The sequence below is a fragment of the Eublepharis macularius genome, chromosome 15, assembly GCF_028583425.1.
Source record: "Eublepharis macularius isolate TG4126 chromosome 15, MPM_Emac_v1.0, whole genome shotgun sequence".
Taxonomy (NCBI): Eukaryota; Metazoa; Chordata; class Lepidosauria; order Squamata; family Eublepharidae; genus Eublepharis; species Eublepharis macularius.
The window spans coordinates 45,009,891-45,074,467 of record NC_072804.1 but is presented as its reverse complement, the minus strand read 5'-3'; the positions used below and the strand labels follow the sequence as shown (position 1 = coordinate 45,074,467).

The 64,577-nt window shown below is 47.7% G+C and overlaps 2 protein-coding genes across 2 annotated transcripts; one reads left to right on the top strand and one right to left on the bottom strand.

Annotated features, from left to right (window-relative positions):
• The first annotated feature begins 3,091 nt into the window (after nucleotides 1-3,091).
• Nucleotides 3,092-9,722, top strand: UPK1A (uroplakin 1A). Its single transcript, XM_054999879.1, has 7 exons — nucleotides 3,092-3,154; nucleotides 3,302-3,502; nucleotides 5,032-5,106; nucleotides 6,819-6,926; nucleotides 8,934-9,113; nucleotides 9,485-9,568; nucleotides 9,678-9,722. Exons 1-7 carry the CDS (start codon nucleotides 3,092-3,094, stop codon nucleotides 9,720-9,722), a joined length of 756 nt encoding a protein of 251 aa, XP_054855854.1.
• Nucleotides 9,723-18,871: 9,149 nt separating this feature from the next.
• ARHGAP33 (Rho GTPase activating protein 33) lies at nucleotides 18,872-59,723 on the bottom strand. Its single transcript, XM_054998660.1, has 22 exons — nucleotides 59,683-59,723; nucleotides 49,896-49,990; nucleotides 48,397-48,481; nucleotides 48,197-48,280; nucleotides 47,225-47,362; nucleotides 44,539-44,631; nucleotides 43,553-43,675; nucleotides 41,892-41,969; nucleotides 41,352-41,418; nucleotides 39,901-39,960; nucleotides 39,016-39,165; nucleotides 37,017-37,119; nucleotides 36,722-36,866; nucleotides 30,737-30,819; nucleotides 30,466-30,573; nucleotides 29,019-29,164; nucleotides 27,466-27,655; nucleotides 26,964-27,109; nucleotides 25,763-25,837; nucleotides 24,856-25,413; nucleotides 22,126-22,499; nucleotides 18,872-21,716 (listed from the first exon to the last, which is right to left on the bottom strand). The coding sequence occupies exons 1-22, from the start codon at nucleotides 59,686-59,688 to the stop codon at nucleotides 20,568-20,570; spliced, it is 4,056 nt and encodes a 1,351-aa protein (XP_054854635.1). The 5' UTR covers nucleotides 59,689-59,723; the 3' UTR covers nucleotides 18,872-20,567.
• Between the last annotated feature and the right edge of the window lie 4,854 nt (nucleotides 59,724-64,577).

Genomic DNA, 64,577 nt, shown 5'->3' with positions numbered 1-64,577 from the left:
CAGCAGAGCAAGGCCTGGTCTAAGCCGCCGCCACAGCAGCTCTTTCCCCAGCTCTGCTGAGCAGAGCAAGGCCCAGGCCAGGCTGTAGTGGTTCCTCTTTCCCTTACAGGCTGTTGCCAGAAGTCTGGTATTTTGATCCCATTTCCCCCAGACAGTCCAAGAAAATACTGGACTGTCTAGGTGAAACCCAGACGTTTGGCAACCCTACATCTAAGATATCAACAATTTCCCATGGTATAAGCTTTCAGGAGACAAATCTCACTTCATTAGATACCCTGCCAGAGCCCGGTAGCTATTTTCCAGGAAGAGTTCACCTCGTTCTTCAAGTGATGAGGACTATACCAGTCCAAACCTCAAACTTATACCCAGTACATTGCTGGATATTCACCTGTGATCTAGGAGATGCCATCTTCTCAGCATCATATGAAAAGGAAGCTAGTGTTCCTGGCAGCATTTGCAGGATCGGTAAAGGATAGGGATCCCAGATCTCTCAATGAGAGTGGAGGATCCCCTGCTCCCACCTTCTGCCTCTCCCACCACTCACCTGTCTGGCAGGGGGGAAAGGTGAAGGAACAGGCCTCTCGGGCGCACTCCCAGGGTGGCATGACAATGTTACTCCTGGGAGTGATGTCATCGCACCACCAAAGGAGTGCTCCCACACCTCATAGCGGGCCAATTTGGGTCTAAAATGGGCTGAATCAGGCCCATTTGGGGCCCAGCCTTCTGCAAAGTGCAGGAGTGCTCCTGGGCCTTGCACAGTGACATCACTTCCTGGAAGTGACATCATCACACCACCTCAGGATCTCGCTTGTGCAAAGACAAACAATAAGGTGAATACCGAGTCCCCCCTCTCCCACTAGGAGGGTAAGGGGACCTGGCAACCCCAGTAAAGGATACTTTGTCGGACAGGCTTGAATGACCAGTTGCTGTCTCTCTCCTGGATGGTGCAATTTTGACTACCTCCCTCCCCTGGAATCTTTATAATGCTGTCTAGTAGGTATGTCCCACCCAACTAGTTAAACCTGCCTTTTGTAGACCAAACTGGCCCCGAATTGATGCCTGGGGACAAACAAACACTCCCCCACCTGAGACACATGTAGTACATAGCCAGCCAAGCAAAACCTGCATCCCCTTTATTCCCCACAGCACTGTTAATAGTTCCTTGAGGTATGCCATAATGTGTCGTGTGACCATTTGCAACAAAAACAAGCCATTCCTGTGTTTCCCTAAGAACCATTTATTGACCAGGAACTGCTTGGAGATGCCAAAGGATAATTTTATCATGTGTGCAAACACTTGCAAAATGTTTATCAGTTTCCAGTTCTTCCTTTTCTAGACCTAACTCTGCCTGTGTCCTTTGAATGAAACAGCAGCAACTGGCTACTGACTGATAAGCAGGGATACAAAACTCTTGTAAAGCTGCCATTTATACATAGAGGACACGCCACATTTTTTTCAAAATATATCTTCCTTTGCAAAATCATGGACACGTTTCACCCCCCCGCCCCGAAACCCAAATAAGCAGTGTGGTGTAGTGGTTAAAGCAGAGGTCCCCAACTTTTTTGAGCTTCAAGGCAGGTAGTGGCTTACAGTTCTCTCTCTAAGAGAACCACAGTCTAGAGTTCCTTGCTATCTAAACCATCGAGTTGGTTCATTGAATGAGAATACACTGTAATTTTTTCAGCTCAGCTACAGACCTACATTTTGCACTGCTGTCTTTTAGGGATTGTGAAGGGTGCTTTAAAAAAAAAAAACAACTAAAATGTGCCTATCTGAATTCATGCAGTCCTGGCCCCATAATGCGTCACCAGATGTGCTCAAAAATAATATTTTAAGCTCCTTTTTCTGCTTGGATATACAGAAGTTAAATATTTTTAAATCTGTTTCTAAAAAGAGAACACCAATATAAACAAGTTGTAAAGGGGCTTCTTTCAGCATAAAAGTGGAATGAAAGCAGGCCTGGTGTGCTTCAATGGGGAAGAATGTTTGCAATAACAGGACTTCTGATGAAAAGATCCTTCCCTGTGTGTCTGTGACACCGAAGTTCAGGCAAAGATCGCTCCTTTACACTAAGATCTGCTGGCTGATTTTGAGTATCTTGGCATATTGTAGGGTGCAGGTGGTCGTGGGGATACATTGAAAAAAATGGCTTGTGCAGGCATCTTCTCCATCAATGGTCTTCAGCCTTCCCAGACTAGACACTCATCTTTAATCCCCAGGAGACATGAGACCCAGAACGCAGTAGATGAGAGATGTCATGATCATGTGACAGGAAGGAGGAAGCCAGAGTTATGACCTCATTGGTATGGGTGCTAAGACCATGGGCAGCAGACCAAAAGTGCCAGATGCCAGGAAGTGCACCATTATGAGAACAGGACCCAGCCAAAGGGCAAAGCCACAGAGGAATCCTCTGCACTGCTGAGTGACTTGACCCAACCATCCTGTTGCTCTTCTCAGTGCATGTGCAAAGAGGCAGGAGCTGTGGAATCCTTGATCCCCATACATGAGCACTAGCTAGGGTTGCCTGGCATCCAGCGGGAGGGTTGGAGATGGGGAAATGGAGGTTGAGTGACAGCAGCTACATCATGACATCACTTCAGGGGGAAACCTGAAAGTTACATAAGGTAGCTCTAGGAATCACCACAAACTCTATGGTCAAAACCATAGAGATTCCAGTACCTCGTGTCACTTCCAGGAACTGACATGATGACACAGCTGACATAACTGTTGTTTAAAAAAAATTCTCTTGTTGCTGCTCAAAGCAGCAGCAGGTAAACAAGGCTGTGGCAAGAGGCCTCCCCCTGGTAGCAATATGCCTGGCAGCTGCCCTAGCACTAGCAGCAAGTCCTTCCAAAAGGCGACAAAGAAATATGGCTGCTTTATTAGGGCTCTCATGATCCAGAAGGTGTTGCTTTACAACCTGATGGGTTAAAGATGGCTGTCCTATGCAAAATGGAATGAGAGTGTAGGAGAACCATAATCCCAACCCCCTTCGCACTCGCTAGGAGAAGTTCTTGGTTCCATGCGCCTTCATTTTCTTTTTCCCTCTTTCAGAATCTGAGCTGCCAGAAAGGATCCATTTCCAGGAAACATGGCGGAGAAGGGGTCACCGTTTGTCATGGGCTTGTTGGTGATGGGCAACGTTGTGATCATGGTGAGTGTGTTGGGCTTCAAGCTGAGGCAATTGTGTCGTTCTTCTACTGACAGAAAGAGATTCTTGGCTTTTGGCTGTAGGATCCTAAAAAATGGGGGGATGGCAGTTACCACAGGTTATTCTTAACAGCCTCCCGTATTCATGCAGCTTGCAGGACTGGCTCTGTATGCTGAGTCCGTCTGGGTGACGGCCGATCCGTACAAAGTGTACCCCATCATGGGTGTCTCAGGCAAAGATGACGTCTACGCAGGTGCTTGGATCTCCATCTTCACGGGCTTTGCCTTCTTCTGCGTCTGCGTCTTCGGTATTATCAGCCTGGTGCAAGGCAACCGTCTTATGGTGTTACTGGTGAGTATGAGAGCCAAGAAGGGACCTCTGTGAATACTAGCTTCTTTTTTTAAAAAATCTGATTCACTCAGTCTCTGTAGGGAAGGGGGCGAGGGAAGTTTTGACAGTCATCTCCTGATTATGGGATGAGACCAACGTTGCTGTGGAAGGAGACAGGGAAAGCAGGTGGCTGGAAGAAGGGCTCCCTGCTTGGTGCTTGGTATATTGACATTCATCCCATACTGGCTGCTGAACAGGCTTTGGGTGTTTTATTTTTTAAACCCTGTTTGACCAGAGATAACTATGGAGTAGGGTAAGGGTTGCCAACTCCAGCTTGGGAAATTCCTGGAGATATGAGGGTGGTGCTTGGAGAGGGCAGAGTTTGGGAAATGGAGGGAGCTAAGCAGGGGTGTGATGCCATAAAGTCTACCTTCAGCTGCCATTATATCCAGGGGAACTTATCTTTGTAGCCCGGAAACTAGCTGTAATGATAGGAGGACGCCAGTCCCCACACTAAAGTCGATAACCCTGCTATGGGGCAAGAGAGAGTGTGTATGCAGGCCTAAGTATGGGGTGGGGATGAAGGGATGGGGAATCCAAAAGCCACATAATGCCTTTTACTAGGTCCAGCCAAATGACACAAAAACAGTCGGCAAGCTTTTCCGTTCTCCAGAATACTTCCAGTCTGCTGAAATGTTCTTGAGGACTTGAACACTTGCCAGCTCTTTTGTGGCATTTTAGTTGGTGGTCATCAAAGGCATTACGTGACTTTGGGGTTTGCATTTCACTTTAGACTGATGCAACTGCCTGCAACCTCTTTCTACTTATAGAGTCCCAACCCGAGCTGCAAGCTGTTTATCATAATATGGTTTCCGCTTCAGAACAGAAATGTTGCTTTAATGACTGATGAGATTGTATTACGGGGTGTAACTGTCTGTGCACCTGTGTTGTACTTTGTACCAGGCCCTGATAAATGGTATGTGGGCCCTGTATGTCCATGTAGAGAGGGGTTCAATGGTACCCAGTATTCGGACCATCATTGAGCCTCCCGCCGCCTTCTCCTATCCAATGACATCCTGTCCGTCCGGGTGTCTCCCTCTTTGTATTTGAGGGCAGGAATTTGCAATAGGCCATCTGAGTTATGATTTTATGATATGATTTTAATTGTATTTATATAATTATGTTTTTATGAATGTTGTACCCCGTCCTGAGCCTGCTTGTGGGGAGGGTGGGCTAAATACCAAATAAAGTAAAGTAGAGCATCTGCTTGGCATGCAGAAGGTCCCAGGTTCAATCCCCGCCATCTCCAATTAAAAGGACCAAGCAGTAGGTCTGCCTGAGACCCTGGAGAGCTACTGCCAGTATAGGTAGACAGTACTGAGACTGGACTAATGGTCTGAGTCAGGAGAAGGCTACGTAGAGAGAATAAATGTTTCAGCTTTGAAACAATGGCGCTCTCTCTCCCACTTGGGTTTCTGAGTTGAAATAGGGAAGGTCGACTTGCTGTCATGCCCCCTGCTGGAGTCTCACCTTGTCATTTCCATCCACAGTATCTGGTCCTCATCTTGGTTGTCTATATGTTTGAGTGTGCATCTTGCATCACATCCTACACCCACCGTGACTTCGTAAGTATGGGAGGAGATGTCTTCCAGTGAATCCATTTTGATGATGGCAGAAGTTCTTGCCTTGGTCAGATTGGAGGGGGAGGCGGTGTAGGTTGTGCTTCTGCCTAAGAAGCTAATCCACTGCAGGAGAGGAGGTGCCACATATTAAAATGATAAAGATCTGCTCCAAAACACTGCCTCACAAAGCCTTTCTGGGTTTTTGGGAAGCCACTTTCCACCACATGCATTTAACTTGGCCTGATGCCATTCTTGTCTGGGGCAGAAAACAGGTAAATTTTCCCAGTAGTGGCCCTTCAAAACTTCATTCATTGACTTGATGGTTGCAAGTGCTATCAAACTGCAAGTGACTTATAGTGGCCCCACAGGGTTTTCAAGGCAAGAGATGTTCAGAAGTTGTTTGCCATTACCTGCCTCTGTATAAGGACCCTGGACTTCTATGGTGATCTCCCATCCAAGTACTAATCCAGGCCAGCCCTGCTTACCTCCATGATCAGATGAGATTGGGCTAGCCTGGGCCATCCAGATAATTTATTTACTTATTTCATTTATATTCCACTTTTCTCACTGAAACTTGAGGCAGACTATGGAATTAGAAAACAATGCACTAAAAACTGGTATAATAATACTGAAAAGGGCAATAATTTTGGGTTACAAAACTGGAGTCTATTATAATAAAAACAGTATGAAACAATATGAAAAGTTCCTATTTTTCACAACTACAACCCTAGTTCCTATGTAAACAGACTTTCCTATACTATTTTGCATGTTCTGTGGAACAAGAAAAGTGCCACTTTAAGCCATGCAGCTCACTGGCTATACCGAACATAGCATCACACTGCTTCTTGATTCCAGAGATTCAAGCAGTTGTGGAAACGTGGAGTGCTTGTTTTGCCATTGACTGGAGGTTACTGATGGCTGTGCTCTCAGTGGCTAGAGCAGCTGAGCAGTAAATGTTGAAAGTTTCATTCTACAAACTGATTCATGCCAGTGTCTCTTACGGGATCAACCAGCTGTCATTACAAACTCTTGAGCTTTGCAGGACGGTTATTCAGGCATAGTCTTACAAGGTTAAATGAAATGGGATCGCTTTTTTAACATATTTTCATTCCATCTCTTCCAATTCTCCCCCTTACTGCATGGCTTCTGTCCACACTGGCCCTGTGATCTCCAGCACTGCCTTGTTGGTGGTCCAAAGAGACCCTTCCTTCCTTTTCACCAGTAGAAAAACTGGTTGGATTCACCCCAAGGACGACAAGCATCTCTTCCTGAAAAAAAGTCTTTACATTCAAAAGTTTGCAGTGCTTTCCAAATAGGATTTGGCCTAGAATTGCTTCAACAAAGATAAAAGTAGCCTAGAAATACTGGGGTGTATCCAACCATGCCCAAACTTTGTGGAGCTGCTTTCCCACTTTCTTCTCCCACTGCAGTCTGCTATGTAGGCAAATATCTTTGAGGAGAATGTTCTATGGGCTGGATGTCCCCGGTGGAAATGTTCTCTCCCCAGTTGTATCACTTCCGATAGTAGGAAAAGCCAGCTTAGGCCCTCTGGTCTTCAGAAAAGGGCAGGTTTCAATGGGCCAAGAGGGTCTTTCCAATCCTTGCATATAGTTAAACTGGTTTTTTGGAAACAGACTTTTCAGACTACGTGGCTCATGCCAAGAAGTTTGGGAATGTGGCTCACCAACATAGTTTCTTCTCCCTTCCCCACCCAGGTGGTTTCAAATTCCAATTTGGTAAAAAAACAGATGTTGACCTTCTATTCCGCTGACACATACCAAGGCCGGGAACTCACCCGGATGTGGGACCGTTTCATGATGGAGGTAAGATGCCCAACCCCACGGGGTCTCAATTGAGCAGAACTGCCTGGAGCTGGTCTTGGCCCAATTGCGACTTTGTCAAGGCCAGAAAGTGGCTCGGTGGAAGTTGTGATTGGTTGATTAATTTTTTAGCCCGCCCTCCCTGCAAGCAGGCTCAGGGTGGGTTACAATCATAAATAAGGTACAATAGATAAAACCAGGACTTTTTTTCTGGGAAAAGAGGTGGTGGAACTCAGTGGTGGAACTCACGACTGCACAATGACATCACTTTGGTCAGCTGGGACAAGGGGGGAGTTTTTTAAAGTTTAAATTGCCCTTGGTGAAAATGGTCACATGGCCGGTAGCCCCGCCCCCTGATCTCCAGACAGAGGGGAGTTTAGATTGCCCTCCGCGCCGCTGAGCTCAACTCCCCTCTGTCTGGAGATCAGGGGGCGGGGCCACCAGCCATGTGACCATTTTCAAGAGGTGCCGGAACTCCATTCCACCGTGTTCCTGCTGAAAAAAAGCCCTGGATAAAACCAATAAAATAACAACTCAGTGCAAACATGAATATCAGCATTCCAGATGGGGCACCCTTCCCCTGTCCCACCATACACAAGGTAAGAAAAGGGTGGAGGTGTGGGTTGGTGAAACTGCACAGCCAACCAGATCACAGTTAGGATATATGAAAGCAGCATATATGCCTTGGAGAAGAGCAAGATTTGAGGCCAGCGGCACCTCGAAGACCAACAAGATTTCCAGGTTCATAAGCTTTTGGGAGTCAAACTCTCTCAAAATCTTGGTGGTCTTTAAGGTGCGACTGGACTTGCATCATGCTCTTCTAATGAAGGCCAACATGGCTTCCCACCTGAAAATGTTTGTCTCCTGTAACTCTTGGGAGGAAACAATCAGTTGCTAAAAATGTTATGGCACACAATTTATTAAACGTGGTCAGTCTTTCTGGGACTGCTTGGTGGATGGATCATCCCGCTTCCGACATCTCAGGCGCGCTCGCAGTGTCCCTAGTGAGGACACAAGGCAAGTCCTCAGCAACAGGGCTTGCCAAGGAGGCTGGCGCAGGAGCGTGCCAGGCCGCTTGCCTCCCCCATAGTGCTCCCCACGGTGGCAGCCACCTGATTCATCCCCATTGTGGCCGTATCGGGTAGCTGGAGCGGCTGTCCCCCCCCCCTCCCCACAGCGCTCTCCCTGCCTCACCAGACGCCCTATTCAGCACAGGACTGAATGGGGCGACTGCCAGGTGCAGAGCCAGGCTGCCTGCCTCCTCTCCCCCCAGCAAGGGGAGGCAGCGAGCCAGCCACTTCTCCCTGCCCAGCTGATCAGCAGGCAAGGGTAGGCAGTGAGCCTGCCACTTCTCCCTGCCCAGCTGATCAGCAGGCAAGGGGTGCGGTGAGCCAGCCGCCTTCCTTGTCCAGCTGATGGCGGGAAGGAGGTGGGCACCTTTGCCCTCTCCAGCTGATCCGCTGGGGACTGGGTAGGAAGGGCAGGGGCCCTGCCAGCTCACCCACCTGCCAGCCCTCCCCAGCCCCAGCTTTCTAGAGCCCATTGTATTTCCACAATGGACTTTGTTGCTAGTATCTAAATAAATGATGTTTTTACATGTTACTGCTGTGTACCGAGCCATCTGCCACTGTTGGAAAGCCTCTCTGGATCTGCTTAGTGCCCTCGGAATAGTTCCACTATTCCTGAATGCAATAGGCAGGGAGGGGAGTGGCTGGGGCTGCTCTGTGGTGAAGCATCTGCTTTGCATGCGGAGGGTCCCAAGTTCATTCCCCAGCATCTCCAGCTGAAAGGGCTCTGGAGCCGGTGATATGAAAGACCTCTCCCTGAGACCCTGAAGAGCTGCTGCCAGTCTGAGTAGGCAATACTGACCTCGATGGACCAAAGATATGATTACAGTGTAAGGCAGCTTCATGCATAGCGCAGCACAGCCTATAAGATGCCCAAAAGTCGTTCGTGCAACAGGAAGTACAAACTCTCACCAGTGTGATTTTCTCCCCTTTCCCGCTCTAGCAACAATGCTGCGGTACCACTCACCCCCTGGACTGGGTGAACTTTACCTCGGTCTTTCGCAGCAGGTACCCTGAGGTGGTGGCCCCCTGGCCGTTCTACTGTTGCAAGCGAGACCCCAACTTCATCATCATCAACGAAGAAGGCTGCAGACTGGGGCATGTTGACTACATCAATACCAAGGTACTGGAATCTTCTGTGTTTCTTCAGCTGTTCCTGGGTGTTTTTGTGGGAAACGGGCTTTAATCGAATAAAGGCTCCCTCTCCAGGTCAAAGAGAGCTGCCCAGTTCCCTTTTGGAACTGGAGGAGCCGGCAGCACTCTTAACATCAGGAAAGGAGCCATGATTCAGTGGTAGAGTGTAGGCCCTACATGCAGACAATCCCAGGTTCAGTTTCCAATACGTCATGTTAAAAACTGGCGGGTGATAGGGCCAGCAATGACCCTCCTCTGCTTTGCAGGTCCATTATATGATGCTGGGTTTGGTGGACCAAGGTCACTCCCATCGTTCCTTTTCTCTTTGAGAAAGCCTCACCCAGTTCTTCCTTTCTCCAGGGCTGCTTTGAGCACATCAAACATGCAGTAGACAGCTACGCTTGGGGCGTTTCCTGGTTCGGCTTTGCTATCCTGATGCTCACGGTGAGGGAGTCCCCAGTTGCATGGTTTGTTGGTGGGGGAAAGGAAACTGATAGCTATGGGGCTACTGTGGAATGTGCCTAACAATAACTTCTTTCCCCCCCCCATTTAGTGCCCTGTGGTCCTCCTGGCCATATACCATTACACCACAATGTGAGGAGCTCCAGCTGGTCAAGTTGGCTTGCAGCCTGCGATAGAAGAAGACTTTATTCTACTAGGCAGAGAAAGGAATCCTCGGCCACCTTCCTACAGAGACCTCTCTGCGTCTTCTCTTGTACCCACATCACATACCGTAATGTGTCCTTGAAGGGTGGCCTAATATCCGCAATTGGGCTACGGCCGGTCTTCAGCTGGGCCCCTTCAATTTGCGGTCTTGTCACTGGGGTCTCCTATGGAGGAATCTTCCCAATTTCTTTGTACAACTTTTTTATTTTTAAAATATGTCAAATGCAAATTGAAATTCTGAGATTGATGAGCGCTCTTAATGTAAAATACGGACTTAATCTGTTCTGTTTAAAATTGAGCTGGAATGCCAGAGAATAATTAATTACCACCACCCCTTTTCTTTTGACGTAAGATCGGGTAGAGAAAGTGCCTTAAAGTGCTTTTTCTGGGATGGACTTTCTTGCCTCCCCCCTTCCCCAGTCCAAATAACTTCCTAATTTATGGAGCCCCCTACTGGAGAACAAGCAGATAAATCCCTAGTAAACTTGGGATGGAAGCACCCAATAGCTTCTGAAGGGGATTTCTCCCAGTTTTTGTGCCTTTTGTACAGAGGATGGCCTAGGACCAGGGCTTTTTTTCAGCAGGAGCACGGTGGAACAGAGTTCCGGCACCTCTTGAAAATGGTCACATGGCCGGTGGCTCCGCCCCTGATCTCCAGACAGAGGGGAGTTTAGAGGGCAATCTAAACTCCCCTCTGTCTGGATATCTGGGGTGGGGCCACCGGACATGTGACCATTTTCGCCAAGGGCGATTTAAACTTTTAAAAACTCCCCCCTTGTTCCAGCTGACCCAAAGTGACATCATTGTGCGGTCCTGAGTTCCACCACCTCTTTTCCCAGAAAAAAAGCCCTGCCTAGGACTGTCATTTGTTACTGTTTCCTTGACCGAATCAAAATGGTTATGGAATTGGTCAGTCCTTTGGAGAGGTGCCCACTGGAGAAATATCTTGTTTCTTCGGAATGTCCCAAACATAGCATGTGTGTCACGTGGAAATTAGGTAATGCAGATAAAAGGTCATTCCTTTTATCTCTGCATCAAAAGGGGGTTGAGAATTGCTGTTTTAAAAGATCAGGATTTGAGTCCAGGGACACTTTAGAGACCAACCAGATTTTCAGGATGTAAGCTTTTGAGAGCTGAAGCTCTCTCCTTCTGCACTTTTGGACTTAAATCCTACTGTTCTACTGCAGACCAACACAGCTAACCACTTAAAACCGTTTTTTAAAAATAATAGCTGGGAATCCAGAAGAATTAGTAGAGCATGGCAGCAGATCATTATAACATCATTGTCCTGTAGGGATCTAGCAAGTGGCTGATTTTTTTTTTAAGCCAGGGCAAAGTGAACTGGGTTTGCCAACCTCCAGGTAGGGCCTGGAGATCTCCCAGAATTACAACTGATCTCCAGGTGAGAGAATGACTGACAAAACCAAAGGGCACCATGGAATGGTAGAACTAGGAAAGATCCAAAAGACCTTCCACGGAGCAAGTACAATTAATGTAAATTAAAGTGAAACATGCCAATTACATTTTTAACTGCAATATTCATTCATTAATCCACAAAGTGCAAGGTGCTATCTAATTGATAAATATAGTAATAGAGTATACATACAATATAAACAAACTTTTACAATTCAATAATTCATTATGAAAATAGAGTTCACATCCAAATCAATATTTTACTAGACTACTTAGTATCACTCATGTAAATAGTATGCAGTATATTCAAAGGGATGGTATACCCCACTTTAGGGAGAATGCAGCTTCTTGGAGAATATACCACAGAGTCTAGGAGATACTGAAGTCATTCTCCAGGCATCACCCCCAAACCTCCAGAAATTTCTCAACCTAAAGTTGGCAAGTCTACAGTGAATGTATCATGGTTGGTGTAGGAGGAAGACTGGACCCATCTTCCTAATGGTTTAGCCCACAGCAACTGGAGTGCAATTATAGTCAGAGGATTATATCAAGATAGGGTTGCCAGCTCCAAGTTGGGAAATTCCTGGAGATCTGGGGGGTGAAACCTGGAGAAACTGGGGTTTGAGGAGGGAAAGGACCTTGGCATGGCATAATTCCATAGAGTCCACCCCCAAAAGTAGCCATTTTCTCCAGGTGAACTGATCTCTGTGGCCTGGAGACCAGTTGTAATTCCGGGAGATCTCCAGCCACTACCTGGAGGCTAGCAACCCTATACCAAGAGCTGTCCATTTGCACAAGTGGTTCAACCAGGCATACAAACGGGCCTTAGTGGGTCAGTAGGGCAGATCTTTCTAGCGATATCAGGGGCCAGGGTCTAGGCCAGGCAGAGAGGTATACTTTTCTTGAGGTACAAAGGCCCTAACTCACAGTCCTCATTACTATTATATACAATCCATGAGCAATCAAGGAAGAGGGCCCATTTTGAACATTTGAGTACGGAGGGGCCCGGAAACTTATGCTTGGTTCTAGGATAATTGGGATGATGCCTAGCCTCTAGAAGCAGGTGTGAAGTAGTTTTCATATTCACCCTTTACCCCCAAATCATAGTGCAATCCTAAACAGTTATGGCCTTTCTAAGCCCGTTTACTTCAATGAGCTTAGAAGGGTGTTCAGCTCTCCTTCTCTGCCCTACATTTTAATTGTTGGTTTTGTGTTTTTATATATGCATAAAAACACAAAAAACTTGCTTTTATTATGTGTTTTAATGCTCTGTCACTTTGGTGGCCCTGAAGGGGAAGAAAACAGGGGTATATATTTTGTAGGCGGTGGTGGAGAATGCCCTCAAGTCACAGCTGACTTATGGCGACCCCTGGTGGGATTTTCATGGCAAGAGACCAACAGAGGTGGTTTGCCATTGCCTGCCTCTGCAACCCTGGTCTTCATTGGAGGTCTCCCATCCAACTACTAACCAAAGCCAAACCCTGCTTAGCTTCTGAGATCTGACAAGATCAGGCTCACCTGGGCTATCCAGGTCAGAGTATATATTTTGTAGATAAACTCCATTTAAGATTGCAGTATTAAACATGGTGCCAGCAAGGCAAAACAACTTGACTGTCTGACTTTGCATAATGGGCCTAGTTTCTTGTTTAAACAGGGCCTCTATTAGGTTGCCAGGTCCGGGTGGAGAAATTCCTGGATATTTGAGGGATGGAGCCTGTGGAAAGTAGGGGTTGGGAGGGGAGGGAACTCAGAGGGTATAATGCAGTGGAGTTCACCTTCCAAAACAGTCATTTTCTCCAGGCAATGGATCTCTGTCATCTGGAGATCACTTGTAATTCCAGGGGAATTTCAGGCCCCACCTTGAGGTTGGAAAACCTAGCCTATATCTGTGCCAAGCAGATTTGGTTTATTGCAGGGAGCCCCTTTCTTTTAACTACCACTTCATCAGAAAGACTGTGCGACTGTTGCTACTAACGAGAACCACAGAAAAGCAAAAGTACAACAGCCGGTGGCCCTTAGCACCAGAATGACAAATGTAGGTTGGAGCCTTAGTATGATTTTTCTCACATCCTCTTTGGTAAACAGTTTCCAGAGAGGCCTGGCTGCGTTGCTATGGTAACTATCTTCCTCCCACACGTGTGGGTCCCTGCCGTGTGCTGTTTTGAATCATTTGCACCTCCTGCCCTCCAAGCAAAACCGAGACGCATCTCTACCTGTGGGAAAAGGTGCATATTCTGTATTGTAATCCTGATTCAAGCTGCTTGCCGGCAAGAACCACCCTTTCCCTCACCTTCTTCCCTTGTGACTTTGACACAGAACACAGGGCAGAGTTCTACTCCAGAGGAAGAATGGCCGATAAGGATACAGGGGTGGCCTGGTTGACTGTTTACATACAATTCATGTTCCTGTGATTAGCAGGTTTTTCAAGCTTGGCAGCATTGCTACATCTCCAGCCTAAGGAATCTGGCATGGCCATTTGAGCTGTCCGCTGCTCCCTCTGCTATAAACCAGAACCCCAGAAGTCTTACTAAATGCAAGATCCAAGCTACAAGAGACAAATTACACGAGGAGGAGGACGCGAAGGCAGTTGCAATGTTAGCGGGGAAGCTGAGTTTTAAAAGCGATCAGAAGGCTTTGTCAATTTCCCCTCTCTACAGAGCCATGGAGATCCTTGCTCAGAGGGTTCGTTAATTTCTTCTTTGCCTCCTTCGGTCAGTTTCACCTCCCCTTCTAGGAGGCGAAGAGGAAATAAACAATCCCTCTAAGGAGTGGTCTTTGCAGGCTCTGTAGAGAGGGAAATTGACAAAGCCTTCTGATCTGTCTTTTAAAACTCAGCTTCCCGGCTAACATTGTGACTCCCTTCATGTGCTCCTCCTCGTGTAATTTGTCTCTTGTAGCTTAGCTCTGAGTTATGGACAGGCTTGTCAGTAACTTACACTTAGTAAGACTCAAGTTGTTTTGTTATACTTTGATATTGCGAAACTCTCTTGCTTGTTTATAAACCCGAACCCAGCACTGGATTCAGGGTTTTATATAAGGAAGACTTATTTTATGTTTTCTTTAGCCCTCTGTCCAAGTCCCGTTGTCTCCAGTTTTATCTTAGCAACAACCCCATGAAATAGGTTAGGCCAAGTGTGTATGACTGGTCCAAGGTCCCCCATTGAGTTTCCAGGGCAAGGTTTGAACCTGGGTGTCCCAGATCCTGGGCTGACACCCTTAACCGCTACACAACACTGGCTCGGGATGAAGACTGGAGCCAGCCAGCCAGCCAAGCCCCAATTCAGAACAGCGCAAAACAAAAATCAACACGATGAGGGGATCAGCCATGCCCTATGGTCATTTCATTTCCTTCCGTTCCTACCTGCAAAAGGCATTTGTCTCAGGGAAAGCAGTGGCAACCACAGCCAGGGACTCAGGTAGGGTTGGCAGGGTAGGGGGGCTGGAAGGCTCCCAGACTTACCACTGACCTCCAGAATACAGAGATCACTTCTCCCAAAGGAAATGGCAGCTTTGGAGGGTGGACTCTATGGCATTACACCATGCCCTCCCCAGGCTCCTTCACAAATTTCCAGAAATTTCCCAACCCAGAGTTGGCGACCCTAGTCTCTAGCCTTCTCATTAGAGAACCCTCTTTCATCTCTCTACTAAGGTATCCTTTACCTCTGGAGTGAGAAACTGAACCAGCCAGGTGTACCAGTTTCTAGCCAGTTTCTCAATATAGGCCATTTCCACACAGGTTATCTGCCCCAGATTTAATGCTTTGGGGGAGCATCCCGCCTCCCGCTTCTCCACTGCATCTTGGTGCATTTGTGCATCTCCAAGTGTTTCCCGGACTTTTCTCCTATCTTTCTCAAACCTAGGTTGATCCTAAATTTTGGGAAAGGTTGCGGTAAAGCCTGGATGGCTACCATGTAGGTGGAGAAATTTGGATTTTCCTCCCTACATGGTAAGCATTTTTCTTAACCCTATCCCTGCAGTGGTCATTTCCTCCTCCTGCCTCCAGCAGGTTTTTTGTTTTATTTTAAAAAATCGGTTCTAGAATATTGTTATATTGATATAATGTTATACCAATATGTGTTCACTGCTTAATTTTTTTTTTAAGTATCTAGCCCTTTCTATTGCAGAGATAAAAACAGAAAAGCATATCTCCACAGTGGAAGGGGCTAGTAGAGACTTCTTAATGAAAGCTGGGACTTCAGAGAAACTGGTACACATATTAGCATAATGTTGTATCAATAATCTATTGCTGATTTTTTTAAAAAAAAAACTGCAGAAGCTCTGGTGGCCAAAGGAGGGGTGAGTGGTGCTGAGACCAGAACAGGGAAACTGTGGCAAACTTGCCATGTGGAAGCTGCACTGCTGTTGCACCAGCCATGGGGAAACCACACATGCCCCATCCGTGTGGAAAGCAGCACAGTTCTGCGCTGAAAGCCTTGAGTCTGCCTTCCCACCTGCGTTGTGTGAACTCGCAGCAATAGGGCCCAGAAAGGAGAACACTGCATGGATTGAAGCTGCCTTTTGTTGACCCAACATCTAGCTCCCAGCCAAAGTTCCTCTAAGCATGTGCAGAATCCATACAACCACTGCAAACCACTGTGGAAAGAACAAATACGAGGCATAAACCCTACAAATGCCAGCTGCTGTGGAAAATACGGACTGCGGAAGAGCAAGGTTCAAGCCCAGTAGCATCTTAAAGACCAACAAGATTTTCCCGGGTATAAGCTTTTGAGAATCAAGCTCCCTTCATCAGATATCTCGTTCTCTGAAGAAGGGAGCTTTGACTCTCCGAAGCTTATGGTCCGGAAATCTTGTTAATCCTTAAGGTCTTGAACCTTGCTCATCTACGCAGACCAACATGGCCCCCCACTTAAGAGTGTGGAAGGAATCTGTCCAAAGACTGAGAAGACCATGAACCCCCCACCCCTAAGTCTTACCTGCCAGTTTTCATTGTACCCGCTGCACCACTTGCAAGTATGAGGCTAGACCTTGACTTGAGCTAGGGGACTGCGAGGCCTGGCACATATTCACTTCTCATTGAAGGATCGTAATCTCCAACATCTGGTACGACAGATCAAGCCCAAATCAGCAGTGGTTAAGATTCCACTGAAACCATGGGGACGCAGGCACGACCGATGTCTGACAAGGCTGGGCTTCACATGGAGGATTTTTTCCAGTTTCAGCCATTTGCCTCATGAACTCTTTTTGTTTCCTCACGATATCATCCTCCATGCTTTTACAAATCTGTCCCCCCACCCTCCCAAAAAAATTGCTGTTTTTAACCCAGTAAAACCCTGATATTTCCTGGCATTACATTTTCTTGTGTGTGAAAGAGAAGGCATGCCTTATGCTGGAATGGAAGGAAATGCCCCATTTGATCGCTCCCTCTGTATTTTCACAGGCAGTTTTTTGGGGGGGGGGAGGGGAGTCCTGGGTAACAGCCTAGAGCAATTGCTACAGTGTGGCAATATAAACGCAAGGAGATGGGAGGGATCAGCACCAATGTCTTGCCCAGCACTGAAATGGAGCCCAAATGTTGGAGACGGGGGGGGGGGGGAGGATCTGCCTTAGTGGCCTAACGAAGGGAGCTCTGACTCTCGAAAGCTCATACCCTAGAAATCTAGTTGGCCTTTAAGGTGCTACTGGACCCGAATCTTGTTCAGCATTGTACCTTAGCAAATACATAGTTTTAAAAAGGGAGGGAGGGGTAGAACTACACTATTGTCATGTGACCATGGCAATGCCCCCTGTGTGGAAGCAGCCAGTAACATTCCCCAAGGCTCTCTGGTTCTTGATTTAAAAATGCCAAATAGAATGGGAGCGCCACACACCCATGGATTCCCTCGCTTCTTTCCCAGTGAAACGCTGGGCCCGAGCTGCCAATTTGCCTTTATTTGTTAATTGGTTTGTTTTAAGCCATTTAGTACAAGAGTCCAGAAAGAAAAGAAGGTTGAATCATATTCAGAAAGGAATGCAGCACGTCGGGGCAATGAGGAAACGTTGGCCTTTAGAAACACAGGCACAAACAGAGAGACACGTGGCAGTGAGAGCTTCACAGCATCAGAGAATATGGGGCTGCCCCCCTCCCAACCCCCCTCCCCCCCTCCCCTGTTGCTTTTGATGCCTGACCCTGGGAGACTTTTCAAGAAGAAATCGGTAGGTGTTTAATCCCTTGGCGTTAGGAAATGTGTCAAAGAAGGCCTCGTCCGCTGTCCCACCAATGTACAAGGGAACAGCAAGAAACCTGTTCTAATCGTATCTCCCAAGACAGAAGAATCTCAGGGCTGTTCAACACATTATATCAGAAAGGCACAGAGGTCTGCTCTGAAATGGCACCACATCTAAAATCTGAACACACATCAAGTCCAAACTATAAAACATGCATTGATCACCAGCAGAAGATGCATTTTTCTGTCATGTTCCCGTGAATGTCTGGAATGGGTTGGCTGTTGACATTTGCATGACAATACAGACAATCCCATACTAAAGTTTTATGTATGAACGAGACAGATCTATGATGGTTCCCATAAATATGACTGTCCTTATTAACTCATTTATGGGAGCAATGGGAAACTGTGCACCCGGCTTTCAGGCACTGATCATAAACACACAAAGCTGCCTTATAATGAATCAGACCTTTGGTCTACCAAGGTATTGTTTGCTCAACTGACAGCAGTTCACCAGGGATCAGATGGAGATCTGTTACATCACCTGCTATCTAATCCTTTTAACTGTAGATGCTAGGGATTGAAACTCAGACCACCTACATGTCAAGCCAGTGCTCTAACACTGAGCCACGTCCCCTCCCACACCAGTATTTATGTCAATGAACATGCCCCAAGTTCTGGTCATTCGCTGTAACATGTTAGCTACAGCAAAATTCCAAACGAAGTGGAGATGTACATTTCTCCCTCTAATAGATTGGTGTTTTTATCCAACATTGTGTTCTCAGGACATTTTAGACATATTTCTTTTTCTGAGCATCTACCCATGACTTCTGAAAGGGCCACGAGCAGCGGCTTGCAAAATTTCCAACTCCTCTGAAAACCCAAGAAAGAGCAGGGATGCGAATAGGGGGTAGTGATTGCCACAGTAGTGCAAAACAAAACAAAACCCAGCGACATTAGTGCAATTTCTGAGGTTAAGCCGAGTAAGTTGTTGGGTGCATTATGCATCTGAAATTCTGGCAGGAGAGTAGGTTGCTTGCTTCCTACTAAAAGCCATATTGGAACGGGAGCCCTGTGAATAATTTGCATATTCCTTTTGTGCACAAACTACCATCATTTTCCTTAATATGACTGACGCCAAGCCTTAGTGGAAAATGGGATGAATCTCGTGACAGAATTCCAGCCTGCTGGAGGGGGGGTGGGGCAAGACCCAAGTATGGTTTACCCGACTGTTTAAACTCAAAAATTCAGCCCCTGGGTGGAGGCCTTTGAAATTATGTGCTTAAGGCTCCAATCCTAAGTGCATGTCCTTAGAAGTAAGAGCCAAGCTACAAGTGACGCCTTACCCAGGTTGGACACTTGTCAGCTTCCCTCAAGTTTTGATGGGAAATGTAGGTGTCCTGGTTTTACAGCTTGGCTCTCCATTACAGCTGCAAGACCAGGATGCCTACATTTCCCATCAAAACTTGAGGGAAGCTGACAAGTGTCCAACCTGTGTCAGGCGTCACGTGTAGCTTGGCTCTCTCTCTCATTGAATCAAGTGAAACATGCTTGTAAATAAGCATAGAATTGGGTTGGCCGCAAATCCTTGCAGAAGGTAACTGTTTTTCAGACACTGCTGATTTACATGGGAAAGCATTCAAAGTGCACGCTTCTTGCCCCCATTGAAATCGAAAGGAAATGAAAGTTATGTCTGAATTCAAACAGAATGTAAAACACATGTTTTTGTAACAGCGAACTGTTTCTGGTTTTTGCAATGAGAGCTGATACCATGAGGAGCCCATGGGCCACAGAAAAGTGCTTTGACAGGGAACGGGGTTATGTGGGGGGCTCATTCCTCACCTACCATTGCGGCAGCATGGTGGAATGGATAAGCCAGTAGGAACTGTGCATTCAAGGGGAGTAAGTCATCAATTTCCCCTCCTCCTTCCCCCCTTCCTAAAATACTGTCAGCAAAGTACACACAAACACCTGCACAGACATACACAAATCGAAGCCCACGCCAATTCCCGACATGAACACACATCCCAAAAAAAGACACCGATACACCAACTTCACATACATCCAAGCGCATACAAACCTGATTCCCAAACACGCGCACACGTATATGGAAGTTTTCCATGCCAGGCACACATGCATGTGAAAAACCAAACCAAAAGAGCCCCCTCCATACATACATATACAAAGACCCTCTGATTCTAAATAAACATACAAAAGCTTTAATCCCACCTGCCCCATCACCTAAAATCCTTGGAACTCGCCTCGTTCTGTCCACATCTAAACCCCAAGAGTGTATGTCCTGTATCAGGAAGCTTCGTGTGTTGTGGCTGCATATACTCTAAACATCCCTTTTCCTCCTGGCACAAACTGTGGTCACACGTCTGGGGAGGCAGGACAAAGTGAGTGTGTGTGTGTGTGTGTGTGTGCTGTTAGTGTTTTAATTGGGTTAAGACATAGGTTAAAAAGCTAGAACTCTTCCTTGCTACAAACACCAGAAGGAAATCATCTTTTAAGTGATCGCCGCACTTTTCGGTTCAGCGTTCACTCAAAAGGCCCTTGGTAGAGCCCCCGAGAGATTCCGAGGGTATCACCCAGTGATGCGCTTCAGGAACCTCAGGGTGCCCAGAGCTCCCCACTGCGTCAACTCTGCCCCCTCGCATTCTTGTGAGCATGACTAGCAGCAAGTCTGGGATCCTGCAGACCCCAGCTGGGCGAGATATCTTAAGGGCAGCACTGTCACCAGAGCAAAGCAGGGAAGTTCAGCCACCTCGCTGGGTCCATTACGAAGTGACCGAAAGGCCTCCTGGGATGGTACTCGGATGCCGTCCCTGCCGACGCATCGTGAAGTGCAGCAGCAAGAGGCAAAGCAGCCAGGGTGTCAAAGCACTCCGCCCTGATGCCATGCTGGCCTTTCGTGATGGACAGACTCAAAGCTGCCTCCAGAGGTTCGTGTGCTTTCGAAAACAACAGTAGGCAAAGTCATCGAAACGAGCAAACACAGCAGCCGAAAGGGACACTCGGTGAGATGCCGCTGAGATCGGTAGTGGCAGATCCTCCCCACCGACGCCCACCCTTTTCACAGGAAACAGTACACAACATAGTTCCATGAACAGTCAGAGGGAGGTGGAGGAGAGATGGAAGAGGAAGCCACAGAGTCCAGCCCTGGGAATCCTCGCTGCCTGCCCACAGGGCCCAGTCTCTCAACAGTAGCTGTGCGTTTGGCCCTCTGTGTACACTGTCCAGCTGGGCCCCAAGTAGCACCCGGAGGGAGACCCCTCCCTCCTTTCCACGTTGCCATATTGCGGGGGAGACGGGCAGCACTCATCCATCTTCCGCAGAGACGAAGGCGGTGCGGAGGCCTGGCTCCCTGGGCGAGCCGGGGGTCCGTCGTATGTGATGATGGGCTCGGGACCGTAGGGGGGACGTCCCCAACAGGCTGGGGGTGGGCGATAGAACTGCAACACGGTGCGGCTGCACGGCAGAACATCCATGAGCGGGCGGTACTGCCCAGTGGGCGGGTATCCCCAGCCGAGCCTCTGCTTCTGAGGCAACGGAGGTCTGCTGTGGTTTGATTGAGGCTGAGCAGCCCCAGGGTCGGAATGACTGCGGGGGTGTGCTGCTTCAGGTGGGGGTGAGGGTGAGGGGACGACAGGGGGAGGCTCGGGGAAGGGCACGTTGACGTAGATTGGTTCCTGCCGTGTCACCGCAGGCGGCATCGGCTGGTTGTGCATGCGGCTGTTCTTTAAAATGGGCTGGAGGGAGGATGGGGCTGAGGGGAGGTAGGGCTGGCGCCACGGCCTCTCAAACACACCATAGGAGGCATTGAACGTGGCCAAGTACTCTGGGGGTGGGCAGGATGGCCACGGTCGCGCCATTCCAGGGTAAGCGGGTGGCTCTCCCACAATCTCGTAATAGAGATTCTCGTGTTCCAGCTGGGGAGGTGGTGTCCCGTTAATGCCTGCCTGAGAAGAGACAGAGAAGCGGCTGTTGTGCTGGAGCTGAAGATCTGGGAGGTAGGATTGGAAGGTAGGGAGCCTGCTTTTGAGGGGCAAGGGACTCGGGGTGATGGGGAAGTGGGGAGGAGGTGGGGGCTTAGGTGGAGCAGGAGACTGAGTGGACGAGGGAAACGGGTCTTGGGGCTGACGAGGTGCAGGATACGGGACCGACAGGGGAGCTGGCTGGTGGTGCAAGTTGTAGGCGACGGATGAAGCAGGCGACTGGCAGGACAAGTGGTAGGGGTCCGATAAGGAATGTGACTGGGGGTCTCTCTGTGGCAGGTCGCTGAGGACCCGCCGGTAGGGCGAAAAGGAATCCGAGCTGCCCAGGGGTGAGGCCTGGCTGAATGGCACCTGTGCAACAAAAAGGGGAGAGAGAGAACAGCAGGGATGTTGGACAACATACATACGGTATACTCGCAAAACTCAGCCCTCTGACCATCACTTGCTCCACCCACCCTCGATCCTAGCCACCGCCTGCAGTGGCAGCAGCGAGAGTCAACCCGTTTAAAGAAGCAGAGCCAGAGAACTGAGCAGAGAGTCCTTTTGCCTGTACTGAGAGATGGCACAGGACATTTTAGCAGCTGAGGCAGGGCATCCAGATGCTGACCCTCCTGCCATCACAGTGGCACGAGATAATGATACACTAAATAACAGGGGAACTGGCAGCATCTGAAGAGTAGCCCAGTTCTGCTGTCTCCCCAGCCTAACAGCCCAGCCCCTCAGCTCCACCCTACGCCAATCCTTTCAAGCAGCCCCTCACCTTGTTTCCACCCTGGCGGTCGCGGCACTGGCTGCCTACACTCCTGCCCCTGGTCTGCCCTTGCAGCGATGCAGGTCCGGAGGCCTTCGGGCTGGGCCGCACCATGGAGTAGAGCGCCCGCGCTCCACTCGACAGCTCTCCTGCTTTGCACTCCAGGGACAGTGAGCGTCGGAAGTGCGTCCGCGGCTCCCTCTTCCCAGGGCCGGCTTGCTGCTGCCGTTGCTGTTGCTGCTGCTGGAGTACTGCCTGGTGTGCACTCTCGGCTAGCGCCAGCGCCATCAGCCGAGCTGGGTTCTTGGGAGGAGGAGGTGGGGGGATATGCCGCAGCACGGAGAGCACACCGGGAGATGTTGGGACGGCTTCGGCCTTTGGACCTGAATGGGGGAAGAGAGAGACAAAGATTTATTTATTTTTATTTTATTTATTTACCTTCAATTTCTATTCCGCCCTCCCCGAACTGGCAGGCTCAGGGCGGATTACATTCTATGAAACAGCACATTAATAACAAGAATATAATTAAAATTTTTAAAATTAAAACAACAAACATGAGTCCTACTGTCAGGAAAGGTGAGACTGTCTTCCCAGGCAGAAGTGCAAGAAAAAAAGAAGGCCAAGAATCCATTACTGAGTGTGTCCTTCCTTTTACCAGCCTGGAGTTGTAGAGCTGGGAGTACTGGCGGGACACTGTGCTGCCCCAGCAGGATATACAGCAAGCATAGCAGCAGCTTGTATTACTGCAAGGAAGTCAGTCATTTACCTTTAATGCATGATGGGAATTGTAGTTTGTTAGCCCTTTAGGACAGATGTTCTGAGATAGCCTTCCTTATTGGTTTATACATAAGTTCCCTTCTGGGAGCAAGCAAGCCCACAACATTTTTATGGTTCTTTTCTGTTTCTTTCTTTTGCAATCACTAGCAGCAGGGAGGCGCAAGTTCATCTCTCTTTTCACCAAAGGGGCTCTTATCACTAAAAACGGACCTCCTCTTCGTTTTGCCATTAGATTGTGAGTTATAGATCCAGAAGAGTTAGCCGTGTTAGTCTGTAGTAGCAAAATCAAAAAGAGTCCAGTAGCACCTTTAAGACTAACCAATTTTATTGTAGCATAAGCTTTCGAGAATCAAGTTCTCTTCGTCAGATGCATCTGACGAAGAGAACTTGATTCTCGAAAGCTTATGCTACAATAAAATTGGTTAGTCTTAAAGGTGCTACTGGACTCTTTTAGATTGTGAGTTAAAGATTCGTTTGCATGTGCGAACAGCCTAATAAAATGATCTGACCCCAGCAGACTGGCGTTGATCATTCACCAGCAACAAGACATCCCGCTTCAGAGCTGGGACAGGCACCTGGCACATGCTCAGGAGAATTACCTTTACATTGCAAGAAAAAAAGCATTATCTGCAGATGGCCACCTAAACGGAATGGGGTGTCCACGGCCTATCAGTGCCCTTCCAACTTTCCTGTTCTCACTCTTGGCCCTTTGACATGGTGTTCCCCATCTCTGAAAACACCCTCTCCATCTTCTTTATCCATTAAGCCATTTCCCACTTCTCTTCAAGATCCATTGACGCTGCTCAGGGCAAGATTAACTATTGTGCTCAATACTCTACTGAGCCCAGTTCCAGAAACCAAGTGTTGTGCGGGTGGGCTGTGTGTCACTGAACCTGTGCCCAAAAAAAGGGCCTGGGTCACTACTTGCTCTTTGAAACCCCTGAAGCTCAAAACAAATGCGGCTGCAACTTTATGAAATGACAGGTGTAGAAGCGTTCAAATACTGACAGTCAGGCCAGCATGAGGACTAGAACAGACTATTGTTGTGGATAAATTTCAAGACGATAATGTTAAAATGAGCAGCACTTATTATTGGGAAGGAAGAATGGAAGCCACATTTTTAACACAGCGAATTTGCAAAATATTTTTTTCTTCACTCAGTTTACCTCTAATCAGTTACTGTGTAATTTATTAGTTTTATTTATAATACAATAGTATAATTTTATATATATATATACACCTATACACACATACATACACACACACACATACACACACATACACACACACACACGTATATATATATATATAGGGCCGGCGCCAGGGGTTCTGGCAGCTGAGGCTGGGGTCAGCTTCAGGCTTGTTCCTGCCCTCTCTCTTGCATGCAGAGCACGCATGCACATGCGCACCCTGCGCATATGCACCCCGACTGCGGGGCAGCGGGCGGGAGAGCTGGGAGGCCGCCTACTCAGACTCCCCCACGCTGCCACAGGTAGCTAGGGAGGCGTGCACGTCCTCCCAGCCCTCCTGGTTTGTTGCTCAGTTTTTCGAGGTCCGTTTACTCCCCCGGCGGGAGCCTGGCCCTCACCTTGCCCCTCAGGGTTGTTTTTTTTTTGCGAGCACGCACAGCACACACGTGCTCCTAGCATGCACAATGACGTGGCTCTCCCCTCCGGCGTTGCGGCCAGGCGCCCCACCAGCATCTGCTTGGCATGCAGGCCCAATCCCCGGCATCTCCAGTTAAAAGGACCAGGCAGCAGGTGATGTGAAAGACCTCTGCCTGAGCTCCTGGAGATGAGTCTGAGTAGACAAAACTGACCTTGATGGACCAATGAACTGATTCAGTGCAAAACAGCTTCATGTATGAAACAACAAAATGGCAATTCCTCCTGATTAACGAGTGCAGAGCACAAAGACATGCTTGCATTTGTGGAACAGAATGTGTAAGCAAAAGGAACTCACTGTGAGGTGACACGTGGCCTTTAGTTTGCGTGAGCTTGCAGCGGACTTCACGTTTGCAGCTGTCGCTGAGCTGTCCACCAGCAGCACACAGCAGCATGGAGATCATATGTGGTGGCGAGGCATGCACACTTAGCCCCTTGCCCTCACTGCCTGCAAACATTTCCAACACCTTGTCAGGTAGGGAGACAGGTAGAGGCTCTGATGTATCCTGGCCGATTGTGGGTGGTGAACAGGGTGAGAGGGCCCCAATAGGACTCGGAGAGCTTGAGTCGTCTGAGAGTGAGGGGTGCCGCACAGGAGGGCTGCACTGGAAAGTCAACGGGTCAAAGTCCAAGCCGCGGAGGCCGGGAGGGCTCAGCTCGAGCTCCGAGTCCAGCTCTGAGTCGCCTTCGAGCCAAGAGGAACGGCGCCGTGCAACCATGTCTCCTGCCCCGGCTGGGCCATCCCCCCTGCCCGATACAGAGGAGCCCAGAGAGGAACATGAACGGCACGGCTTCAGGGTGGGGAAGGCATCGCTGCTGGAGTGTGGGCGTCGCAGGCAGGGCAGCTTGGGGAGCCCTAGGCGAAAGACCAAAGGGTACATGGATTAACAATAAACTCCTCTTGACAAACTGCGTATTTTTGAGAAGCACATCAATGCTACAAAGGAATGGCCCCCCCATGTATGGGGCTGGCTTCCAGTGCATCCAGATTTATGTGAGAGCCACCCAACGGACAGCAATGGAAAATGGCTGTGCAGACTGATGTCACATCGGCTCAGGGTTGCCCTATTGCCTTGGGAAGGCAAGTGACCCACTGCTGCTATAAGGGTGGCTTTTTGTGCTGCTCGTTTTATGCAGGGAGGATTGGCAAAGTCTGTACACAAACAGCGCCCTCAGGCTTCTCAACTCCCAGCCCACAAGATTACCTGTTATACTGGCCTGTGACGTCAGGGACTCCTCACTCTTGGCTGATCGCAGGGTGACGTTCTCAACCTGGGTGCCTAGGGCAAGAGACGAGGAAAGACTGGGTTATTATCAGCCCTCTGAACAGGTCTTAGGTCACAGCCATCCACCTCGTTTCAAACCTCATCTGCTCAACAATTACACATGCCATACTGCTGAGAACTAATTTTCCAAGGGCCGGGGGGACCTGATTCCAACTGGCACCACAACATGGAAAGAGAAGGGGCTTCACTCTTCCTTCCTTGTATCATTTGCATGACCCAAATTGGAGGTTTATTTGTCCCATTGGGTGGCACATGTTGCCAACCAGCACATAAGCAAATAGCATCCCCTCCCCAAGCGGTTTCTCTTACACCGGTGCGGTCCCAACGCAAATCAAGGCCCAGCAGGTTAACTGCTCCATTATTTACTGGTCCAAAATTCACTGAGTACCTCAATTTCCTTTTTTTTTAAAGCAAGTTTTTAGTACTTGTGGCCACTAAGATAAGCTTGGAAGCACACAGGAAGTGCTTGATTAGACCTCCTAAGCTCAAAGGAAGTCTTTATTGCTCTGTATGCACTTTAATAGCCCTATGGCTATTAAATTAGAACGGATGATATAAAACCGTGCAGATGTAAGGCTCCTTTGATTTCTTTACATCATTTATCAAGGACAAAAACTGTGATTTTTTTTTTCTCCCCAAGGCATAGAATTTGTGTTTCAGCCGGAAGAAATGCACAGCCAGTGGTAACAAAATACAACAATGGGTACTTGAAGAAATTGAGAATGTTCTTTCGAATGCACTTTGTCCTGTAACTGAACACTTAAATGGCACAAAAAAAGGCAAGACAGCATAAGTGGAATCATGTATGATATTTTTTTCCGGGGTTGATGTTAATTATTTTTGAAAATTATTTTCTCTAAAGACAAGTGTCTAGTTCAAAATACGTTGGGGAATTCAAAAATTTCATCAATGGATGTTCAAGCACATTTGTGTTGCATATTTCTGCATTACATCTGGTGTGGAATTTGTGGTGTGTGTTTTTGCATGCGCAGGAAACTTCTAGACCTTTTTCATAGACTCCAGAAGGAGACAGCTACAGACTGGTTATGGAACAACAGAAGATCACGTGGGTACACAGCAGCTTAAGGCCGCACACTTGTGTATCAGTTAGTTCTCTCACCCGGCAGAGACTCTCCAAGTCCAAAGAGCTCTCCGAGTCGATGAGATTTCTTGCGGAATGTGACGGGTGCCTTCCCGATGGCAAAGAACGCCTTCCAGCTTGGACCCGAGGTCTTGCGCAGCCTCCCGTTGCTTTCTGCCTTTTGCCTACAGATGGGAGACACAGGTCAGCCCTGCTCCACCATATTCGGCACCATGGATCAAAAAAAGTGACACCCCACTCTCAAGACAAATCCAGTTGTCCTTCAAAGGGCACACTTTTGCCACAACTAAAAATCCAGCACCTTAGTTGCTACATAAGCTGTTGTAAGGACAAGGATCTTCTTAAGAATTATCTCGCTAGTTTAGTTCAGTGTCTTTATTTCCAGCTCAATGCCACTGGAAGCTCCCAAGGAAAACGGTGAAAGTGTGGGTCCTCTGTCCCTAAAATCCAGGGGCAGAAACAGCTGCCTCTCTGCATGGAGGTTTCCAATGCCTGTATCTACATTCTCCACCCCCGTTACCTGGCGTCAGGTGATCCTACTGCAGAGGAGAGCCTTCCTTGCCCCTGCAAATCAGTGGACTCGCTCCTGGCCTCTGATCTGGTGATCTTGCACAGGGCCTGAGTGCGTGCCTGGGCCTCCTCCAGAGACAGCAGTCGGGTGGACGGGCAGCTGACCAGCTGGGATTTGGGTCGGGGAAGGAAGCAGCGTCCTATTGGAGACAGGCAGTTGGCAGCTCAGAGAGGAATATTATACGCTGCTCATACAATCAGCCACACACTAGCCTTGTGTCAGAAAGACATCACTACCGCACAAATGGATGTCCCACCACCAACACGCACCAGAGAGGGATTCAGTGCACAAAATAACACTATGATCAACTGGAAAACAGGTCAGGAAATAGTCCCTCCCTAGTGATGGACAAAAGCAGATGAAATGTTATGCTGGAATTCCTTTAATATTATGTGCGGGATTCGTGTGAACAGACTTATTATCCTTCCTTTTAAAACTCAGATTTGCAATTAAGGAGGACTTCTGAATCTACCCTTGCTTCTGGATGCCCAAACGGAGGCTGTGGCCAAGAGTGCCTTAGGCTGATATATCACCCTTTCTGGTGTAATGTGACAGAGGCACTGGTAACTTCCAGATCAGACTACTGTAATGTAATCCATGTAGAGCTGCCTTTGAGAAGTTCTCAGAAATTGCAACTGGTCCAGTTGAATGTTTTGCAGAACCCCCATAATGCTTTCTAAGAATTCCCAGAGCATACTAAAACACCCAGAGGAAAGGTGCGAACGCATGCGCACGCACACACACACAATGTCCAACCAATTGCCCTGGAAAGCGAACAAACACGCCCTGGAGGCCAAGGACTTTCCCTTGATGTGGCCTCCTTGGGCTGGTCTTCAGAGGTTTACAGTCTCTGAACAGGCCCTAGGGCTTTAGTCATTTTGGCTAGAACCATTTGTGGATCTATCCTCCCTGAATGTAAAAACCACCTAGTTGTAGCTAAGCAAGTTTGGATCTGGTCAAGTGCTTGGCTGAGAGACCTCCCGGGAACATTATGAAGGCAAAGTTGAGTTCCATGATAAAAGAAAGATAAACATGAAGTAAACATATCAGTGATGAATGTGGATGTAACTTTTTTCTTGTGCCTTGCTGACGCTCTGACAAGATTTCACTACTACCTTCTCCTCTCTCTCTCTCTCTCTCTCTCTCTCTCTCTCACACACACACACACACACACACACACACACACAAATCATGGGAATATATGAGATTCAAAACAGAGGTCACTTCATCCTTGCTGAAGTACAAGGCCAGCAATTACTAAAATAGAGGACTCCCTCCTAACAAAGCCTCTTGGCTGAATTCCCAAAGGCCAATTTTGTCAGAATTGAACATTCTGTGCCAAGAAAGAGGGGAGAAAAAACTGTTGATGGCTCCTTGCCTGGGATGGATGAGGGAGTCATATCTACAGCTACAAAATAAAAGTGATCAAGTTGACCTTCTTGGATTCCCAAAAGAATTCTGGGATTTGTAGGAAGAGGCTGGGTGATTCATGGCAGAGGTACCTGCGCTGTCCTTGCCGACTGAGGTGAAGGTATCGCTGAAGAGAACCTGAACGTTGTTGAGAAGGAACTCAACTACAAGGGACTGAACTCGGACTTCCTGGAAGGCATCGGCGCCACACTGAGCTACAGACTCTAAAGCCATCGACCTGTCATGCAAAAGAAGAGGAGGAATTACCAGGCAGCCTTTTTCTGTGAGAATCAGGAAAGTTCCGGCAACGCATGCTCACAGACAAAGGACATCATGCTTCTAAGCTGGAAGGGGAATGTCACAGACCCAAGGTAGTATGGTTAAGTAGGGAAGCAAGGACAGGTCACCAAATTATTAGACTGTAAAGAACACAGACAGGGCACCAGGAATTGGTACGGGCTGGAGTGGGAGGAACTCCAGGGCATTATGGGTAAGAGCAGGGCTCATTTCAAGGGGGAAGGTGCAGGAACGCAGTTCTGGCAGTTCCCCAAAAAGGTCACATGTCAGGTGGCCCCGCCCACCTGACTCTTGGCCATTTGGGGCCCATTTCAGCATGGATTGGAGCCAAGGTTGCCCGGATCGGGCCTCTGACAGGTGGTGGATCGCGCTCTCACTCAGCAGCAGCCCAATCCTGACCATTTTGGGCCCCCTTTCAGCCGTTTTCAGCCCCTTTTTGCCATTTAGGCCCAATTTCGGCTCTGAATGCCCAGGACTGGGTCCAATACAGCCAGGATAGGTGATGTCAGGGGGTGTGACATATGCAAATCAGTTATGCTAATGACACGTTTCCGGTGATGGCAAGGGGCATGGCATATGCTAACGAGTTATGCTAATGAGTTCCTCCAGCTCTTTTTCTACAAAATGACCCCTGGGTAAGAGCAATGGTCAGGAACAGAATAATGGAGGGGGAAAGGAGATATAGGCTAGTAAAAGCACAGATGGAATCTCAGATGAAGAGCTAGACAGCATTGCCAGCAAAACCCCAGAGACAAAGGGACAGAGTCACACTGCAACATTTGTAAGGGGGCAAAACTGTGAGGAAGAATTATTTATTCATTTACTTCACTTATGCCCACCTTTTCTCCCAATGGAGACCCAAAGCAGCTTACATCATTCTTCTTCTCACCTCCATTTCATCCTCACAACAACCCTGTGAGGTAGGATAGGCTGAAGTCGTGTGACTGGCCCAAGGTCACCCAGCAAGCTTCCATGGTCTCCCAGATCCTAGTCTAACACCCTACCTGTTATCCACCAGCCCTCTTGAGAAACTAAATTTAGCCCAGGAACTGTAGATTATCATATGATGCAGGGCACCTGTGGCATCACCTGCCACAGGTGGTAAGGACTGCGGTTAGCACAAGGAAGATGCCAGGGAAGCACAAGTAAGGTTTCGAGAACAGTGCAGGGAAGAGACAGACAGGGTGCCAGGCAGAGTGTCTTGGCAGCGTAGGGAAAGCGTAGTGCGTCTGGGTGTCTCACCGCAGCAGGTTGGGTGCCCAGACGATGGCTAAGTTGCGGATATGCATGCTGGTGTTTTGACTATGCATAGCCATGCGTGCCAGGTGCCGGAGCAGGTATTCCAGGGTCCTGTTGGGACAGAGCAGAAGCTGCTACCACTAAAGCCTGCTTCTACGAGCTTCCCTAGCAACCCAGCCTGCAGCCCAACTCCCACCTCCAAATACTCCTCTGCCCGCCCTGCCCATTTCTTAGGGTTGCCTTCAGAGACACCCACATCTCAGACAATCTGTACCTGTAGTGCGGCGGAGGCAACTGCTGGATGACGTCATGGACGCGCACCAAACGTTCCTCGTTCCCAGAGACGGACACGGCCTCCTAAAAGGGTGGGGGGAGAAGGAAGCGAAAGGGGGAGGTCAGTTTGGCAACAAGATTTCAGGTTGAGCCGGGCCCTATCAGTTTTATGAACATGAAGACAAGTATAATTGGATTTTATTTAGCGGGATTTTTGTCATTTGGTGACAGCCTATGGTCAAACACAATAAAACGATTCATTCATTCAATAGGAAGATGGAGGTATGGCTCCTTGAAAGCGAGAAAAGATACTTTCACAAGAGTCGAAAAAGTACCATTCCTCAAGTCTATCAATATACAGATGACGACGAATTCTCTCTTGCCGCTGACAGGGCTGCTTCTCTTCTGAACAGAAAGGGAGCAGGGAGCAAAGGCACGAACCCGAATTTTCGGTTCAGTTAAGCACAATAGGAGTGTCTTGATGGATTATGCAAAGAGTCTGTTTAGTCCAGCGTCCTATCTCCGACTGCAGCCAACCAGATGTTCTGAAAGTCTTATGAGACATGACGGACAAACCTTACACTGTTCCACAGCTGGAAGTGAGCAATCTGTTGCTTCTGGAGATAACATTCTGGCAGCCTGATCCCATCAGAAGAGACTCCCGCTGATTCCAATGGGCCTCCCTCCCAAGTAATTCAGAGAAGGATCAGGCTTAGTTGTTCCAGGTAATTGCTACTGATAGGCCTAGCATGCTCTTTGAATTCAACAAACCCTCTTTTAAAGACATCAGCATAACCCAGAACAGGGCTTTTTTTCAGCGGGAACGTGGTGGAACGGAGTTCCGGCACCTCTTGAAAATGGTCACATGGCCAGTGGCCCCGCCCCCTGATCTCCAGACAGAGATGAGTTTAGATTGCCCTCCGCGCCACTCCAGCAGCACGGAGAGAAATCTAAACTCCCCTCTGTCTGGAGATCAGGGGGCGGGGCCACTGGCCATGTGACCATTTTTGCCAAAGGCGATTTAAACTTTTAAAAAACTCCCCCCTTGTTCCAGCTGACCCAAAGTGACATCATTGTGTGGTCTTGAGTTCCACCACTGAGTTCCACCACATCTTTTCCCAGAAAAAAAGCCTTGACCCAGAAGATCTCCCATCCAGACACTCACAAGAATTCCCATCTGCTCAGAAGAAATACGGGCCAAATCAGACTCAAACATCCCCAGAAACAACCTGGACAGCAGAAAACCTCCATGTTCCAAAGGATTTTTTTAAAAAATTGGTACAATGGTACGGATTCACAACACAAACCAATGTAAGTTCAGGAAAGCAAAGAAGTGAAACAAACTTCACTGCTATTTTAAAAGTGGTGACCGCAGTTGAGGTGGGATACCAAAGCAAAAAACAGGATGCAGTTCATCCCGGGCACATTCTTCTGCTTTTGTGTCAAGTCAACGGGCATCAGGCCAGACAGCAGCAAGTTCACTTGGAGGACAGACAAAACTTTCCCTTACTCATCCTCATCTGTCAAGGCAGCTGATGGCCGCTCCAAGAGCCATAAGTCAGTGGGCAAGAGAGAACAGTTCCTCTTTTGAGAACCAGAGAACGTTAAGGCAAAGCTAAAGGGGGAGCGGGTAGTTAAGTAACTGGAACAGAGGGGTGGGAAACTGAGGGGCAGGCAGGAAAAAATGTGCTTGTGGGAAGAAGTCCAGGGTGCATTCTGAACACTGCCTCAGTGTTCGGGATGTACCATGGCAGCCATTGTCTGTGGTGGATTGGAAGACATGGAGGAAGGGGAAAAGTTCACATCTTCCATTGCCTTTTTAAATATAGTAGCTCTTTTCCTACAGGCAAGCGTTGAGTAATAATAATAATAATAATAACAACAAAGTGCTTATATACTGTTCTTCTAGGCAGATTAGTGCCTCACTCAGAGTGGTAAACAAAGTCAGTGTTGTTATTATCCCTACGATACAGCTGGGGCTGAGAGGAGTGGCTTATCCAAGGCCACCTGCTGAGATCATGGCAGCAGTAGGATTCGAACCAGCAGAGTGCTGATTCGCAGCCCAACCACTTATCCACTATGCTACAGCCTCTCCGTGTGTGGCAGTGTAAGAAATCCGACCTTGAAATAACCTAGGCTGTCTCCTGAACAGATAGCCTCTTCCTAATATATGTACAAAGAAAAGAGGGGGGGAACCTTTGCTGGCAGTTTTCTACCTTATCATGTTAATCAAAGTTCCAGTGTTGTGGCCAGTAAGTCCAAAGGGGCCATTGTGACTGACAAGCAAAGGGAGCCTTGCTGTCCTGCTTCATTGATCTCTACTCAGAGAAAAGGGCGGGTTTTTCAAATTTCCTCCCCTTGTCAATCATAGCAATCATTTTGCTCCATGTTCACTGTGTGTATGTGGTCCTTAAATGGATAATTTTTATACAATTTATATAACATGAAGCTGCCGGGCTAAGTCTGCCTAGCTCAGTTTTATCTAGTCTGACTGGTGGCGTCCCTGAAAAGGTCCCCTGCACAGAAAAATCTATCCCACCTTCTACCTACTTTAACTGGTGTCACCAGAGACAGAATGTGGGACCTTCTGAAAGCAAAGCCATGTGCTCTACTACTTAGCCGTGGCTTCTGTTCAAGAAAATTAACGTAATGGGATTTAAACATGAGCCCTATTTAGATTTTTGCTGCTGCATAATGTATTCTTTTATTTTACTTCATTTGTACCCCACCTTTCTCCCCAAAGCAGCTTACATCATTCTCCTAGCCTCAGTTTTTTTCTTCACAACAACCCTGAGAGGTGGGTTACAGAGGCTTTCTCTGTGGTGGCCCCTACCCTGTGGAACGGCCTCCTGCCAGAGGAGGTCAGGAGAGCCCCCACTCTCCTGGCTTTCCACAAATGATGCAAAACCAAATTATTCAAAAAGGCTTTTTACTCAGACCCCAAACTCTGCTCAGGACCTGTGTTCGATCCTGGCGGAAGCCGGGTTCAGGTAGCCGGCTCAAGCTTGACTCAGCCTTCCATCCTTCCGAGGTTGGTAAAATGAGTACCCAGTTTCCTGGAGGTAAAGTGTAGGTGACTGGGGAAGGCAATGGCAAACCACCCCGTAAAAGTCTGCCAAGAAAACGTCGTGATGCGACGTCCCCCATGGGTCAGCAATGACTTGGTGCTTGCACCTTTACCTTTACCTTTTTTTATTCAGATAGGAGGGTGGTATTGTAGGGAGGGGGATCTCAGATGCTTCGCTAATGAGTCAGGAACCATTGACCCCACCATATTGCCTTACTATTTATCTGTCGCTTTAAATATGTACTCCTATATACTACCTGTGCTTCATGTTGTCTAATGTTAGTCCTAGAACTGATTATGTTCTATTTCAACATTTCTTCAATTCTGTATTGGATCCTTGCTAATGCTATGCCTTTGTAAACTTGTATTTATTTACCCTATGGCATTGTTTATGGAAATGTCCTTGACACTGTATGGAAATGTCCTTGATACTGATTGTACTGATCTCACACTATGTAATCCGCATTGACTCTCAGTGAGAAAGGCGGACTATAAATGACATACACACATACATACATAGGGGGACTGGCCCAAGGTCACCCAGCAAGCTTCCATGGCAGAGCAGGGATCTGAACCTGGGTTGCCACTCTGACCACTACACCACATGTTCCCTGCAAGGTACACACAGGGCTGGATCAATGAGGGGGCAGGGGGGGTAGTCTGCCCCCGGCGCCGCCAAAGAGGGGGCGTCGGGAGCAGCTGCCACCCCAGGAGCACGCAAGTGGCAAGACAGGGGGTGCGCTTATCACACGCCCCCTGTCCTGCGGAGCTGGTGGCGGCAGCGCGGGTGGCTGGGAGGCCGCCTGCGCCATTTGCTTGCCCCACAGGACGAGGAGCGGCCAGCTTGCTGCGCGCCCCTTGTCCTGCTGGACAGGCAAAAGGCAGCATGGGTGGCTGGGAGGCCGCCCGCACCATTCGCCTGCCCTGTAGGACAAGGGGCGTGCGGCAAGCCAGCCGCCCCTCATCCTGCAGGGCAGGCAAATGGCGCAGGCAGCCTCCCAGCCACTCATGCTGCTGCTGCCAGCTCCGCAGCACACTGGGACAGCCAGCTTGCCGTGGGGCAGCACACGCCGCCTGCGTGATGATGTCATGGAGCAATGTCATCACGCAGCACCAGAAGCGCATGCGCGCGCTGTGCGCACATGTGAGGGGCTGGACTTTGGTTGCCCTGGGCACTGGCAACCGTAGATCCGGCCCTAGGTACACATAGACTTCTTCGCCACCACACCCATGGTCTTGCCATCTACTCTCAGAAGATGTCCAAAGGCAGCTGAGAGACTGCCACCATGTCCTGTGCAGAGGCAGAGCTAGAGCAAGGGAGGGTCATTTTGGGTTGCCCTATTGAGCACAAATGAGAAGGTGAAATGATGTCTTTGGCTGAAGAAGCTGGTTCTTATCACTAGCCACACCTTGCCGTCACTCCCCCGAGACAATCAAAAGCAATTAAAATAAAACTGAACTAGAGCAGGAGTTAACCGAGTCAAAAATAACACAGTACAAAGAGCAGGTGGGACAAAAGAATAAGGAAGTAGGCAGAACAGCTGTGTAGGTTATTGTGTAGGTGGCAACACGGGAGGACGATATAATTGTACTCTGTTGTCCCACCTCCTTTTAAAAACCCCATTCTGCAACTCCCACTTCCATTGTTCAGCCTGGAAACAAGCACACAGAAAAGACGGCAGGCTGCTTATTACTAAACCTCGGGCCAACTCTAAACTGATACTCCTGGCCCACAGCGGCTGCAGTTTGTAAGCAGCTGATGATTCCTTGCAGCTTTTCGATCAAATTTCCAAAGCTGATCCAGTCCCAGAACATGTGCAGAATTGTGCCGTGCAACCTGATACCAGCTCCACCCGGGACTTCTATTCAGATGTGCTTGTCATTCTATACAGGGTGCAGGTGAGAGGCTTTAAAATTGGAGCCTGAAACACTTTTTTCTTAAACATCCATCCTGATGTAGAGTTCTAGAGAGCGTAGGTTTGTCAGTTTTGGCAGGCAACCCCTAGGAGACACTGGGGGGGGGGGCAGAGACTCAGGGAATGGCATCCCACAACACATGTTTTGAATGAATGCTAGAGCATCCAGCAACACAGTGACGTCACTTCTGGTTACATGGCCAGAAATGACGTTATGACATTGCAAGATGCTGTTCTGCAGATTGCATTACCCCCCTCCCCTGCCGCCACTTGCTGGAGTGATGGAGGCACCCTGAAAATGGCAACTTTAGGAGAACTCAAAAACTTGCACACAGTTTTGTGCCATCTGGGTTGATCATAATAAAAAAGGTATCATGAAGCTTTTGTTTTTGAGATTTTGCTGTGGACCAGCATGGGTACCCGCAGCCTTCTGTACCTGGTATACAGACAGATCCAGTAGGGAAAGCAAACAGGAATTACTTTTATGAGTTTTCAATCATGAACGAAGTTTAAGTCACCTGAAAAACTACACTGCACAAATGTGGCCTGCAGCTGTACATTTTTTAAAAAAATATTGGAGTTGTAAGCCATCTTGAACTGCGAAGGAAAAATGGGGTACAAATATTTTAATAAAGTCAGGAAAGTGGTATAGAAGAACCTTAGATTACGCAACAGGCATGAAAAGTCTGCACAACAGGACTACAAACCATAGGGGACACCAGTTTCAAAGTTCATGCAAACCAGCCCTCTGTTATAGTGGTGGTGCATTCTCACAAAGGGTGTGCAGCTGAACCGCACTCTCTAGCTACACCGTCTGGGGACAACCTCCATTCCGATCACGGCCGGTCCACATGGATGAGCAGAAGTGGCACAGGAGGCAGCGTGGGAGAACAATTCAGATGTAAAAGCTCAACTGTCAACTAGTAGGGAAGGAACCCTTTCAAGGGCTTTGAAACGGAACCCTTTACAGGGAGCCCTTCCCCAGGCTCGTTGCAAGACTCACCGCAAACTTGTTATAGAGCTGGTAGGTGAGCAGCGGGTTTGGCAGCTCCCGAAAGTAGAGCTTGCAGAGAGAGCTGACGGAGTGGATATCCTGTAAGTAGACGTCCTTGGAAAGCTCGGGCACCCGCTCACTGTCAAACTCGTGCCTGGAGAAAAAAGAGGTGGAGGGGGATTATAAAAAAAGCACCACAGCCCACTGACCCTTCTCCTTACCTATTCAAGCCTGTCTTTCACGTCAGAATTTTTTTAAAGGAAGAGGACCCATCCCGCAACCCTTGCTCCAGATCAGAGCTTACCGCAAACGCTGGATGTTGGAGGAGACCCCGGAAAGGCGGTAAATGCCATCCACAATGCCGTGCTTCTCAATGAACTCTGAGCAGGAGCGCAGTACCTGGGGGACTGGAAAACCGATGTCATTTACTTATTCTTTACATTCTGCCTTTGTCACCAAGACTCCGGGCAGATGGCACAGTGAAAAGCAGTGCAGTCGGAGCAATATAACACACGCAATCGTCAGAGCGATAAAAGCAGATTACAAAATTAATGGGGAGCGCGCTTAAAAACAGTACACTACGAACAGAAAACGAGGATAATGCATACGAAGAATGCAACAAAACTTGATTTCAAAATTAATGAAACGGCACAACGGTGTAGTAATATATGCAACGGACAGCATAGTGAAGATTCGAGTCCAGGAGCACGTTAAAAACCAACAAGACCTCCTGGATATAAGCTTTTGAGAGTCAATGCTCCCTTCATCTTTGAGTTTCAACGCTGTGACTCCCCCTGAAAATCTTGTTGGTCTTTAAGGTGCTACCGGACTCAAATCTTGCTCTTCTACTGCAGTCCAACAGAGCTAACCACCTGAAACTAAAATTCCATGACCTTATTTCCCTTTAAACAAAAGCTCTCTAGAACAATTCTACTTTACACATTCGGTAGAATAATGATGATGGTTTTCCAAAGTTCTCCAAAACTTTTCGTATATGCTATCTCAGTATTTTTTAAAACAACAACCCTGTAAAGCGACCCAGAATTGCCACTCAGGTTGGGCCATTTCATGAACATTTTTATAATGATTGCTTTTTAATTTCTTTACTGGCGACATGCTATTCTCGTGGTTTCACTCCACCACAAGTAGTCCCAGTGTGACCCAGTGAAGAAGGGCATGGCTAGTCAGAGATCAAAGGAATGGGCACCTGTAATGCCGGAGAACCCATAGGGTAGGAAACTACATGTAGGCAGCTGGAGGGCTAGAACAGGGAGTTCTGGCAACAGGGCCCAAGCACTTTGCATGCTGCACCACAAAGGCAGTTTGCAAGAAGAGAGAACCACTGGCTTAATTTCAGCTGTGCTACAGCGCCACCCCTGATTCTGGACAAAAGATGTATTGCAGCTTCCACCAGGGCCCTTTTCACACTACATACCTGCTTCCAAAACATCGTGAAATGCAGCGCAAAAAACGCGGAAGATAGTGTCTTCTTGCGAGAGTTTTGCGCAATGTCACACAAAACTTGCGCGACGTCACGCAAAACACTCATGAGAAGGCACTATCTTCCGCGTTTTTTGCGCTGCATTTCGTGATGCTCTGGAAGCAGGTATGTAGTGTGAAAAGGGCCCAGGTGGACTTGGGGAGCCCATCTGGCCGAATACAAACATTTTATTTATTTATTTAGGGCATTTCCATGCTGCTGCTTCAGAAAGTCCTGGATGAGGCAGCTTACGATTAAAAACCACAACATAAAAAAACAAAGAGTCCAGTAGCACCTTTAAGACTAACCAACTTTATTGTAGCATAAGCTTTTGAGAATCACAGTTCCCTTCGTCAGATGCAAGAGAACTGTGATTCTCGAAAGCTTATGCTACAATAAAGTTGGTTAGTCTTAAAGGTGCTACTGGACTCTACTATTTTGCGACTACAGACTAACACGGCTAACTCCTCTGGATCTATAAAAAAACAAGCCAGCCAAGAAATGACCCATAAAACAGAAGTAGACCATTAAAATGCTAAAAGTAAAACCTCTAATAAAAAAACTGGGTAAAAAAGATGTGCTTTGGCTTGGTGGCAAAGAGAGAGTAAAGTGGGCAGGCACCAGGTAAACCCCAAGGGGGAGGGCATTCCTCAGATGGGTTCTTCAGGCTGCGCAAGAAAGAGTGTGGGCTATCCTGCTTACAGGCTGCTTAAAACCCTTCCTGCACTTCTCGTCCAGAGCAGCGGCCTAAGTGCCCTTATACATCCCACTTCCCCCAGCTCCACTGCTCTCTGAGGGGCCGCCAAGGGTGGGGGACACTCACCGTCGTTGCCAGCGTTCTTGAGGTGCTCGCCCAAGTCACAGCCGAAGACCCGCTCCCGGAGGATCCCCCGCTGTTTGAGGCGCTGCTTGCTGGGCCTTGACTTCATGAAGGTGCGAAGGAACCCAATCAGCTTGCCGTGCTTCTTCGACACTGAAAGAGGGCGCAGAGTCGGCACATGAGATCACCTCAGAACTCAGGACACTTCAGCAGAGGTTGTCACATTTAGCTGAGAGTTATCAGTAACCCTGAGATGAGAGATCGCACAGCAGAGACGAATACAAGTGTGGCGCAGTCTTTAGACTGTTGGCCTAGCAGTGAGGAGTTCAAACCCTCTCAGCCACGAAACCTGCTCGGTGACTTTAGGCCAGTCTTTCTTTCTCAGCCTAACCTACCTCATAGGGTTGTTGTGAGGATAAAACAGAGAAGGGAGAAGCCGTGTATGCTGCTGCCCTAAGCACCTTGCAGGAACAGTGGGACAAGAATATACTAGAAAACAATACTAGATACCTTTAAAGAGGGGTGAGACAGATTCAGGGAGGAGAGGTCCATCAGTGGTGACTAGCCATGATGACTGATGGGAGCCTTCAACTACAACTGGCAACCAGTGTGTTTGGAACAGAGCAAGATGAATTAGCCCCACGCACCCAAACTGATAACAAGAGGCAAGCAACCCCATGCTGCATCAATGGAAGCTACCTAGGTCACCTTCAAGGGCAGCCCCACATTTAGCGCCTGGCAGTAGTCTAGCTTGAAAATTACAGAAGCGTGGCTCCACTGTAGCAAGACCCACCCTTGTCTGGTGTGACACCTCTGTATTAAACACTAAAGGGCTCTTGGCAAAACCTGCCGCTGGAGAAGAACACATCAGATTAGATTGTCTCTCACCTGAGGTGGGAGAGAGGAGGCCATGGGTCCTGGAAATGCTGCAGCTCATCCCTTCGGCATCTATCAGGGAAGACACACATTCAGAAGAGAGCAACACAACAAATTCTGTCTCAGCTTTGACCATTTCCTTTCTCAGCTACTGACAAACGTCTGTATAGCGTTCACCTCCTTCAAACATTGTTCTTTTTCAGGGTTGTCTAGGTTCTCAATTAAGATCCTGTTCTCCAGTCCTGCTCTCTGTATTCCCTCCTGACAAGAGGTGAAACAGATGGTGATGAGCAAAGACAGGGCTTTTTCAGTGGTGGCACCTCCCCTTTGGAATGCCCTCCCCCTTGATGCTTGCCTGGCACCGATGTTATTGTCCTTTAAGCCATCAGGCCAAAATACCCTTTTTACTCAGGCACTGCAACCAAAGAATTCCATCTTTTGTTGTTGTTTTTAATGGTCTGCTTGTAGCCTTAGAACAGTTTATGAATATCATTCTAGACTGCAGAATGTTGTTTTGCACTGTTTTTACACCCCAGCTTGTTTTTCATACTGAGTTCAAATTCTATCCAACTGCATTGTTTATTAGATGTCTCATCCTGTTGATTTTATTGTCTTACACTGTGCAATCCGCCTTGAGTCTCAGTGAGAAAGACGTACTATAAATAACGTAAATACATAAAAATAAATAAATTCCTGCTGTTCCACAAAGCTTACTCTGAAACCTTGGACCAGCTGGTCTCTCTCAGCCTGACCTACCTGACAGGGTCTATTGTGAGAATAAAACTGGAGAGAAACAACAGAATCCACCCTGGACTTCTTGGACAAAGGCAGATTTAGGAGACTTAGCAACCACGGAGGTCTCAGGAGCACCAGACCAAGTGAAAAAATACTTTGGAGACAGACCATACTAAATGTGACTGGGAAATTGTGGATGACTTAACCTCGATATAGTGGCTTTAGAAGAAGCACACAGGTGCGAAACGGGATATTCTGAAGCTGGCAAGCCCGTTGCCACCTCCAGCTGGGAGTTTACAGTTAAAAAATTTTTTTTGACTCACCGGCCAAAATTGATTTATTCTTCACTGTGCGGTGTGAAATTTAGTTCTGTACTTCTGAACATAAAACTTCATTGTTGGATTGTAGTCCCTGTGATTTTTTTGGTTTTCATCGCTTCTGAGACCACCCCCCTCTTTGGATGCAGGTAGTAGTTAAGAGTGGCAGGACTCTAATCTGGAGAGCCAGGTTTGATTCCCCACTCCTCCACTTGAAGCCAGCTGGGTGACCTTGGGTCAGTCACAGCTCTTTCAGAGCTCTCTCTCAGCCCCACCCACCTCACAGGGTGATTGTTGTGGGAATAACAACATACTTTGTAAACCACTCTGAGTGGACGTTAAGTTGTCCTGAAGGGGATTAATATAAATCAAATGTTATTGTTATTGTTATTGTTATTAAAAGAGAGTTACCTGCTTTGATTCCTGATGCTGGGCGTTCGGAGAACAGCTCCACACACTCACTGGGGAAGAAACCCACCTGGAAAAGAAGTAGGCAAACCGGAGTTGCAACGTACTCAGGAAAATAAAAGAGAGACGAGAGCAGCTCATTTCCTGAGTGAACAAAACATGCCTTGCCAAAGAGCAAACCCCTCAAATCCTGCTCCAGCGTAGGTCTGCTTCAGACACATGTGACAAGCAGACAACGTACAGCGTTACTAGGGTAGGTGAAAACAGATACGCTGCATACAGCCTTTATCACCTTTGCAATGAAGTGTTTATACTGGTTACTTATTTACTACACCCGGAACTGTGAAGGTCTGGAACCAGAATGGGGGTGGAAACTATGGGGATGGGGGGGAAAGGGGAGCGTTGGAGAAGGTAAGAGGCACCCCATCCAGACAGAGAAGCAGAAGCCACTGGGTGTTTTGTGCACGAAGGGACTGTATAATATAGTGGTGGCCCCAAAAAGGTCTTTCCTGAATCAGTGCTTCTATTTCCACAAAGTCCGACCTGGAATCCATGCTTCCCACGCCACCAGCTCCTGTCTTCCTTAGGGGGCATATCAATCACAGAGATGATGTCTCCAACCTATACCAAACAGATAATGATCATTTTTTTAAAAATAAAGAAGGTAGCAAATGGATAGCCAACACTGTGGATTTGCCATAAGGTGAAAGATGTGTACTTCACATGGAGGCTAAGCCGACCGTAGCATTCACACAATGCTTTTCCTATGTGTCAAAATGTTTCGGATACATGATCCGTCCAACAATCCAGCACTGTCATCTCCATATGACATAAGTCAAGTCACAAAGATGTACCGTTTACCCAGTTCACTCATTGTAAAATGTCATAATCACTGCAAAAAAAATGTAAAACCCCAAAGATTACATAATACTGCACCCAGACTATAAACATAGGCAGGCAATCTGTAAATGTAAAAAGATGTCTTAATTCAAAAGCCTGCTTGTGTAGTCCCAGCTGAAGTAATTTTTAATCTCCGTTTCTGCAGGATTCTGGCAAATCTTTCATCTCATAATGAGGGAAGCTTCTCTCCATGGAGTAGGGTTTCCAACCGCAAGGAGGGGCCTGGAGTGCTCCTGGAATTACAACCAGCCTATAGAGATCAGTTCCCCTTGAGGAAATGACAGCCTTGGAGGGCAAACTCTATGGTATACCATAGAGTCCAGGAGAAATGGAAAACTTAAGAATGAGATCACATCCCCACTGAGAGCTCCCTTCCCCAAATCCACTTTCCTTAGGCACTGCCCCCAAATTGCTAGGAATCTCCCATGCCAGAACTGGCAACTCTGCCAAGGAGGAATGAATGCGCGCATGCGTGTGCATGCATGCTTTATACATATACATGTAAATGTGTGTATACACACACACATATATATACATGGAGCCCCGTGGCGCAGAGTGGTAAGCTGCAGTACTGCAGCCCAAGCTCTGCTGGTGACCTGAGTTCGATCCTGGCGGAAGCTGGGTTCAGGTAGCCGGCTCAAGGCTGACTCAGCCTTCCATCCTTCCAAGGTCGTTAAAATGAGTACCCAGTTTCCTGGGGGTAAAGTGTAGATGACTGGGGAAGGTAATGGCAAACCACCCCGTAAAAAGTGCCAAGAAAACATCGTGATGCGACGTCCCCCCAGTGGGTCAGTAATGACTCGGTGCTTGCACAGGAGACTATCTTTACCTTTACACTTTACACACACCTTTACCTTTACACACACACACAATAAAATATATGTTTTTAAAAATCAAGAATTCACCTGATAGGCTGTGTAGGTAAATCCAAACCAAAGCTAAAATTCTTAGTGCTATTTATTTTCTCACATGGAGCAAGGGATATTGTAATCACCAACCGGATATGGATCAAACGAGTAATTCAAGTGATGAAGCGACACCCCACCAGCAGCACAAACCTAAGTAGAGATAGCCCTTCTAAGCAGAATCAGTCCTTGGGGAGGGAATTTTGAAGATACAGAGACTGAAAACTACTGGGTATTGCCCTGTTTCAGCTGGGACTGATAGCAGCAATTCTCTGTACCCCTAAGCAGCAACATCATTGCTAAGGGGGGAAAAAGGTCATTGTGTGGGAGAGCTAGGGCGCCAGGTGCCCACAAAGAAAACGTTATTCAGGGCAGCGTGCTCTGAGGGGTGGGACGCACCTCAAAGGAGAGCTCATCAGACGCTTGCGCCGTGTAGCGTTTGACAACATGAGCGGCTGCGATGGCGGGAACGTTGATAGAGGCTTCCTCATTCACCAGCAGGCGGTTGCCATGGTTATCGAGCTGAAATTAAATGGGGAGGGGTGGAGTACAACTGAACAGAACACCTTGCGGGTGTCATCTGGAGAGGGGCTAGTATCTGGGGAGGGTGGGGGAATGAAAGAGGACCCTTCCGGCTGGCATTATCTGCATGAGGTTGTCCCCTCTCTTCCTTGTACCTTTAACAGGTGGAAATTCAACAGGTGACTTGAAAAGCAAAAGGGAATCTCCAGGGCATTCCCGAGAATCTCAGTTTGACCCACTGGTAGTAATAATGCCACTCATTTCATATAGCTTAATGCCTCAGCAGCCCTGTAAAGCAGGCCAGTATCTCTATTTTCCTACTGCAGATGGAGTGGAAAGAATTGCGATTTGTTTAAGGCTAACTTGTGAGTAGATGAGGTTTGAACCTCTGCTTTAAAAATAAAAAAGGATAGGAAGACTGCAGCTGCCTGACGTTTCCCCTGCCTGTTCATTTTCACCTCCAAAACCTCCCTCCCCAAGTTGCTTTTTCATCTGAGAGGAAGGGTGAAAGAGACAGAGAAGATAGCAGGACTTCCAATAACCCAACGGCTTTTTCCCCACTAAGCTACACTTTGCCTCAGATTGTTTAAGTTTTTAAAAAACCTGTGGAGGGAAATCTCAGAACGATATGTGTGTAACGTGAGGCTCAACCACTCTTATAGAGCAGGTCTTTCATATATAGTAACATGGACATTAAATCTGCACCGTTTCTGAAAGCCCAATCCAATGAGTGACATCAGATTTCAAGGAGAAACTGGGGAGGATCGTGGGAAGGGCTCTGACAGACGAGTCATCAGTTAAAAGGCTGATATGCAACAGGCTCCACCGCAAAACCCACCCTTGGATCACACTCTGTTTCTCACCTCCATCCAGGTCAGGACCGGCCCACAGTTGATGTTGCTATCCACAATGGCCGACAGTTTTTCTAGGTACTGCGTAAGCACGGGCATCAGCAACTGGTGTGAGAGAGAGGCAAAAAAAACCCATGGAGTTATTGGCTTGGCCTCTCCTGGGTTCAGAAGCCCAGGGTATCTGAGATCAGCCAGTAGAAAAGAGCAAGAGTCCAGTAGCACCTATAAGACTAACAAAATTTGTGGTAGGATATGAGCTTTTGTGAGCTGCAGCTCACTTCTTCAGATATCTGAAGATAACAGATCTTCTTCAGATAAATAAAAGTCCAGTAGCACCTTTAAGACTAACCAATTTTATTGTAGCATAAGCTTTCGAGAATCAAGTTCTCTTCGTCAGATGCATGGTACAGAAACTGGTCAAATATTTAAATCTGCACCGTTTCTGAAAGCCCAATCCCATATGAATATGCTGTACCATGCATCTGACGAAGAGAACTTGATTCTCGAAAGCTTATGCTACAATAAAATTGGTTAGTCTTAAAGGTGCTACTGGACTCTTTTTTATTTTGCTACCACAGACTAACACGGCTAACTCCTCTGCATCTTCAGATAAAGTGAGCTGTGGTTCACGAAAGCTCATACCTTACCACAAATTTTATTAGTCTTTTAGGTGTTACTGTGTTACTGGACTCTGCTCTTTTCTACTGCTACAGACAGAATAACACGGCTACCCGTCGAGATCTGCCAGTCAAGGTGCATAGCAGAGACTTTCAAACATTGACATAGTGGGTGTCAAGAAATTATTCCACCTCTGATGGCATCCAGCCTGCAATATTCGCTCAATACTCTACAGACTTCCTTCCACCAAGTCTTCCCTCAGCCAAAAAAAGACTTCCCTCCCAAAGAGAAATACTTTCTCCACTGGAAGCAGAACTTTTTCTTTGCTAAAGGGACACTTAGCAGACAGTGTCATAAGCCGTAGACAAGAGCAAGAGTCCAGTAGCACCTAAAAGACTGACAAAATTTGTGGTAGGATATGAGTGTTTGTGAGTCACTGTTCACTTCTTCGAGTGTTATAAGATCCAACTCAAAAGAAGGGAGTTGTGAGAGCCAGCCCCTTGTCTTAGGGGAAGACAGCACAGGCTTTACAGCAAACGGCTATTACATCGTTTATTTATTTTCTCACCATTTTTAGGCCACGCTTCTACAAGCTGCCCTCGATGGCTGCTCCACTGATCCCAACAATCAAGAACGAACACCAGTTTTCGCACTCTGATTCTGGGGCCAATCAAAACACATCTGAGGAGGGTGTCAAGAGCAAAGCTGGTGTTTCGGACTAGCTGCCTACACTTTCTGAGGAAGACCCATTCCTCATTTTTATTTTAAAGAGAGAATCTCTCTACATGAGACCACTTAAATGAGGGTGCTCAAGTGTAGGGAGACACAATGTTAGTTGGCAAGTGTAGTTTAAAGGTTCTATCAATTTCACCTCTCTACAGGAGGGTAGTTTAAAAAGACAGAGCCAGCAGAGATGGCTCCTTAGAGGGCTTGTTAATTTCATTTTGGCCTCCTGGAAGGAGAGGTGAAATTGACAGAGCCTTTGAGGAAGGCAAAGATGAAATTAACAAACCTTCTAAGGAGCGATCTCTGTCGGCTCTGTCTTTTTAAACTACCCTTCTGTAGAGAGGTGAAATTGACAGAGCCTTTGGCTCTTTTTAAAACTACACTTCCCAGTGAACTTTGCATCTCCCTACACTCGAGCATCCTCGTGTAAGAGGTCTCGCGAAGAGAGACTCAGAGAAAGAAAGTAAAGGGAAGCTCAACGGCAATCGCATACTACACTGTGGTCAAGCAAGACTGGGCAATGTGTCCAGCATCCATGGGAAGTCCCTGTTCTTTTTCAGGTCAAGCTACAACCTTATGGGTTGGATCCAGCCAGCTTTTTCACTTCATCTCACTCAACTCCCTCCTCCAGCGCCCGTCCCACATGCCTTTTGTCAAAACAGATCCTACGTTTCTCAGCAAAGCTCTTTGGGGTGGCCAAAGAGGACCACTCCTTTTCTCATCTGCAAAAACAACCCTGGCTGCAACCAACCCTAGCCCTGTTTTGCCTTCTGTATTCCCAAGTCAGTGCTGAAAGAAAAGCAGAGAATCCCTGTAACCCCCCCCCTTTCCCTAGCAGTCATCTATCTGGGCAAGCAGCTTGGGAGCGGGGGGAGCTGTTTAGGTCAAAGTGCCTAAGAAGCAAGAGCTAAGCTGTGCTCCCTCTCCCCTTTGATAATACTTGCAGGTCTCCCAGTGCAGTTTTTTAAAAAGATGCTTGTGGACAGATCACACCATCTCCAGGTGTCTCACCTCATTCAGCCCAGTGTTGTGCAAACAAGGAGGGAAAGCTATACACCCGGGTTGCATCACCTAATGTCTTAATGCTTGCCCATGCATGCTGAAAACCAAATCCTACACAGGGCAGCGACTCTGTGGTGAGCTTGGCCATGTGCAAAAAGACCCAAGTCTTTAAAAAAGTGGGGGGGGGGGATGCTTTCCGTGTGCTTTTGGAACCAGGCCTGGCATGGTAAGGATCTTGGCAGGTAGACAAAACATGCCTCCGACCCAAGGCAAAATGCAATTGGGGCAGGGGAACTTGCAAGGCAATGTCCCCCTGCCTCATCAAGACCTGACATGGTTTGCAGATGGTCACCTCCGGGTTAGCACGCATGTGGCTGAAGGGAGGCAACTCGGGAAGCTGGGAGAAACGCCTGTCAAAGATGCAGCAGTGCAGGTGGGCATCCAGGGTGCGGAATTCCTCATAGCTGCGATGCACCTGCCAGCTCTTCCCCTGTGGGAAGAAAGGCAGCATGAAAAACAAGCAGGTGGTCGGTCCCCTATGGCGGCAACTCCAAGTTTTGTTCATTTTTCTCAATCCAATTGGACCTGCTGCGTTTCTGCAATAGGAAATACCCTACGTTTCAAGCTCTCACATAGGAGAAAAAAAGGAAATATAAAGAGTCTTTTTTACTATCGTTTACTGAAATTGTAACTCAACTGACACTTGAAGGAAACCAAGTTCTTCCCTCCATAACCTTAACAAGACATATGGGGTATATCTACAGCGTATACCATTTTATATCAGTTTAATAGCCGTGGTTTTTCCCAAGGAACCCTGAGAATTACAGTTTAGTGGACACGTTGAGACTTCTCCAGCAGAGATCCTGAACATAATCCATTCCAGATTTACGGATCCCAGAGTCTCCTGAGAAGATGGAATGACCACTACACTGATCTAACAGCTGAATTTTAAGCAGTATTAGAATTGCTTAAAACCTTTGAGATCCAATGCGGTGTTGAGGCCAGAGTTCAAATTCTGCTCACCACTGGCTGACTTTGGGCCAGTCACTACCTTTCAGAGCAACCTACTCCCCCCCCCCCACCAATGGTTGCTGTGAAGATAAAATGGAGGGAGAAGAACCACTTCTACTGTCCTGAGATGTTTGGGGTGGAAGAGTGGAATAAAACTCAAAATATGTAACACCCTTAGGCTTTGATGATCTGCAAATTAATCACTTGGTAAACTGCTATTAAATCAGCTGACAACTCTCTTCAAGAGAAGCGGCAAAACCAGTAAAACAAACCTGGTTCTGCCAAATAATATTGGGGGAGGGGGGGTTCTCACCTGGCAGGTGACTTGGATGGCAAAAAGCAACTCCCCCTCTTCTAAGTTGCTGAGGTTCTCGTTCTGCTCGGGTGCAAGCTGAAGCTGTGGAGAAACACAGAAAATAAAGATCTTTCCCTAGCCTGCTTCAGGAACCCAGTTGTCCCAGCTACCCATTCCTCAACCCCTATATCCTTGGGCAGAAAGGGAAGGAGACATACCTGGATGTTTCCAAAGTCCACTGCCTCATAGTGGAAATGGGCACATTCAGTCAGCTTGGGGAAGTGACCCCGTGTGATGGAAAGCCTACGAAGAAAGACAGGGGTACAATCCAGGAAATGGGACACAGCATTATTCTGAGGCAGAATCCCACCCAGGAGTCAAATGTTCCGTCAAAATATGGAACGGTAGCCCCCAAACCCTTGCTACTCAGCGCCACAAAACCAACTGCACTACCCTAGACCGAACAGGATTCCTTTCCGCCATCCCTCACTGCCCTTTTAGCCCTATGACTTGTTCTAGACCCCCAGAAGGAGCACCCAATTCTCTCAGCTGGCTTAAGTCTCACGCTCCCACTGAAGCCTCTCACGGACAACTACCTCACCCTTACCTTACACCTTTGCTCACGCACACCACATTGTTTTTCTGACTGAAAAGGACCCTGTGAGCTGCTGTTTGCCCCCTCAGGGAAATGGACATGTAGCCCTTCAGTATTCGTACACTTCTTCAACGGGGCAAAAAGTGGTTGCCGAGGCCCTTTCAGGTTGGGAAAACAGTGTGGGAGGGGAAGGCTTAAGCCCCTTCCTCCCCAGTGTCGCAGTCTTGATCTGAATTAGGCCCACACGAGCCTGAGGGACAAGCTACAAGTGACGAATGACACTTGCACGGCAAGTGAATTGAGTGGAGGGCAAGTGAACAGGAAGAAATACACTTGCCGTTCAAGTGTCATTCGTCACTTGTAGCTTGGCCCTTAGAACTGAGTTCCCAGTGGCAGAACTCCCAGTGGGCGTCTGACTGAAAGCCTTCCTGGCCTTCCTGAGGGAATCAGGCTTCATGCTGGGTCCTAAACGGTGGTTACCACACCGGCATCTCTGGATAGGACTGCCTAGCCATGGAAGAGATGGGCTAGCACCAATCCACAGCCACATGAAATCGACCCCACCCTGAAAGTGCAAACCTCCAGAGAAGACTGCAGTCTGTCCTCCTTCTTCCACCCACCCCAGTAGTTTAGGGTTGCCAGCTGACCGGAGAAAAATTGGCCCAATCTGTTCTTCTGCCTTTGAAATCACTTGGGAAAGCTCTTCCCGGCATGGAGGAAAATATGGTCACCTGCTCAGGGCTTTTTTTCTGGGAAAAGAGGTGGTGGAACTCAGTGGGTTGCCCTTGGAGAAAATGGTCACATGGCTGGTGGCCCCGCCTCCTGATCTCCAGACAGAGGGGAGTTTAGATTGCTCTCTGCACCAATCCAGCGGTGCGAAGGGCAATCTCAACTCCCCTCTGTCTGGAGATCAGGGGGCGGGGCCACCAGCCATGTGACCATTTTCAAGAGGTTCCGGAACTCCGTTCCCCCGCGTTCCCCCTGAAAAAAAGCCCTGCACCTGCTAATAGTTGAAGATGAAGTTCAAGTTAAAGGCACAGCTGTAAGAGATGCCTCAAAAGTTAGCAACTCTCAATAAGCTCTCCGGCCATCTCCAGCCTCTGTCCATTCCATGTGTTTTACCTCTTGGTTGGCTTTCCCTTGACATTGTTGGTTGCATTCCCCAAAGAGCGCACCTGCCCCTCTCCAGAGGTATCAATGCTGTCCGTGCTCCGGGCCTGTATAATGAAAACAAGCAAGGCATGGAGAATGTTGTTGAGCAGAGACCTAGCATGGTGCAGTGGTTACAGGGCTGGGTTAGGACCTGGGGTCAAATGTCACCTTTTAGCCATCAAATCTCACTGTATAACGGGAAGACAGCCACTCTCTCTCAGCCTAATCTACTGCACAAGTATGATGCAAGGATAAAAGGGAATGAACTGTGTATTCTGAGCTCATTGGAGGAATCTCCCTCCCTCCCTCTGTGGTAGCCCCCACCTTATGGAACGGCCTGCCTGAGGAAGTCAGGGAAGCTCCCACTCCCCTGGCATTCCACAAACTATGCAAAACTGAATTATTCAGGATGGCTTTCTATCCAGATTCAGGGCTGTGTCATAAGAAATAGCTCAAAGAGATGCGTTGGTGTGGACAGGGACTACAGGCTAGGTTACTGGGTACTGTCTGCTGATGTAGATCTGCTCCTTCTAGGGAGTTTCCATGTTGCTAAATATGCCGTGTAAATTAGTTACACTTTGTTTCAGAAAGAGTTTATCTCTGTCCTCGGCTTTATGCTTGTTTCAAAGTTTCTGCTACCGTTCCCAATTGTATCTGCTCACTGAATGCCCTAACTGTTGTTTATTATTGAATTTTGCTCAGTGAATGGCCTGGCTGTTGATTATATTGTATTTTATTGCACTGTGTAATCTGCCTTGGATCTCACTGAGAAAGGTGGAAGAAGAAGAAGATGATGATGATGATGATCATGCTTACTACAACTACCCTCCAACTTCTTTGTCTATGCAGTTTCCACGATTCCCAGAATTGCCTTTGGATGGTCAAAGTAGTACCTCTCCTCCCTTTATCACCAGCAGGACACTTGGTTGGATCCAACTCATATTTTCTGGATACTGCTTCAAGTCCTCAGAAAACTTTTTTGTGCCAGACAGCCGGAGCTTGAATTGCCAGCAAAACCCAAACATGATCTAAGAGGATAAGCGCATGACTCAAAAACAAAGCACCGGCTCACAACCTTTAAGTACTGGTTTTTCACTTGGAGGCTGCCACTGTCTCATCTTCTTCCCAGAAGGCCAAACGTGCAACCTGATACGAGATCCACCCAGTCCTACTTTATCTACAAAAATCAGCCAGAATTCTATACAAGATGCTGACAAGAGGCCTTGAGATCAGGGCCTGAAACATCACCTTTTCTTACCCCCCTCCCTTTTTAACATTCAGCCCGATGAAGCATTCTGTGGAACCTGAAAGCCTGCACAATGTTTTTCTGTCACTTTGGTTCTAATTCAAGGGGTAACATGGTTTTTTATTTGTTGGTTTGCTTTGCTCCTGAAAAAATACCCCTCAGGTAGCTGGGGCCACAGCCAAACACTCCAGTTGATCTGGGATATAATGGCTCACTCAAACACTGACTTTTGGTGAAGCGATGTGTTTGCAGTTAGACAGGGTAGATTTTAGATGTTCTGGGCCAATCTTACATGTCTTGCGAACTGGAGGCTGCACAGAGAAATGCAGATGAACTAGAACCTGCTGCGAACTTCAAATGTTACGCATTTCAAGTCCATCTTTACCTTCCCTTTGCAACCCATTGGACAGGCATGTCAGCCAGAAAACTGAACACTCATTCATTACCCTGACTGCTTTCCTGCCCCATGCTTCAGGTGGGTTGGCTACCTTTCAGTTTTTTTAAATATATGGGCATTCATTCAGTTACATGTTCATTTATCTTCCTTTTCCTTTCACGTTTTTTTAAAAAAACTGGAATCAGTTTTTAAAACCAGAAAAACTGCTTTGGAGAGGGACAGAAGCCTATTAGTGATTCTAGCAATTCACAGCTAATCAGCACTGCCTTCAACAGCTTCTGCTACAAAATGGGAAAAGTGAGTTTACCCACATTCAGTCTGGGGAGAAGACGCTATGTGCGACTAGACTTACTAGTTAGCGGTTTCATGTTTTAACACCATTTTTATCATGTGCTTTTAAGCTTGCAACAGTTACATTCATTTTAAGCCGCTCTGCGTTTTAAATTTTTATGCTCTGGTTGAGATTTTTAATTCTGGGCTTAGATTAACAGCTTTTAATGTTTTATGTTTGTATTGTGTTTTATTTTGTAAGCAACCTGGGCCAGGTTCCCTGGAGAAGTAGCATAGATATTTTCTAGTTATTTACTATTATGTTTATTATGTCATGTCAAATGGCTTATGATTTGTTTCAACATTGTTTCAACTCTGTACCAGATTTCTGCTTCTGCAATCTATACCCTATTGTATTGCAGAGGTCATTTCATAGAAAAAGAGCTGCAGGAACTCATTAGCATAACTCATTAGCATATGCCACATCCCTTGCCGTCACCAGAAGTGTGCCATTGGCATAACTGATTTGCATATGCCACACCCCCTGACATCACCTATCCTGGCTGTTTTGGACCCAATCCTGGCCATTCAGAGTTGAAATTGGGCCCAAAATGGCAAAAAGGGGCTGAAAATGGCTGAAAAGGGGCCCCAAATGGTCAGGATCGGGCCGCTGCTGAGTGGGAAAGTGATCCACCACCCATCAGAGGCCCGATCTGGGCTGTTTCGGCCCCAATCCAGGCTGAAATGGGCCCAAAATGGCCGAGAGTCAGGTGGGCAGGGCTACCTGACATGTGACCTCTTTGGGGAACTGCCGGAACTGCGTTCCGGTGCCTTCCCCCTCGAAATGAGCCCTGTTGTATTGTATTGTTTATTGAATGTCCCAGCTTTTGATCTTATTGAATCCACCTTGTGTGATCTGCCCTCGTGCAATCCACCTTGCGTCTCAGTGAGAAAGGGGGACTATAAATAACATAAATAACAAGTAATAATTTAAAGTTTAAGAACCACTGGTCTTGAAATCTTCTGCCAGGCATCCAGTTTTCTATGTCGGGGGAATTATTCTCCGTGGGGAAACATGCGAGGCACAACCTACAGTCTGAATGTGCGTTCATTGGCCAGATGCAGAAAGGAGTCTTTATTGCCATCCTTGTTCGGGGCCATGGAGACAGAGATTCCGACCCAAAGCTACTGAGCTGGATACATGATTACCTGCCTGTAACTCACAGTCAAGTACAATGCACTTTGAGAGAGGCAATCTCTGGATCAGGTCAAAATGAAGGCAATATGAGTTTTGGCAGGGTCTAATCCACTTTCTAGCCTCTTGGATTACTGGGGTGTTCTGTTCTGAGGTTAGCACACCCTGGTGCTCTCAATAAACAGTAGAAGGAGCTGCAGATTTCTCCTCAAGGTTTCTAAGAAAGGAGAAAATAGATTTTCTGTTTGAATGATGTCAAAAGTCATTTCTCTCTCTCTTTTGGACCAAGGGACTAAGGTAGCTATTTTCCAGGTGTCTGAGAACCCCTTGGTTGCTTGCTCACAAGGAGGAGATCCAGAAAATGAGCTTCGCTTCTGACACATGGTTGGATTCATACTAACAGTGAAATCCTAAGCGGAGTTACTCCAGTCTAAGCCCAACTGACTTCAATGGGCTAAGGCTGGAGTAACTCTGCTTAGGATTTCACTGTAAGTGAGCATTTTCCACTGACCCCCCCTTTCCTGTTGCCAACCCCTCCACATGTCATTTTTCAAGGTCCTCTATTCCCCAAGGGCAGCATTTTAGTGGGCTGCAGTTGGAGGGGGGCAGGAACAGTGTGTTTTGTCAATGGAACATTTAGACTGGATCTAAACCTTAATGTGCAAAAATTCTTTAAAGTTTTGTGTAAACGGAAGTCAAGTTCCTAAACCTTGTGAACTTGTCTAAAAGTCAAATACTTGCAGACTGCCTCTGCTAAGCTCTTAAGACCTCAAAGATTCTAGATGGGGATTCTAGGATTCAAGAAGCCGTGCTTCCTTTAGCATTTAGGCAGCTTCCTAACTTTCCCCCTCAAATTTAATTCAAGTCTCCATCTTTCTGCCCCTTTAGATCTATTATGCACATGTATGCTTGAAACAAAAGCTGTCTGTCATTCAGAAAAGACAACATGAGAGCCCTACATTTTGCAGCCAGAACAAAGCATGGAAACGAAGTGGTTAGGATACTCTGGCGCTAGCCGGAAAGAGGAAATTTGGAACACGCGTTGTCCAAAACGCTCCAACTTAATAGCATATGAAAATATGTCTATATTTAGAATAATGGGTTCCAATAACAATTTCTGTCTGCATCTTTCTTTTTTTTTAAGAACACAGTTCTGCGCCTGATCACAAGACTCTATTGCTCCTCTCTACTGCTCGAGATGTCCATTCATTCATCAATGAACCGAAGCAAGTCTTGTATTCATGATCAAATTTCAACATCGCCAGGGAACCAGAAAGACGAAATCCATTGCTCTACTTGGAAAATGAGCTACCACAGAGAGGTTCCCCCCACCCTTTAAGTCCCAATCTCGCACAAATAGATGATACCACTTCTTTACCTTCCAGCTGTCCTTTCCTCTATGCCCCCCCCTACAATTAACAGCAAAAGATGGAGAATACTGCCATTTCCAGAAATGAACCACAATGCCTGATTTCTTCCTCCCTGCAGCATGCATTTCATCAAAATACCTCTGACTTAGCAGCACACTTAATATCGAAATTTGCTCTGTTGGCAGTTTCTGAACCTTTGCAATATCTCTGACTTCAAGGCAGCCTTTGATCACACACAGCCAAAAAAACCCAAAAACTCTTAACACTGAATCCTGCCCAAGTTCAATACCCAGCTTTTCCAGATAAAAAGGACCCCATGTTATGAGGCTAGGAAAGAACTGCACTCAATCAGAACAGATTGTATTAGGCTAGACGGGCCAGGAGTTTCACCCAGCACAAAGCTGCTTGTTTTGTGTGTTACAAATTCCAAAGCACATGTGGGTGTTGACAGACAAATGTTGCTACTGTCCAAAAACTCAAGAGACATAACAGTGAATGGGGAGCCGCTATCGCTATCAACCTTCATTTCCAAATCTCCAAATAGCTGAGGGATATTTTCAAGCATTCACAAAAATGTACCTGCAACCATCAATATTAACCAAATGTTGGACGTTCCCTATACCACCAGGAAAGACATCACATCTTACAAAGGAGATTTGTTCATAAAAACCCATGTGACTAATCATTAGAAAGGTGCACCAGAATTATTTGGTTGTTTTAGGTGCTGAATGGTCCACTCCTGAGGTTATCAAAATTGTTTGGGTACTTGAACACCACCTAGAAAACTGAAATGTTGCCTAAGGCCCGCCTGTTATGATAAAATAAGGGACAGTCTGAAGGAGTCTGAAATTGGGGCATTGTAAATCTCACTGATAAAGTGGTAACATAAAGCATAGCCTGAAATGGTTCAAGTACTTCCACCCTGCTCAGAAAGCTGAAATTCCATGCAACTATTGACAAAGACACACTGATTTCCAGGAAAAAAATGTGCAAAAAGCATCTTTCAAAATTTAAAAGGGGAAAAGCCACAAACAAAGGAAATAGCTATGGTTGTCCCACATTACCCAATGAGATGAAAATCTGGCACCAAAGACATCCATTATAGGAAAGTATAAAGGGGAACCTTTTGGTGCTTTATAACATAGAGTTGCCCTGACCTGTATAGCCCAGGTGAGCCTCATCTCATCAGATCTCAGAAGCTAAGCAAGGTCGACCTTGGTTAGTAATTGGATGGGAGACCTCCAACGAAGACCAGGGTTGCAGAGGCAGGCAATGGTAAACCACCTCTGATAGTTTCTTACCATGAAAACCCCACCAGGGGTTGCCATAAGTCAACTCTGACTTGAGAGCACCACATACACACACACACACACACACACACACAAACCCCATAGAGTTTTTGTCATAGCAGAAGCTAGTATAGCATGATAAGCTATGCAAATGGGGTCATGGGAGTTCTGTTCCCCCTCCACTAGTCAGCCTTGATTTGAGAAACTTGCAGAACACAAGCTCTGTATGCAAATAAATATCTTACAAAAATTGAGTCAAGCTCTGTGTGCAAATAAATATCTTACAAAAATTGAGTTGTTCATACCTATTATGGTTGCCTTGATTTGGGAAACTTGCAGAATTCAAGCTCTGTATGAAAATATCTTACACAAATTGAGTTGTTCATTCCTATTACAGTTGCTCCCAGTTGTTCTTGGGCCCGTCTCTCTTCCCCTCCTGCTGTTGTTTATCCCCACCTAATAAAAACCGTGTCTGAGAACCAGCACAGTATAGTGGTTAACCCATCAGACCAGGATGGGGGACACCCAGGTTCAAATCCCCACTTGGCCATTATTTATTTGCAGGGGGGGGCTGTGGTGCAGTTTGACATGCCGGTCTCCTATTCGATCCTTGGCACCTCCAGTTCAAAGGATCACTGAAGAGGTGATGGGAAAGACCTCTGTCTGACAGCCCGGGGAACTGCTGCCAATCTGAGCGGCCAGCACAGGCCTTGATTTACCAAGTATAAAGCGGCTTCGTGTGTATCCATATCCCGTTTTTTTCTTTCTCAAAGCTGCTTAAGTATCAAAACTCAAAAACATTCTGTCCAGATTGAAATACCACACGGGTTGTAAAAGAGGAGAGATCCAGCATCCGGAGAATTCACCATAACATCTCATGAGCCTCTAGACCACCCAGGGGACGAACAATCAGACATTGTCCAGGGCTCATTTACATCTTTCTGCTGTGCACTACTTCCTGAACTGCTGTTAAGTGAGGAACCCATCTCACTCGCTCTGGCAAACTCTTCCGAAGTGCCAGTGCGGCAACAGAAAAAGTCCAACCCGGCCAAAGCAGATCTCACCCTTCACAGGTAGTGATCATGAATTAAACCTTGGCAGACAACCAAAGTTGTTACAAATGTGGGGGAAAGTGGTCTTGAAGATAAAAACGTCCTGGTTTTTAAGGTTTAAAAACAGTACCCTGAATTGGATTCAGGGAGAAACTGGGCAGTCAATGTAACAATCAAAGAATTGAGGAGGGGGGGCACATGCACGCAACACTTGGCCCCGCTATCACTAGCTCTTCATGTTCTGAACCAGTCGTAGCTTCTGCACTGTCTCCAAGGGCAGACCCCTGTTGAACACATGATGTTTCTATAATGTGGATTAGCATGGCTAGGCAAGTTGGGTCCAAAGAGGGAGATCGTTTCTGTGCAAAATGTTTCTGGGGGAAAAAGCTCCCTACCTGACCTTGGCTCAGTCACACACACACACACACACTCTTTCTGTCTAGACCACTTTACAAGTGTGTTAGGAAGACAAAATGGGAGGGGGAGCAATTATGCCACCGTGAGCTCCCTGGGGGTAAAGGTAGGTAGAAAATAAGTTCATTTGCATTTCTGGGTTATTATCATTGTCGTTTCAGGAGCCAATGTGAAACATGACTTTCTTCTTATAAATTCACATGTCTCAATGATATTTAAAGGAAAAAAACTCACTCGTTTTAAAAATATGACCTCATGACCATGCAAAGCCAGGAGACTAAGCGAAGAAAACTATGCTACTAGCAAAATGAAAGAACAACTGCAATGACCACCAAGGAGACAAAGATGTTTAAAGAGCCAGTGAAGTGTAGCGGTCAGAGTATCGGACGAAGGTCTGTGAGAACCAGATTCGAATCCCTACTCTGGCACTGAAGCTCACTGCATGACCAGTCACGCACGCTCAGCCTAATCTACCTCGCAAGGTTGTTGTGAAGATAGGAGAGGAAAATGATATAAGCCACTTTTGTTCCCCATTGGGGAGAAAAGTGGGATATAAATGAAGTAAATAAATAAATACTATTCCAATTAAAAGCTAGATTTTTTGATAGAAAGGAAGGAAGGAGGTTTGCAAGAGAGAGAGATCTCCTTATGGTGTATACACTCATCCTCCTCTCATCCTTTGTGGACAGATCTAGTAGGTTTTCATATTGGATTGCAGCCACACTAAATTTTACGGTAACGGAAGGAGAGGTGCAATTTCTGCTCATTTCCACCCCTTCTGCTGTAAACTTCCATTTGGCCCCTTCTTGCCATTCCTGTTCCCCAGAAGCACCATTTTTGGAACATCCCGGGGCCACTGCCGGAAGGAGGGAAGCAAGAAAGTTTCTGTTCTGCTGAATGAAAGGCCTTCTATTACTGGAAAATTTCATCTGGTTCCAACCCATTGCCAGAAACCTGCCAATTATTTGACCCAAGGCGACGGCAGGACGAAAGCGTGTCTACCACACGAAACAAAGCTGCTCTCCCACCCTTTCTCTTTAAAACAAGATACTGTGCATCTCCTCTGAGGATCAGCCAGAAAGCTGCTTTGAGCTGTACAAACCATCTGGGAAAGGAGAACTTTGTGAAACAGCATTTTGTACACAAAACCTGATGGGGTCAAGGCTTTCTCCCTCTTCCACCTTGGGCTGGGTGCTTCTAACCCACCTGATGACAGAAGCCCGACAGCTCTGCACTCAAATTACAGCAGGAAATGCCTGTCCAAATTCAGTATGACTTGTAAACGTCATCCTAGATGATGAAGCACAAGTGGGGGGGGGGGGTCTGCTCTTAATCCTGCCTGAACTCTCCATCAAGACTCTTTGCTGCTTGCTTCCTGACTTGGCTTTTGACCCCTGTCCTGGTTATCCAGCCATCCTGTCCTGATATGCTCTAGTACCCCAACAGCTGAGGCTGTATGAAGCACAGAACAGTCACTACCTACAGAAAGATGATTTGCGGTGCAATCCTGTGTAGAGGTACTCCAGTCTAAACTTACAGAAATCAATGCATTTAGACTGGGGTAGCACTGCACAGGATGGTTCCAGATGGGTAGCTGTATTGGTCTGTAGTAGAAGAGCAAGTTCGGAGTCCAGTTGTTCCTTAGAGACTAACCAGATTCTAGTTGAAGAGCAATATCCGGGTCTAGTAGCACCTTAAGGACCACCTAGATGTCCAAGATATGAGCTTCCAAGAGTCAAAGCTCCTTTCATCAGGGAGCTCTGACTCTCTGATCCTGGAATTCAGGTTGGTCTTTATGGTGCTACTGGACCGGATCTTGTGTTTTGACTGCTGGCCAACACGGCAACCTACCTGAAACTAGATTCTAGTTTCTAAACTGCAACTGGTCTCAAATCTTGCTCTTCTGCTGCATAGGATCACACTGTTAGAAGAGCAGTGGGGATCTTCTAATTACAATGGAGAAGGCAGAACCCCCCTCCATGATTCCGGAGGTGGGGGATACTGGTCCCTTTTCTCCTCCATTGCTCTTTAGTGTAGAGGAATTCGAGGACTGAGCCAGGGTGCTGATGCGTTTCTGAGGCAGCAAAGGGTTTTGTTCCCCCGATCTCTTGAGTTGCAGGATTTAGCAGGCGCTAATCCCAAACCAGGAAAAAAAAGAATTGTATAAAGGAGGAACCAGGAAAGAGGAACAGGAACTCAAGAGACCCGATTCCCCATGTGTGCGCTTTTTCCCCAGTCCAAGATTTTGGATCGGTTGGACAAGGAGGAAAATGATGGGGGGGAGGCGGAAGGGGGGAGGGCAGTCGGGCCATGCCGTCCATCTCCCCCTCCCCACTACGGACCAGGCAGGGGCGGGGTTTCGTCGCTGGGGCGCCCGGCCCGGGTTTCGATGGTAACAGGTGCATGCCACGGGGAAAGCGCGCAGCCCGAGGGCGCCACCCCGCCCGATCCTGCCTCTCCCCGCTCCCCAGACCCCTCCCCGCACCCCCGTCGCCACCGCCGCCCCGATCCCCGACGCACTCACCACCATGGCGGCAGCCCGAGCCAGTCCCGGGCCGAGCGGGGACAATAGGGGAGGGACGCCCGACGCCGCTGCCGCCGCCGCCACCCGCGCCTCTCCGGCCCGGCCCCTTCCAGGCTGGCCCGGCCCCTTCCCTCCGCCTCTCGCTCCTCTCCCAGCCAGCCAGCCAGCGAGCCGATGGGGCCGGCGGAGGAGGGGGAGCGGCGGCTGGTTGGCTGGCGGGGGCGGGCGGGCGCGGAGGAGGAGGGCGTGGGGCCGCGGCGAGCGGGGGCGAGCGAGGCAGGGCACAAAAGGGGGGCGCCCGGGGGTCGGGGATCGGGCAGGCCGCCCCTGCCCCTTCCTCCCCCCGCCCGAGTGGGCGCTGATGGCACCGAAGGGGGTTGCAAAAAATCCCCCCCCCGGGCCTGGAACAAAGGGGCACCCGGCGCGGCAGCTGGAAGGGAGCGCACAAAGAAGCTTCTGTTAGCGCAGCCGGCCATCTCGCCAGCCCCAACCCCCCCCCCCCCGGCAGCAATTGATGATTCCCCCCCAGCCATTTATTATATAGGGGCTCTCCCTCTCCCCCCCCCGCTTTCTCTCTCCCCTCCGTGCCTCCTCGTGGCTCTTCGCAGCCGCTCTCGCCTGGTATGGATCTAGAACCCAGGAGTGCGGGGAGTTCAGCCTCCCTCTCCCTTAGCCAAGCAAAGCAGCCACCTCCCTTTTTCCCGGGCAGGAGCGCGTGTGGCTCCCCGTAAGGAAGTCGCCTCCATAGAGGCCGGGCTGGCTCTTCGCCTATTCTTCTCTTCCAGCCGCCCCCACCCGGACTTTTGGCCCCGATCTTCATTTTTTACAACTGCCAAGCAGATGGTGCGCTACGGAGTATTACTACGAGATGAACGCGCGTACAGAGAGCGAGGAGCGCCTCTCCCCAATACACACACACAACACACAACTACAGGAACACGCAAGCGGAGGTAGGGCTGCGATGGGAAAGGCATGCGCTTCCCCCTGACCCCACAGTGGTGAGCGCAAGACTTGGTGCGCCATCAAAGCCAGAGGTGCGCCCCAGGGCAGGTGCGCGCAAGCACATAAAGGAAGGGTTGGATGCATTTATGCGATCGGGTGGGACTGAAAAAGAAGCCAGCCTCACCCCGAGTCAAAGCTGGGATCCGACATCACATGCGACACGTCGAGCTATGCTGGGGGGTGCGGGTTGTTACATAACGGCAGACATTCTTTATTGATAGACAACTGCATCTTCTACCATCAGCCCTCACAGAGAGCCGACCTGCAGGCCGGATACCTAAAGGAAACCATACCAACTGAGAGAGGAGCTGTGACTCAGTGGCAGAGCATCTAGTTCCCAAATTCAATGCCAACTAAAAGGATTGGGTCATGGGTAATAATAATAACTGTGCTTATATACCGCTCTTCCAGACAGATTAGTGCCCTACCCAGAGTGGTGAACAAAGTCAGTGTTATTATTATCCTCACAAAACAGCTGGGGCTGAGAGGAGTGGCTTACCCAAGGCCACCTGCTGAGCCCAGGGCAGCAGTGGGATTTGAACCAGCAGAGTGCTGATTTGTAACCCAACCACCATGTGAAAGTCCTTGAGCCACTGCTAGAGGAGATAACCAACCTTGATACAGACCAATAGCCCTTCACGTATTCAATTGTCCACCTCCCTGTGACTGGCTCATAAATGTATATAGCTACAATTCCAACCCCTCACCCAATTTTCATGGAAGCTCTCAGGCTGCCACAAGTTTGGCAGAAAAATGAGAAACATGCATGTTATAGGTTTGTTGGGAACCCGTTAAGTTCAAAAGTCAGCTGGATAGAGTGGAGCTACTTTTGGTCAGGAACAGCTGATGGGGACACCTGTGTGCTGGATAGAGTTGCACAGCTACTGCTTGGAGATGCTCCTGGGTGGTCAAGGTGGCAGCTATGCTCAGGGATGCCTCTAGCCATCTCTGGCTCGTGCACTGCTTGCACCCTTCCAAGATAGGAGGGATCTGGCCCAGGTTACACATACTTTAGTGGTGCCCATACTAGACTACTGTAATGCATGATACACAGGGCTGCCCTTGAAGAGCGCTTGGAAACTGCAGCTGGGTCGGGGGGGGGGGCTAAAGTGTGGGTAGCAAGCAAACTGCCAGGAAGATATTACTCCCATTTCATCTTGTTTACACCAATTGCCAATTTCCAGGCTTAATGCAGAGTGTGCTAGGGAAGTCTGGCTCCATCTTTAGTGCTATCCTACTTATTGTTGAAACCAATCTTTTTTTAAAAAGACCCTAAGTCAATAGCTTTCAGCTGCTGCCTTATTATAAGGGAACCAAATCTGGAAGAGTACAAATACATCTCTCAGAATAAATGCTGTGAATTTGTTCCATTTCTAATCACAGCAGTATTGGTGTGTTTTACTGCTGGTCCCAAACTGTTTGTCTTTTATGTGGCAAACTGGCTGATTTTGCGGGGGGTCAGTTGGCAGCTTTTTAAATACATTGTTTTTGGTATCTGCATTGTTTTTCGTGCGATGTTGGAGATCCTGCTATGGGAAGGAAAGACATTGAATGTCCCAACTATTGATCATGTTGTATTTTTGCTGTGAATGTCCTAGCTATTGATTATATTGTATTCACTTGCAGTATGTAATTTGCCCTGGACCTCAGTGAAAAAAGTAGACTATAAATAAATAGCAGCAGCAGCAGCAGTAGTAGTAGTAGTAGTAGTAGTAAATGGAATGTTTGACAATGAATAGATGATGAGCAGGTACCAGAGAATCACGGAAGGGGGTTTGAGAAAGAGCAGGGTCAGATGAAATGCCGAGCCTGCTGACATTTTTTTCCCACAAATGTGTGTAGATTCTCTTCACTGAAGAAAAGATCTTGAATTTTAAAGGAAGCAGCACATTGGAATAGCAAGTCATCCCATTTTGCAGCTTCTTGAGGGAGTGGCACCCCCTGCTCAGCCAACACAATTGTTCCTTACGACTGAGTGCCCTGGCCCAACTTTCAACCTTATGCCACAGGGGCTTAAAGGACACGTGCAACCTTCAGATGAAGCAGGAAGAGGAAACTAGGGGGATCGTTCTTCACATTCATCACTTTTCCACAACCGTTCTGTGCTTCCCCCCTATCTCTTAGGTCCCTGCAGTGTGGATGTCACTTAATCTACATCTTATTGGATCTGGCAGCTCACGATCAGTCACCTTGAGAAAAAGTTTATAGTGCTCCAAGCGCACACTGGCAGCGCATGCCTGCAAAACAATTCACATGCAAGCACCCCTAAGCTGAGAACCCTAGGTATTTTATCTCTATGTATAGTGGTTAGTGCCAGACTAGCATCTGCGAGGCCCAGGTTCAAATCCTCACAGTGCCAGGGAAGTTTGCTGGGTGACCTTGGGCCAGTCACTCCCTCTCAGCCTAACCTACCTCACAGGATTGATGTCAGGATAAAATGGAAGAGAATGATGTGAGCTGCTTTGGGTCCCCATTGGAAGAAAGACAGGATATAAGTGAATTAAATAAAGTCCAGCTCCCAAAATTTTGTCACACCTACAATGCCAAGTTTAGTAGGATACACACAAGTCCTAATGGAATTTCTTATGGAGATGGCTTAAAGTGTGTTCCCAAACCTGTACAGCCCAACCACACACGTGGTACACTACAGCCAGGTGTTTGCAGGCAATGACAGATGGAAGTTCTGATCCTCCCAGCTGATGACAGCGGGGAGGCCTGCCGGAGTTCAGCATCCAGCTTGTACATACAATGGACTGGGGTTCGGAATGACTGAAAGGGGACACAGCCCGGGAAGATCAGCAGTGACTTTGCAGCTCTGACAGACGGAGACATTCAAAAAGAACAGCAGAAGACAGGACAATGGTGAAGAGGAAGGCACAGTGACAAATGGAGCTAATCGACAAAAGTAATTTGTTCTTTGCAACACAGCCATCTTTATGCCTGGCACTACCTAGGCAGTGATCCCAGCTGTGGCTGTCGATCTCCCAGCCCAGCCTGTTCCCACAGAACCCAGCGCTGCTGCAATTCATACTGCTGCTCCAGCTGGACAACCAAGTGCAGCACAAGAGAACTCACAGGCCGGACTCTGCCCTAGGACACTAGACAGAGAAGCCTTAAGGCTTCTGATCAGCTTGTATTTTGGCACTTCCATGCATTTGGCTGCACATCCCAATTTCTGCACAGGGCAGCTGAACACCAGGCGTAGTCATGCACCAATGGGAACCCTGAAATAAGATGGGGGAGAGATGTATGCATTTTGAATTACGTTGCTCTCATTGATTCCTATAAGCACTACGTTTATGAACAGTGTGGCTTTTGGAGGGCAGGTTCCCTGCCAAAACCTAGCAGTCAACAGTTTTAAAGGGACATTTCTCCATAATATTGGGAGGACGGTGACTAAGCCGATTCTAGTCGCTCCCCAGAATAAGCACTGCATGGGTATCTTCCCTCCTCCCCATTTCTCTGTATGTTGAACAGAAGCAACATGCTGCTATTCTCCCATTTCCAGCATCCTGATAGGAGATGCAGCTTCTGTATACAAGGCCACTGAGGGGGGCGTATGGCCGACACCTGGGGGAAAGGGAGATGGGAAGGAACTTTGCTGCCAGCAGTAACATCTGAGCTGCACTTTGGTTTTCCCTCCCAGTCTCCAGGCATAATAAAATCTTGGCTGTCACCAGAAGCTCTTAATGGGTGGCTCATCCCCTGTAGACGGGCTAGCCCACCGGATCCAGGACCAGCCCAAGATACAGCCGGCTGTTTTTGTTTGTTCTACTGATAGTGGATTTCTTTACTATTGTTGTAAGATACTTTGGGGGAGAAAAAACAGGGAATAAATATTTAAGTACATGCATATAATTCCCAGGAGCACCTTGTGTCACCAAGGCAAGTGT

Bases quoted from the DNA above. Each gene is read 5' to 3' on its own strand.
- UPK1A (XM_054999879.1), top strand. From the start codon at position 3,092: ATGGCGGAGAAGGGGTCACCGTTTGTCATGGGCTTGTTGGTGATGGGC. The intron at 5,107-6,818 runs GTAAGTATGGGA...TTCCCCACCCAG, and splicing joins CCTACACCCACCGTGACTTC to GTGGTTTCAAATTCCAATTT. The intron at 9,569-9,677 runs GTGAGGGAGTCC...CCCCCCATTTAG, and splicing joins TTGCTATCCTGATGCTCACG to TGCCCTGTGGTCCTCCTGGC.
- ARHGAP33 (XM_054998660.1), bottom strand. The intron at 43,676-44,538 runs GTGAGAAACAGA...ATTTAATTTCAG, and splicing joins CGGTCCTGACCTGGATGGAG to CTCGATAACCATGGCAACCG. The intron at 41,970-43,552 runs GTGCGTCCCACC...TGTTTGGTATAG, and splicing joins CTGATGAGCTCTCCTTTGAG to GTTGGAGACATCATCTCTGT.